The 72,089-nt window shown below is 38.6% G+C and overlaps 2 protein-coding genes across 3 annotated transcripts; both read right to left on the bottom strand.

The window, feature by feature from the left end:
• Window positions 1-13,596: 13,596 nt before the first annotated feature.
• On the bottom strand, window positions 13,597-15,429 carry LOC149226064 (uncharacterized). Its single transcript, XM_089375209.1, has 2 exons — window positions 13,906-15,429; window positions 13,597-13,781 (listed from the first exon to the last, which is right to left on the bottom strand). The coding sequence occupies exon 1, from the start codon at window positions 15,414-15,416 to the stop codon at window positions 14,151-14,153; it is 1,266 nt and encodes a 421-aa protein (XP_089231335.1). The 5' UTR covers window positions 15,417-15,429; the 3' UTR covers window positions 13,597-13,781; window positions 13,906-14,150.
• A 2,934-nt stretch (window positions 15,430-18,363) lies between these two features.
• On the bottom strand, window positions 18,364-54,311 carry GHR1 (Leucine-rich receptor-like protein kinase family protein). 2 transcript variants are annotated; one of them, XM_089377399.1, is made up of 5 exons: window positions 54,015-54,311; window positions 53,680-53,881; window positions 51,001-53,559; window positions 48,930-50,624; window positions 18,364-19,193 (listed from the first exon to the last, which is right to left on the bottom strand). In XM_089377399.1, exons 3-5 carry the CDS (start codon window positions 52,100-52,102, stop codon window positions 18,604-18,606), a joined length of 3,387 nt encoding a protein of 1,128 aa, XP_089233525.1. In that variant the 5' UTR covers window positions 52,103-53,559; window positions 53,680-53,881; window positions 54,015-54,311; the 3' UTR covers window positions 18,364-18,603. The 2 variants fall into 2 exon arrangements, with proteins under 2 accessions (XP_089233525.1, XP_089233524.1); XM_089377398.1 differs by having other exon boundaries at window positions 53,680-53,822.
• Window positions 54,312-72,089: the final 17,778 nt, after the last annotated feature.

The raw sequence follows: 72,089 nt of genomic DNA, 5'->3' as shown, positions 1-72,089 counted from the left end.
CCTCCTAGCTCGTGTTCATTGTGGAAGATGGACATATTTCAGTGATATATGGCACCCCACCATGCCTTATGTTACTCTTCATTGGAGTAGTGCATGAAGACTATAGTGGGTTGAAGTCCCTGAGTAGCAGAAGAGCAACAGTGGACAGTTGTGAGTTGTTCACAAATGGAGTTGTGAACAACTCAACAGGAGTCTCGATGTGTTGTTCCCTTGATGGACTAAGGCACAACTAATGAGTAGATTGGATAGTTGAGGTTCAGTGGTCAAATGGACTTGGATCGTTGATAGAGGCAGTGCTACATAATGGGATTCGAAGGACCGAGCAGGTATAGGGTACAATGGAAAGGAGACGAGAGAGTGTACCACAGCCAGATGGTCAGGGTATCTTGTATTAGTGGATGTATGAGGGCCATTATCCCTCGTACTGGAACCCTAAACTATTGTATTATTCAGTTGATTAATATAATGAGGTTGGGTTGAAAATTTTAAAAAATTTGTGCATGTGATTTATTGTTGTTTATATTTCGCTATAATATGTTTTGATACTTGGTTTGGTAGCATCAATAATTTAAGATTCTATCCTAAACACCAGTATCGTGGAAAAACAACATGGTATCAGAGCATGTCTAAGCTACTTTGAGGGACAATGAATCAGAGTGTGCACATTGAAGAAACTCAAAGGTAGTTGTGGGTGTCTAGATCATGGAACAGAGGGTTCAACTGAAAACATGGTGATGTGGTCTCGATAGGCTACATGGTGAGATGGGTTGGAAGTTCTGGGGGATCAGTGGTGAGTCTGGTGCACTACAGTTTCTCGTGTGGAGGGTTGTAGATCATGGAATTCCTTTGACTTTCCATGGATCGTTGGGACATCTCGAAGATTGATTTGACATGGATGAGATTGGTTTGATCAAGATTGCTTCATGTTATGGACTATAGATTGGTAGGCTAGAGTCTTCATCATATCGTGATGTTGCATATCCAAGATTGGAGAGATTTTCACATGTGGTATTTGGTCAAAGGAGGATGAGTGCTTACAAGACTGAGTCAATGGACATCGTGTAGACTCAACGGGAGTTTAGCCTCAGAGAGAGCATCCCTATGGAGGTTTGGGATCTTCAGGTTCAGATGTGATGAAGCATAGGCGCTACCGAGAGTACAGGATTCATTCTACAGAGTATGTTGCAGTGATGGACTCGAGATGGGATAGTGTTGCCATTCTGATGTTGGAGACTTCCTAGTGTTGGAAGTACCTCCCTCGCTAAGAGAGTGTTGAGATTTGTAGCTTGGGAGGTACTCCAAACCCTAGGCTTGAGGGTTGTGGAGGTGTTGGCACACAAAAGTCTTTTGTGGGCTTGAAACCCAAGCTTGGGGTTTTGTACCCATCAATGTTAGCACCAAAACCATGGAGAGAATTAGACATATGATGGATGGAGATGATAGAGGACGTTGAGAGGAATCCAACGCAATGAAAATCGTCGAATTTTGAGTTGTCCTTGTGAAGATATTAATTTTTGAAGTTGAGTATGGGTGAAGAGGCCTACTAGGTCAAGTTGGTCAACGTGTCAAGGTGCCCTTTTGTGTTGTTAGTTGACACCCAAATGGAAGCTATAAAAATGTGAAGTGTGAGGCTATTCTTCACATCTAAGTGCATCAAACATCAAAGGAATACCTCTGTGATTTGGACAGCGAGTCTGTGGCAAGGAGAACGAGTTTTTGGTCTGTTTAGTGTGTGGATTTCTGAGGAGAGGGGTTGCAGGTCTGAGGCATCCATCAAGGGGATTTGAGGACGTGTCTTGACCAATTTTGGAGAAAACTCATGTGCAGATCCTAGCCGTTGATCCAAGGTAAGTTTGAGAGTGTTTTCTTGTGCATTAAGGTGTGGGGAACCTCTGTCATAGGTGGTCGCAAACTACTATAGCAAATAGAAAGTGATTCGAGTAGGTTTGGGAGTTGTTATGCCTTGAGGAGGAGGTTCTCAAGAGGTTGCATTCATCTCCAAGAGAAGCAAAGGTGTACAGAGGTATAGACACCTCAAACGGTAGTTTTCTTGTCTCGAGAGGCAGCCCTAGTTGTTGGAGAAATTTGTCTTGTACAGGAAGCCTTGTGGAGGTGCCCAAGGTTTTTTGGAAGCCAAGATAGTGACAGCAAAAGGAGGAGTTCGAACAAGGGAAGAGAAGTTTTGTAGAAATGGTTTAGGGTTGTTGTGTTCCCTAACCAGTCTTGTGAATGCACAGAAATCGAGGTCGAGGAGGCAACAACGATGAGTTTTATATGTCACCTTGTTGATGATTGGATGCTAGAGGATGAGTGTCCTAGGAGAGGACTAATTAGTGGAGTTTGTTAGCAGCCAAGAGGAAGGGTTTCCTGGGAGTTAGATTCCTTAACTAGGATCATATGCTACAATAAGGATTGATCACTCATGGTATGTTGGAGAGCAGTGTGATAGGGCACAAGTTGGAGCCCGGTGTGCACCATTTTCATGGACTTAGGTGGTTTCTAGAGTGTCAAAAGAAGAGCTGAAGGGTCTAATCATCCAGGAGTAGTTTTGAGTAGCCCTAGACTTTTCGTGTGGAGAAGGACATCTACAGCAGAAGATGGGTAGTCCTCTTAGTCCGTGTTCATTGTGGGAGATGGGCATCTTGCAGTGAAAGGTCGCAGCCCTCCATGCCCTATGTTAGTCTTCATTGGAGCAATGCAAGAAGAATATAGTGGGTTGAAGTCCCTGAGTAGCTAAGGAGCAGCAGTGAGTTGTGAGTTGTTCACAACAAAGTTGTGAACAACTCAACAGGAATCTCATTGTGTTGTGCCCTTGATGGACTAAGGCACAACTAGTGAACAGATTGGATAGTCGAAATTCAGTGCCCAAATGTTCTTGGATCGTTGATAGAGCCAGTGCTACAGATCAGGGGCCAAAGGATCAGGCAAGTACAGGGTACGACAAAGAAGAGTTGAGAGAGCATGCCACAGCGAAATGGTCAGAGTATCTTGTTGAGGGTAGATTGGTTGTTGATGGACTGACACCAAGCCCCAGTTTTGTATGTTGTATCAATGGATGTATGAGGGCCATTATCCCTAGTACAAGAGCCCTAAACTATTGTATTATTCATTTAATTAATGTTACGAAGTTGGGTTGAAAATTTGTTAAAAGTTGTCTATATTTGTGCACGTGCTATTTACAGTTGTTTATATTCCGGTATAATATGTTGTGATACTTAGTTTGGTAGCGTCAGTGATTTAAGATTCTATCTTAGACACCAATATCGTGGAAAAACAGCATGGTATCAGAGCATTTCTGAGCTACTTTGAGGGAGAGTGAATCAGAGTGTGCACAGTGAAGTAACTCAGAGGGAGTTGTGTGTATCTAGATCATGGAGCAGAGGGTTCAGCTTAATATATGGAGATGTGGTCTCAATAGGCCACATGGTGAGATGGGCTGGGAGTTTTGGTGGATCGGTGGTGAGCATGGTGCACTACAGTACGTCGTGTGAAGGGTTGCAGATCATGGACTTCCTTTGACTTACCATAGATTTTCGGGACAGCACGAGGATTGTTTTGGCATGAACGAGATTGGTTTGATCAAGATTGCTTCATGTGATGGACTGCAGAATGGAAGGCTAGAGTATTCATCGGATCGTGGTGTTGCATATCTGAGATTGGAGGGACTTACAGGTGTAGTATTTGATCCAGGAGGATGAGCACTTGCAGGACTAAGCCAGTGGAGATCGTGTAGACTCAGAGGCAGTTTAACCTCAAAGGGAGAAGGCCTATGGAGGTTTGGGATCTTCAGGTTAAGATGTGATGAGATAGAGCTACTACCGAGATTGCAGGGTTCATTCTACATAGTATATCGCAGTGATGGACGTCAAATGGGCTAGTATCGTCGTGATGATGTTGGAGACTTCCTAGTGTTGGAAGTACCTCCCTCGCAAAGAGGAAGTGTTGAGACTTGTAGCTTGGGAGATACTCCAAACTCTAGGGTTGAGGGTTGTGAAGAAGTTGGCACACAAAATTCTTTTGTGGCCTTGAATCCCAAGCTTGGTGTTTTGTACCCATCGATTTTGGGGCCAAAACCGTGGAGAGAATTGGACATGTGATGGATGGAGATGATAAAGGACATTGATAGGAATCCAATGCAATGAAAATCATTGAATTCCAAGTTGTCCTAGTGAAGATATTAATTTTTGAAGTTGAGTGTGGGTGAAAAGGCTTGCTAGGTCAAGTAAGCCAACATGTTAAGGTGTTGTATAGGGTTGTTCATTAACACCCACATGCAGGGTATAAAAAGAGGTGAAGTGTGAGGTTATTCCTCACATCTAAGTGCATCAAACATCAAAGAAATGCCTCTACAATTTGGACAGTGAGTTTGTGGCAAGTTGAAGTGGCAAGGAGCATGAGTTTTGGGTATGTTTAGGCTGCAGATTTCTAAGGAGAAAAGCCATAGGTTTGAGGCATCCATCAAGGGGATTTGAGGACATGTCTTGGCTAGTTTTGGAGCAGACTCGTGCAGATTCTAGCTACTAATCCAAGGTAAGTTTGAGAATGTTTTAGTATGCATTAATGTGTGGAGAACCTCTGTCACAGGTGGCCGCATATTGTTGTAGCAAAGAACAGGTGATTGGCGCAGGTTTGGGAGCTGTGAGGCCTTGTGGAGGAGGCTCTCAAGAGGATGCATTCATCTACAAGAGCAGCGAAGGTGTACAGAAGTTAAAGACACTTCAAACAACAGTTTTTCTTGTGCTTAGAGGCAACCCTAGTTGTTGAAGCAGTTTGCCTTGTACAAGAAGCCTTGTGAAGGTGCCCAAGGTGTTTTGGAAGCCAAGATAGTGACAACAAAAGGAGGAGTTTTCACAAGGGAAGCGCAGTTTTGGAGCAATGGTTTAGGGTTGTTTTGTGCCCTAACCAGTATTGTGAATCCATAGCAATTAAGGTCAAGGAGGCAACAATAGTGAGTTGTAGATGTCACCTTGTTGATGATTGGATGCTACAAGATGAGTGTCGTAAGAGAGGATTGATTAGTGGAGTTTGTTAGCAGCCAAGAGAAAAGGTTTCCTAGTTGTTAGATGCCTTAACTAGGACCATATGCTACATTAAGGATTGGTCACTCATGGTCTGTTGTAGGTCAATGTGATAGTGCACAAGTTGGTGCTTGATGTGCACAATCTTCATGGACTTAGGTGGTTGTTAGAGTGGCAGAAGAAGAGCTCAAGGGTTTGATCAACCAAGAGTAGTTCTGAGTAGCCCTAGACTTTTCATGTGGAGAAAAACATCTACAGCAGAAGATGGGTAGTCCTCCTAGCCTGTGTTTATTATGGGAGATGGAAATCTTGCATTGCTAGGTGGAAACCCCCCATGCCCTATGTTAGTCTTTATTGGAGCAACGCAAGAAGAACATAGTGGGTTGAAGTCCCTGGGTAGTTGAAGAGAAGGAGTGGGCAGTTGTGAGTTGTGAACAACTCAACAGGAGTCTTGATGTGTTGTGCCCTTGATGGGTTAAGGCATAACTAGTGAGTAGATTCGATAGTCGTTGTTCAGTGGCTAGATGGACTTGGATCATTTATAGAGGCAGTGCTACAAATCGGGAGTTGAAACACTGGGCAGGTACAGGGTACGACCGAGAGAAGCTAAGAGAGAGTGTTGTTACCCACCATTTTGTGGGTGATATCCCTAGGAAAAAAAAAATATCCATGATGGTCCTCAACCAGTAGCCAGCAGCCCTTTATAGCCACCAACTAGTTCATTGTGTCATTTCTCCACCACCTGAGCCAGTTGTGTGGTCCCTCACCCATATGTCATGATCATACGTTTGAAGGTGGACCTCCCAAACCTAAAGGCATGCCTTGTCATTTGGTAATTGAGTATTTTAATTTACTTATCATGGAAACTCTTGGGAATGGATTAATGGGGGGATTTGGCAAAAAGAGTTGACTAAGTTTGTGCTCTTGTCCCCTATGTCTCTTTTGGATGTTAAACTTGGACCCTAGTCCCGTGGGATCTCTTTTACTAGCCTTTGAGATTTAAGAATGGTACTACATGGGAAACCCCCATTTTGGTTGTGTGGTCTGGCTCCCTGATCCACATATATCACCCCCCTTCCACTCATTATAATCTCATTCATCACTCCTCCCACCTAGGTCCACATTCCTCCACTAGGTCCACGAAGGGTTAGTCACCTCCTCCCCTTTTCCCACACCTTGGGGGTCGAGCCTGGAACGATGCTCAGAGGTTGATGCAAAAGAAAAGAAAAGAAAAAGCATAATTGTTCACATTCAACAGGAAAATGTACCACAAAATGAAAAATATGGTCAGGATAAACACATTTAGCACGTGGGCAAAAGCCAATATATGAGCTCTAACCCCTTCTATGGCCATCACCCTGGTTCCTATAGGCCCTAGATGGGCCTCCTCTATCATTCAAAAACTCATGATTGCCCCAACCTCTGGTGGAAAATGAATTGCCCCACCTTAAAGGGGGTATCCACTACTATACTTTACACATCATGCTCTTGTCCCCTTGAGCCCTGAGCAGTAAACAAAATAAAAATCATAAAAATAAAAATGCATGAAGAAGGGTGGAAAAATCAAAGCCGAGGTAACTCATGTACCACAATTGCTCCCTCCTACACATCATTTACCTAAGCATGGACTTTCTTTTCATTAGCTACCCTTGTACCATGGCATGTGACCCAGGTCTTCCCCTTTATCCCCTACTTCATTCCATCACTTTATCACATGCCACCACCATTTGAAGGATGTACCATGGATATAACCCCTCCCCCCAACCTTTAGAAGCAAAAACCACATAATACGATGTTTGGTTAACCCCCCTTTGAGCTGGGAGACATTTGCACATGCCAAAGCCCACTATGGAAGGGCATGCCTAGTGTTGTGAGGGAGTGCCCCCCCCCTCCCCTCCCCCCGCGATCCTGCTCCCAATCCACGCTCCGAAAGAGAGCAACTCGTGAGCAAATCGGGGGTACGCTCCCAAAAAGAACGCTCCCTGCCTTTTCAAGAGCATTTAACCTTTTTGCAATTTTTTTTGTTGCAATAATATTTCAAATGAATTTTTTTTCAAAGAAACAAATAAGTTTTGAGTGAGGCAGCTTAATGATCAAGCCTATGGCCCTAGTATTGATATGTGATTCATTGTAATGTTAAACTCTTAAAGTAAAAGTGACATTCTCCTTAATCTTCATTTTCGTCATTTTACTTAAATTTTTAACATTATCATGAAATGACTCAGGATGTTTAAGAGTGGTTCCGACCTCATTTGATTTCATATGGAGAAAGTAGAATTTTAGATTTCATTCAAAATTCAGCAGACTTATCAATTATTCAGGATTTCAGGATTGCTATGTTTCCATTGAGTTTTGTCATGTATTAGGGTATGGAATTCATATTTAATCAAGAGCACCAATCCCTCTATGTACCTTGATGTTAGTGACATTGGTTGTCGAACACCTCTATCATGACCCTCCTAAAAATGTATGCATCACTCAAACAAAATCTTGACTTGACATGCTATGCTTTTTCTATCTTATGTTAATTCTTAGAGGGTGATATTAATGACAAAGATCCCTATACAGATACAGAGGTAATGACAAAAATCCCTCCGGATATTAATGCTTCGAGGGTGATATTAATGACAAAAATCCTGATTTTCCAACAAGACTAAAAAATTAGACATTTCTCGTGGTGGCAAGAGGCCAAAGCATAAACAATAGATAATAGATTTACTTGTCTTTTCTAGTTTCTAGTAGTTTTTATAACTATTGACTCTTTCATATTTATTATGATATTTTTTTAAACAATATATGACAATTTAAGTTTGAAGTTGGAAATTATAACTCATTAGTAATGAATTATGAATATGATGCTTCATGAAAGTTGAAAATTGTTTCATTTCATTTTATAACATTTCATTTCATGTTAGATATTATTTGTTGTAATGGTTACACTTAGCTTACAAAATGTTATATATTGAATTTTGAAAGCTTGAAACTTTAAGATTGATGAATCACGAGACTCAATATGTTGTATGTTACTATGTTACTAACTTGTGGACGTGGTTGATGAAGATTATAACTTCTAGATGGTTGTTGTTATATGGTTCAATCTATGTTTTTTTATGTTTTTTATATCTAATTCATAATTCTACATGTTTTTGTTGACATATATGTATCAAAATATAAAAATATTAAAAATATATATATTATATAAAAAATGCTCCGAGATTCGCTCTCAAACCGGGAGCTTTTGAAAATGTCACTCTCGCACCTGTTTTTGCCCCCGCTCCCAAGTAACACTGGGCATGCCATTGAGTGTCCACCTGTTTTCCATAGTTTGTAAACTCTTTTACTTGATTTCTTTAATGACTTGGTGTACTGGAGGGCAAGGGGATGCATTTGATCTTATGCAAGATTACAGATGGTCTCCATTTTGGGTTTGGTCTCCCTATAAGGGGTCCTAACCCTCCAAGGAGCTAGATTGGCACATGTAGTGTGTGTGTTGAGAGTAATGGGCCTCCACAGTAGCAGACAACATTCCATGGATCCCCAGATTCATTCAAAGATTGCTCGTGGTTCACCTATTGGACAAGGAAGATGCCCCTGGTTCACATGCCTAGTCGGCTCCACAGTTGCACCATACACTTGGTAGATGGTCCAAGATTTATATGATGATGTGGCATCACTTATACCATCATCTTAGACTTTGCAGATGGTCTACAGGCATCTTTGATTTGTTTGGAGACCCATGAGGACACTTGTGTGCCCCCACATCCATTTGGAGCACGACAGGTTTATTGTTTGGAGAACAAAGGGCCAAACCCCTGCCCACTGCTATTGGGAGTCCTCTCTCACATTGTGGTATCTATGGACTTCATTAGGCCTCCTCTAAGGCCCAACCACACATGTCATTGATCATTCGACCCTCTTGAGAGGCTCTACTCTTTTATTATTGAGCTAGTTTGGTGGCGTTGTCACCAAAGAGTTGTTATTGTGCACATTCTTTTAGTTTAGGGGCTACATTAGGCCAAAATTAACTAAATCGAATTCATTAAACATCGTATAAATAGATGATGAATTGACTCATTCTCTCATCATCACTTGGTTTTGGACTTGTATCTCTTTAGAGAACTTCACTATTCTTCAGGGAGGACGAAATTTTGGAGGATGGAATGAATTTTGGATTTTTTTTTCATGTCTTAGAGCTTCTTGATTGGAAATTTTTTGGATGGTTGGATATATTCTTATACATGTAAGTGCAAATTAATGCTATTCTTTCTTTATTTTTGTCACATACATTGTTGTTGGGAATTTCACTATATTAGGGCTTAATTACTACATCCATTATTGTAAAGTTGTGGAAATTTTGTTTCTAGATAGTGCAGCTTCATGTATGGGTCATGTATGATGAATGAACGTTCTTAAGGATATTTCATTGTTGAAATTTATCTTGATAAGCCATCTATTTTTCAAAATGAAGTATAAAGTTTTTGAAGTCGCTTTTCTTCTGCTCTAATGCTAAGTAAAGTTGTCTTTAAGGCCTCCTTTACCTAGAAAATCAAATCCAAAATCATAATTCTTCTTGACTCCAATCTCCCCAAAGGATTAGGGACTGGTCCATCATAGGTGATCACCTAAAACCTTTTTTTTTCTCTCCTCTCTTTTCTATGCCTAGCCCCATTAGGTCTCCTAGGGCATTACTTTACTTACAAACCACCCACTCAAAAAATTTGATCCTGTGGAATCTGTTGCATTGGAGTGCCTCCTAGGTGCCCTCCAATTTTGAGGAAATTCTGAATGTGGATTTTTGAGATATCTCAAGCCCTCACCCCGAGATTGAATCTTGCCCTTGGTTTCATTAGGCTAGTAGCCTCATTGGGATCCTTGCATTACCTTGCGTTGAAAATTCATTTGTTAATCCCTTTCTTCTCCCCAATTAGGTCAAGCATATCATTGGTTGCTAAATCTCATCCCCTTGACCTAACCCCGAGTCCACCTGGTCCCATGTGGTCCCATACACTATTAAGGCTAATTATTCAAGGATCACTTGGAACCCAAGTTTCCACAAGAATCTTACAGCTTAGGGATATCCTTTATAAGACATGTACTCAAAACCTAACCCTAAAATTCTCCTTAAGCCCTTTCCTTGAGAGCCTTCCATCTTGCCTTCCAAAGCAAGCAAGCCACAATCTTGAGTCTCTCTTGTGAATAGGCTTCTAGGGTCACCCTTCATCCTATCTTTGATCTATTCATCTTTGTGATCCTTGTAATATTTGGTTTCCTCCCATCGATGAAACTCTGTAAAGAGTAGGGAGCTTTCGCTGAGGTGACAGTGAGTTATTGCTCCATTGTTGCCCTTGACCTAGCAATTGTCCCTCTATGACCCCCTTTTAGGACCCCTGCTAGTTTGAGCGGTAACAACCGTCACATCCAGATGGTCAAAGTATCTTGTTTAGGGTAAGATTGGTTGTCGATGCACTGACACCAAGCCTTGGTTTTGTATCTTGTATCAATGGATGTATGAGGGCCATTATCCCTGGTACGAGTGCCCTAGACTGTTGTATTATTTAGTTGATTAATATAACGAAGTTGGGTTGAAAATTTGTAAAAAGTTGTCTATATTTGTGCACGTGATTTACTATTGTTTATATTATGTTGTAATATGTTGTGATACTTGGTTTGGTAGCATCAATGATTTAAGATTTTATCCTAGACCCCAGTGCCAGTTATTCTCTATAGAAATCCCAGAGTCCAACTAGAATTGTATGCCCTCAATACCCTTTGTTGCATACCTAGCATTATCACCAAGCTACACATGAAAATCACAGTGCTCCTTGGCCATATTGGTGAAAATGTCACGAGATCCTGTCATATGACAAGAAGCTTCGTTGTTCACAAGCCATGCACCACGTGTCATAGTGCCTAAAAGACATGACACCAATGCAAACTCCTTGAATTTCTTAGTTGTTGATGTCTTCTCTGTCTTTCTTTTTGTTGGGGTATTGTCTAACATAGTAACCGGAGTGGTGACATACAAAGCACTTGACTTTGCTCATGTCCTTTTTCTATCCTTGTGAAAATCCTCCCCCACTCTGATTCTACTTGACTTTACCCTTGTCCTTATTTGCTTGCCCAGCAAGATCAACTTCATCTCCACCTCCACCTACGTTGTCCATATCTCATTTTTGGGTGAAGTTGTTACACAACCTGATCCAATTGGGAAGCTTATCTCTAGCAAGGATACCTCTTACAAAGGTAACCTATTACTTGGTACAACCTCCCAAGGCTATCTTAGTTCACCCTCATTCGCAGCCTCCCCAACAACTGATAGTTCAACAGGAACCTACTAGATTCTTGTGAAATATGAGGCTACAATTTCAAGTTTGTTCATTATTACGTTTCTTAATTTCTCTCTCAACATCTTAATTTCTTACTATGGTGAATTGTATGCTTTCCTGATATGTGAGGGATTATGTGATCTTTCATAACATCCAAGATGATCCCTCTAGCCTTCACATCCTTCATATTGTTTGATTTCTTGTGTAAGATCTAGAGAAACTTGGATTTTATTTTTGTATGCAAGTTTCCACAAGCTATTTGTCATCCAAACAATGGTGATCCTCTTGTTCCTTGGGCTGAAACTTTCAGGACCCTCCAACATGTCTTCAACTATCAGAATTGATGATGTCATCTCACCAGATCAATTTCAGCCACAAAACCCTCGTTGCAAAATAGAAATTATGTTTGTAAAATAATTTTGTTGTTGTAGAACCCCTATGTTGCATGATGCCCCCCACAAAGTTTCTAGTGCTTTGATACCATGTTGAATCTCCAATACCCTATATGATTTATTTCTACCTCAACAACTATTTTATACCCAAAAAATATTTACTCAATAGAATCTAAAACTGCTAGAAAATAGAATCACTGGTATTTTAAGTTTCAAAAGTTAAATTTGCATCGGAAATAAAATTGGGAAATCCATCACACAACAAAAAAATATGTCGAAAACAATTGTCCTTCACTTTACATTACTATGGAGAATTAGGGCCTAGACCCACCACAAGGAATACATAGAAAAATTACAGTTGCTTGGAACATGGAAATCAGCCCCTTTACAAAATCAACCTCAAGGAATTTGGCACTCTTAGTACTCGGGGCCCTCTTAAAAATTTCAGCCCTAGAAAATCAGACTCCTTCACCAATTCCCCTCTTTCCCCCTTCGTATAGCCCATACACAATTAGAAAAAGAATCGACCCTAACAATGTCAGCCTTCCTAAAATTTGGTCCCAAAACTTCTTTGCTGAACTCCTTGAGAAAATCTCTCTAAACATAGCAATGTTGTGTGTTTCCATCCTCTCCCATAGGTCATTTCTATAATTTCTCCATCTGTCAAATCCCTAATCTCCAAAGATGATGGCTAAGATTAAATCTCAACCTTCTTAAATCAACGGTGGAGATCACATCTGAGTTGCTTAAATAATTTAATATTTATCTTTAGATAAACATCAACCCAAAGTCAACATTACTTAGAATAATTAATCAAAGTATTTCTTCCCAAGTTAAAAACTTAGGAATGAGATCATATTAGTTGCTCCTCTCGAAAAGCCACCTAAAGAGGATTTTTCCTACATAAAAGACACAAGCCTATGCAAAGACCTTCCGAAGCTACAAAATCAACAAATATACAATGGTTTATTGTTCATTAGGGTTGGGATATCAAAGTTCCTTTCATTTTAAATTTGCTCATGCAGTAGCTAAAAACTGGGTGAGTGCAGCTAAAAACTGGGTGAGGGCAAATAATTGGGTTAGAGCTCAATCTAAGTTTTTGTCCCACATACTACATTATATTTCAGCGAATATTTTGCATTTTATAATATTGGTTCATACCAGTGTTGCACACATCGCGATCGGGATTTAATCGGCGCCGGGAAAAAAGCGGAAAAAATCGTTAAAATCGGGAAAAAATCGGAAAAAAGCGGGAAAAAATCGTTTGGCACAAAAATATTCATTTTTTTTCAATTTTTTTCAATTTTTTTAATATCTAAACCATCTACAACATAAAATAAATACATTGACACATAAATATGATAAAAAAACTAATATATAAGATGTTTAATATCATTTCTAGCGCTAAAATCACACATAACATTGAATCATGTCCTGAATAGTAAGTCCTGAGTCCCAAGTCCAACTCAGCCTCAAAATATCAACAAAAAATATGATAATGTATCTCATCATGTCATAATGTCATATACAATAAAATGAAAGTCTAATCCTATTGATTTCCTCTGCCCCTCTTGCGAGAAAATGGCACAACTTTCTCTTTCCCTCTAGATGTAGAAGCTGGTGCCTGTGGTGGTGGAAATGGCAGTGGAGTCTGACGTGCTCTAGAAGCTGAAGAACTAGTAGTAGCAGCTATAGGAGGCTGAGGTGGACGGAGACCACGTCCTCTACTGGTGGTAGTGGTAGCCCGGGTAGCCCGGGTAGGCAGTGTCACCTCCTCCTCCTGCTCCTCCAACTCCTCCTGCTCCTGCTCCTGCTCCTGCTCCTCCTCCTCCTCCTCCTCCCCCTCCTCCTCCCCCTCATCCTGCACTAACCAATCCTCAGTGGGATCCATGAGAGGCCTCTCGGTCTCAACCCTCCATTCAGCAGTGGTGTCAATCCCATCCAATGAGATGGCTTCCGTATCAGGTGTCTTCTCTAGTTGTTTCACCCACAATCGAAGATTGTAGTAGACATAGACCATGTCATTAAGTCTATGGGACTCCAACCTGTACAAAGTTCATGAAATAATAAATTAATAATTAATATTATAAAAAAAATATTGTTTAAAACTTTAATGAATTCAAAAATTTATTTGGAAATTTGCAATATTTTAAATGTTTAAGTGTTAACCTATTGCGCTTCTTGTTGTGTATTTTTTCAAATACACTCCAATTGCGCTCACATCCCGAGGAGCTGCATGTTTGGCTGAGGATGCGTATGGCAAGATTTTGCAAAAGGGGTACTCTGCCACCATACATCTTCCACCATGCGTCTACAACAAAATTACAAATAAAATTTTAAATAAACATAAGAAAAAAATGGAATTTGAAGAAACAATGAAATTTGAAACAAAGTTACAAAGTACATACTACAAACTAAAAAATACCTGGCATTTTAACCGTCCTATCAATGACAGCCATATCAAAGCCAAATAAGCCACCTGACAACTTATATTGCTCAATTTGTCTAGAGATCTCCATACGTTCTTCTGAAGATCTCACCATCTTCTGGACACAGGTTAATAATCCTTCCACGACCTCAACATCAAAATTAAACCCACATGCATAAGAAAATGCAGGGTTCAGGAAAAGCCCAGCAGCATGAATGGGACGATGGAGTGTGTTGTTCCATCGCTCATCAATGACCTTCCATAGAAGGAGTTGTCTCTGGAACCCATCATCTCCCTTGTCATCATAGTAGGACCGAATGGCTTCTTTGGCCCTGTCCATGGCTTCATACAAATAGCCCATTGCGGGCTTCTCACCATCTACCAACCGAAGAACCTTTACCAAAGGTTCAGTGACAGCGCACACCTCCTGCACTCCCGCCCAGAAGTCTTCTTGGTATGAAACAAGTCTGCAGACGGCCTCTCCTTCTGGTTTGCGGCTCATTGGCGAAGAACGCCACTCCTCTGAAACAAACATTCTCTTCAAATCCCACATAGAATTCAAGAGGGATTGAAGAGATATGAAACTCGTCGCAAACCGTGTAATGGCGGGGCGCACCAACTCTTTGTTGTTGGTGCATTTTCTCATCAAGCTAAGCACAGATGTGTGATTGTAAATAAATTTTGTGATGGTTTTTGATGAGTCAACAGCCTCTTTGACAAAGGGAATTTTCCCTATGTCCTCTAACATCAAATCAATACAATGGGCAGCACAAGGTGTCCAAAATAAAGTAGGATGCCTGTCCATAAGCATTCTACCAGCAGCAACATAATTTGCAGCGTTGTCCGTTATGACTTGGACAACATTTTCTGCACCCACCTCCAAAATAAACACATCCAGCAAATCACATAAATTTTTTGCATCTTTGATTTGATGAGTTGCATCAACAGATTTGATAAACATAGTCCCCAAGGGACAACTAACCAAGAAGTTTATAAGGGTTCTCCCCTTTTGGTCAGTCCAACCATCTGACATAACAGTGCATCCTGTTTGTGCCCATGATGCCCTAAAATCCTCCAATCTTTGGGTGCAGTCACGCTTTTCATCTTGAAGAAGCCGGCCTCTGAAATCATGAAGAGAAGGGAGTTTGTACCCCGGGCCAACACTGGCAACAGCATCAAGAGTAGGTTGGAAAAATGGATTATTCCTTATAATGTTGAAAGGAATATCACTCCAGAGGAGAAATTTTGTCATCAACTTGTCAGCTTTTTCTTTTTCAGTTCTTTTCATCATTGAACCGATAGTTGGTTGTGAACCAGGTGTGGTTCGAGGAACAAAATATGATGATGCAGCAAACGGATTGACTGACGCTGCAGTAGAACCTGTGCCACTTGGCCCACTTCCTTCAACTGACCTTTTTAGTTGCCTTTTGAGTTCTTCTTTGGCGTCTCTAGTGTGCTCTAATTCTCCCAATGCTCTCATGGCTTTTTGGATAATTTCAGCATTTGTCTTTAGACAGGGCCCCACATCACGTCCAGGGATTTGTGCAAGGTGGAACTTCAACCTGTACACCCCCCCGAATATTTCCTTTCCACACAACTTGCAATACAAGTTTTGTCTATCATTCGGAGTTTTAGGGTCACCATATTCCCAGAAAGGATCCAATTTCCTTGGCATGTTTGTTTTTGAATTTTGAATTTGCAAACCTATGGAAAAATAAGGATTAGGAAATAGGAATTTAGGATTACATAAATGATAATAGTAAATACAAATTACAATTTAGCATTTGCAAAATTACAAGCTAATTATTTCCAAAATCCCAATTTCTAAACCCAAGTCACCCAACCAAATGCCAAAAAACAATGAAAAATCAAAAAAAATAAACAATGTTTAAAGAAAATGAGAAAATCAAAATCAAAAATTGGTTCTCATAGTCATAACAAATAACCCATCCCAAATCAATGAAAAATTTCCAAAAATTCTTTAAAAACAATGAAAAACAAAGTTTTTATTGAACCAAAACAAAAAAAAATTAATCTACATACCTGGTTTATGGACAAATTGGCGATCTTGGCTTGGATTCCTCCTAAAATCGCTTCGATTCGCTCCCACAACCGACGGCAACCCTCTCCCTCCCTTCTTCTCCTTCTCCTCCGCGGCGGACTGCTGAATGAATAAAAAAAAAATCGTTTTTTCCATATAAAACCCCGCTGCCCGCGCCCCCCGCGATTTTAACCGAAAAAATCGCGATTTTATCGAAAAAATCGCGATTTTTTCAAAAAATCGCGATTTTTTCGATAAAAATCGCTATAAAAAAAATGGGCGATTTTTTCGATAAAAATCGCGCTTTGAATCGGCAAATTTAAAAAATCGCGATTTTCCGATTTTATCGCGATTTTATCGCGATGTGTGCAACACTGGTTCATACCCTTTCCTTTCTTTCTACTACATCAACCTCTTGGGGCAAATTTCCATGACCTTACTTAAGAATGACGAAAACAAGGAACCAATACTGGCAATAGATAACAATCAACCAAAAGACGAGATTTGGATACATGGAATAGCTGGGAAGTGTTAAGTATGTATTACCATGGACACATAACATCAATAGTACCTCCTATTTGTGCCCCACCAGTGGAAAGAAAGTCCTCAAAAAAATTTCCACTGGACTTGGGGCTAGAAATAACTGTCATGGTGAAGAATGAGAACAAGAATACAACCAAAAACAATCAATCATCCAATTCAACTTGTGATGCATACTAATATGCTCTTAATTATTAAGTGAAAAACACTTGATTACAAAATGGTTAATGTACTTTATAATGTATGACTCAACTTCATCAGATATGTAAGCTAGATGTTACAAAGCCCTGATCAAAGCATGGATGGAGGACCTTTGAGGCTAGCCATCCGTCAATCACAAATAATTGTTGGGTGACAAGTTGATCAAAAAAGGTAGAAAAAATTTATCCAAATGGTTAACCACTAGTGTGGATAACAAATACTTTACCCGAGTCTGGTTTTGAAAGCACTAGCCATCCACACTAATACTTTATCCGAGTATGGGTTTGAAAGCACTAGCCAAATGTCAGATATACAGATACCTTAATCCCAACCAAATAGACATATGCTCCATCCAATGCCCTGCAGAGTTTGGCGAACAATCGAGCTATTATGAATCAACGGGACAATACTGGATAGAATCAACGCACTACAAATACAGGAGAAAATGACGAAACAAATAAGAATAAATTCACGACATAATGTAAGATCGATACATGTCTCGAGTAACAATCTGAAATTTTAAATGATGTGAACATAAACAAATATAATAAAGTGCAAATAGACTGCTAGTTAGAGCAGCTTATGCACTTGAGAATTGCCAAAATGATTTGGCTGTAATCAATTTCAGTATAGTTGTAATGAAATGTACAAAATTTAGAGAAGGCGTGGCATAATAAATATTCTCCAAATGGAAGAGTTCCATCTCACAATGGTGAGCTGAAAATAAAAAGTTTATATATATTATCAGAAGTTCTGAAATTGAAATTTATTGCTTTGATAAATGAGAAAGAAAGAGACAGAGAAAGAGTGAAGGGATTCAGTCTACATGAACTTGAAGGTTTTTAATTAAAGCCTTCCCGGGGTACATGTCACTTTGCAATTATTGATGTGTGAGGTGCACGAATCTCATGATAAGGCTATCACCTTACTTGGAGGAGGCACACGTTTTTATCCCATGAGAAAATCTAGCAGCCTAAGCCCATATGGGCTGTTCTAGCTGCACTCCACCTGTTAGTGTAACAAAATGTGGGGATAGCACCCAGAAAGCAATCAAGATAATATCAAAAGTTGAACCATTCAACTTCATGTCATCTAAAAATGCCAGAATAACAGAACATGGAAAGTAATTACGCCCTTCATTAGTAAAAAAATAGGGCGCTTGATTATATTTCTGGACAGATAATATAGGGAGATGAATACATACTGTCCAATATTTTCACAATATGGAATCTAAAAATGAGTTAATAGAACCAAAACAAAGCATGCAACTGATGAATATCAACAAGGATGGCATCACTCCAGTGTCCACAAAAAAGAAAGCATGCAAGCACTCAACTAGAAGCAATGCAAAGGGCAATCAAAGGAATATGGAGAAGGCAGCCGCACCACACACAAAAGAAACACATCAAATCAGTCGAGATAAAAAGCCCATCATGGCAACTGCTCTCATATTCTCAACAAATATTCATGCAGACCTGACCTACATAGGCATGATTCCCATGTCCAAGACCAGGAAATTCGGCATTGAAATAACTATTGAGAAAATTTCCTTCTTGACATTCATCAAAATCCTTTTAACAAGTCAGCAGAACCAAAAACTCCTAATCATACTTTTATAAAGGCCCGCTTAACGAAAAATCTTACAAGGTGTAAGATTTCAGGCTGGGATAGAAGTGAGATTTTCATAAACAGTCTTAATGTTGGGTCTCTCAGATACAGGACGAATGCATTTTAGAGCAATGGATAGCATATCCTCCATCCCTTTCGGAGGTTCCTGAACCCCCTCAATGACAAAGAGAGAAAGATCAAAACACTCAGCTCCTCGTCCTTCAGTTGTTAATTGTCTTACCCAGTCTGTCAGATCAACTGCACCCATACTACCTGATATGATATCGCTTGCACTCTTTCCTGTTAAAATTTCCAGCAGAATCACACCAAAAGCATATATGTCAGCCTTGTATGAGGGCTTTGGCTTCTTTGCAGAGACCAATTCTGGAGCCCGATATCCCAGGACACCAGCACTCAGTATCTGCTCTGTTGTCCCAGAATGTGTCATCAGTAGATGAAGGCCGTAATCAGCAAGCCGCCCATTAAGATCAGGACCATCAAGCAAGATATTTGTTGATTTCAGATTACCATGTGGTAAGGCTTTTTCATTATGCAGATAATTTATACCACGTGCAATATCAACAGCAATCTTTAGGCGCTGACTCCAGGATAAGGGAGAAATCTTTCTGCCCGATTTCTCTGCATAGGAAGAATCAGAATCTTATGCTCAATTCATGATAATTGTAATATAGACGATATTCTATCTCAACATGAAGGGTTCCCATTCCATTATAAATGTCAAATCATATTAATATTAGCAGCCCCCAAATTAAATCCATTTAACATGTAAAGAGCGTATTGTATTCTAATTAGTGAAATGAGTGCCACTGGGTACTGAGACAACAGAACGACATAGAAATCCAGAGAAGCAGAGTAATAGATTTCCTCGGTAGACCTCAGTACATGGGCAGTGGTCCTCTTCATAGAACACTGTTTAAAAAAAAATTACATCATGAAAAGTGAATACTAAAGATATCAGAGCATTACACAAGCACATCAGGGGAATGACTAGATAAGTTGATTACCTTGTTCACATTTGATAACTTGGAGAACTACCAAATACTCGAAGAACATAGGAGATACTTGGTCTAAAGACGCATGTATAACATAACTATATATATACACCAATAACTTTTAAAGAACATAAAGGTGCATCACAGTAAAAAGAAATCGTGTCAATGTCAAATGTGTGCAAATAAAAAATCAGTTTCTTGGAGAAAACTCAGAAATGTAAATGCCTAGGTCAAACTCTTGTTCATGAAATCAAATAGAAAAGACAAAATGTTGTAGAAATTTTTCCTCTGGGATGTCAAAATCATACTTACAAGTAAAGCAAACCCAAAAAACTATGCCATTCGGAAATCGACAAACAATTAAAAAGGAGCAATTCTAAAAATTCCTTTGGTCTGAATGATTTAGGTGCTTGATCTGAAGTATAAAAAGGCATAAAACAATTGCAACATTCCTTCCTAGTTCATCATTACATTTTTAATGTCCATGGTTTAAGATTCGCAGCAAACACACAACAATAAGCATAGCCAGCCTCCCCACCCAGGTTCAAATACCCACTAGTGACATGATGAGCTATAATGCCTTGAAAAATGTTGTTGTAATGGCTTCGTGCCTATGAAATTATGAATATTATTGTATTGGCTTTAAGCCTTGTGAACTCTTGAGTATACATGTGGGCTGGCCTGGTACCAGCATTTTCACTGTAGCCCTCGGGCTGAGAGGCTGATTTCTTTCCTTGAAAAAAAAAAACATAGCCTGATAAGTAAATGAAATGCATTGATTGGTGAACTAGCTTGAGTGGTTTAGTGCTTCAAGCTTTATGCAGCAAATCTCAAGATCAAACCTTCACACTGGCTGCTTCTTTCACATGCCTCGTCGACATCCTTAGCAGGTCAGGCATTATAATCAGCACTGACACTTACACTGAGTACCATTTATGAAATGCAGAAAAGCACCCAAAAATTTCCCATGAAGTTTTCCTTAAAAAAAAGAAATAAATGAAATGCATCTATATTCCCAGCCAAGAAAAATTAGTGAAATGTATCGACTATGTCAACAGTTTGCAGGGTGAATCATTATTCAAAGTAACATGAATTAACTTGCCCGATGCTTGCTTTGTTGGTTTCTCTTCACATCAAATAATAAAATAAATACTAGGCCTTCAAAGAGATAAGAGAAGACAGATAAGAACCTAGGTACACGGGAAAATAAAGGTGGCCATGATCGACAAGCAAGTCAAAAAAAGAAAATAGAGTAAAAGGTGGCCAGAGTAGCTGGACCAATGTGGGGAACAAGAAAGGAAAATTAGGACAACAGGTAAAGGACACTAGGTCGGTCGGCATGCCGTATAACCAGGAATTGACATGAGAATAAGAATGGTAAAACTGGGTAAAGAAATGATGTTGTGGTGGTCACACACGGGTTATAAAATATTTGTCTGTGGATAAAGGTATAATGGGTGTGTCAAAAGTTCATGTATCAAGACACGACAATGGACCTTCATTTGCAGACACCTCTCCCACTTCTCTCCTGTCCACTTCTTCCCCGGAATGAGTAGTTACAACAAGCAATAATTGCACAGTCCATGAGCAGGGATTTAATGGGGTGTGCCCATGAATCTAAACCTTGTGTCATGGGATGTTAGAGTTGCCTCAGGTGATGGTGGGTTATCTCTCATCTAGAATGCCATTTGTAACATAGAGCTGGATATTTTTTTTCTTGCAAGAAATCAATATCACAGGATTCAGATTTTGCTCTGTGTAAGTAACTGCTGAAAAAGGGAGTTCACTTGTACATTGCATGAGGGAGGAGTCTGGGCGATGTACAGGGTGACCCCTTGGCTGGAGATCTCCCATTATGGATAGTGGAGAGGACCCATTTGCCAGATATTCTTGGAGGATTATTTTCATTACTGGAACAGATTGGAGATTTTGATCTGCATTCACTCTGAACAATCCTTTCAAAAGAATATAATTGTGAAAGTGGATGTCTCATTCTCTTTCAACTGCTGAGTGGATCATTGGAGGTGTTTTTAATATGGTTCAGACTCTGGAGGGAGGGTGACAGAAATCAAGTAAATAATCTGCAAATCTGTGTTGGGGATCTCAGAATGTTAAAATTGGCAACTAAGGCCAAACTCCATGTGGGTCATCTTATTTATGGCAGCTGATATTTTTCTTGGATCCCTCTCATCAAAAGGTGTAGGATTGATCTAAAGATCATCCAATTCTGATAAGTATTCATGGAGTTATGAATTTATTTGTGTTGTAAGACAATTCGTCAAGGTCGCCCAGCAACTAAATAACACCCACATGTGCTCAACGTTTTAGTATAAAAAGAGGTGGCTTGCTAGTCATTTGTACACACTGTTCTTGTGATCTCTTCCTCTGCACTTGTCTTTGGGTTTTGGTGGGAGGATAGATCCTAAGAGATATGCTGCCCTAAGAAGAGCTGCCCTAGATGCTGCCATGGGGATGAAGGATCTACGCAGCTCCTAGAAGATGATGCCCTAGCTCTATGTGCGCTAGATCTAGGACATTGTCATGTTGAAGCTGCCTAAGACAAAGTCATGTTGAAGCTGCCCAAGTGACAAGGAGATTTGGAGGGCTGTTCGAACACTGTTGAGAGGAGTTTAGGACTGCCCAAGTGCCCTAACCAGAACATTGAGAGGAGTTTAGGGCTGCCCAAGTGCCCTAACTAGAACAGTTAGGAACAGCAAAGTGACAAGCAGATTTGGAGGGCTGTTCGAGGACTGTTGAGAGGAGTTTAGGGCTGCCCAAGTGCCCTAACCAGAACAGTTAGGAATAGCAAAGTGACAAGCAGATTTGGAGGGCTGTTCGAGGACTGGTATATTGCAGCAACATGGTGCAGTAAGGTGCATGGCACATGTTTAGATGCAGCAGTTGGACAGCAGTAAGCAATGCAAGGGACAACAAGCTAATACATGGGACAGCTGCAAGCATGATGACACATGAGACCGCTGCAAGCATAGTAAAACATGGGACAGCTGCAAGCATGGTGAAGCATGGACAGCAGCAGCATGGTAAAGCATGGACAGCAGCAAGCACAGTGCTGCAAGTACATTGGGACAGCAGTATAGTACTTGGTGCAGCAAGGACACAAAGCAGCAATGGTGCAGCAAGCACATGGGTGACAGCATGGTGCAGCCGTGGCACTAGGTACAGCAGGGATAAACATTGGGACAACAGCAGCATGAGGTCCAGCATTGTGATGATGGGTGCAGCATGGTGAGGTGCAGCATGATGACGAGATGTAGCACAATGATAGGTGAAGGAGTCACCTTAGAGAATCAGTTGAAGCAGCATGTCTTCAACTGATCTCACGTATCATCTTCCTAGAGATGATCTATGCTCTTATCTAGATAAGTCAAAGTGTTGACTTCTGTTGTAAATGTACTATCTCTCTCTCTGCTGAACTATTGAAGAACATATACGAAAAATTGATCAATGGTTTCCCCACATTGGGGTTTGTCCCTGGCTAGCACCACATCTTGTGTCCTCTTGTTTTGGCTTGTCTTCTGCGATTTATATTTATGTTCTATCTGCAGTTTACTTTAATGCTGATGTGATTGCTAATCTGGAAAAGATATTGAGCTAACTGTGAAAATTGAAATAAATTGCTCTAGCATAGAACATACCTAAAATTAACATGGTATCAGAGCTGAGGTGAAGACAAAGCCCAAGCAAGAGTGAAAGAGCAATCACCAAAGACAGTTGGGAAAGGACAAAAGGATCAATGGATTCCTCATCCCTCTTCTAATTCACCAAGGGTGAAGTCGAAGCAGAGAATATTATCAGAATGGCGCAGCAGAAGTTTCTGATGGCCTACCTAAAGATCACTTCAATGGGAAGTCTAGATCTAAGGAAAGGCAGATGCCATTATGCGAAGGAGTGTCTGAATGGCAGGGACACATCACTTGATGATGATAACAATCACTCCAGGGACATCTTCAATGATCAGAAGAATGACAGTGCAGGTCATCAAGGAAATGGCTGACTCTTCAAGAAAGCAAGGAACCCCAGGTATGAAGAATCAAATGTTGTTTCTGATAAGATAAATAAGTTTTATCTTGTATTGGCCCTCTCCTTCAGATTCTTTGGGAATCTGGCTTATTGATTTTAGTGCTTCAAGGCACTCCATTGGAATTTGGTAGAGATGAAAACATTCATGGGATTATACTTGGAGCCGATGCCACCTATCCTGGAAAGGGTGTTACCCCTCAATTGAATGAGGGTCACTCAATTCATTTACAGAATCTCTTTTATGTACCTGATCGCAAGAAGAACCTAGTGTCCATTTCGGCAATGGAAGTCAAAGGTTGCAGGGTGGCATTCATCGATGGAAAGGTACATGTTTGAAAATAGAATTTTCAAAGATACTTTTATTCATGGGTTCAAGGTTGGCAATTTGTATCAAGTTGCAGGAAGTCCATTGGGGACCATGTCAATTGACACATAGCACCAGAGGTCTGTGAGTCAGATGATGACAGGGATGCTTGAATTCAAAAGGAGCATGAAGGTACATGTCTGAGATGTACCGAAGGAAAATCTTACAAGGGAACCATTCCCCTCATGTAGCAGGTCCACAGGTTTGGAACAACCCGAGAAGGTTTGAGATTCATGATCGGGAATCTCATGTGTGCAGAAAGCCCTCTATGGCTTGAAGCAAATCACCCCGGGTTTGATATGAGAGGATTGATAGCTGTCAAATGAAGCTGAAGAATGAAGCAGATCCAAACCATTGTTTGAAGGTTGTGGATGATGGACCTCTCATACCGGCACCTTCTGAGAACAACCTATTTCTGACAGATGCAGACCCTCTCACTTGCAGAAGTAAGAGGGAGTTGGATTCTGGATGTGGAATGGTAAACTGCAAGCCCGTGACTACCTCGAGGATCTTAACTTTCAGAAGTTATATGGTGGTGATGCCAAACCAGATTTGGGAAATAGTTTCATAAACTCATTTGCATTGATGTTCTTGGTGAACTTCCATCCAGATATATGTTTTGCAATTAGCATGGTGAGCTCATGTTTGGTTGAGCATCACTGGATTGGTGCCAAGAATCTTCTAAGATATCTTCGGGGCATAATCTCTCATGGATTGAGATACACTGTGGGAAAAATGAAGTTGCATGATTATGCTGACTAGGCATGCAGTGTGGAGGATCACTAGAGCACTTCTCAGTGTTGGTTCTTTTTGGGTTCTACTTCGATATCATGGATGAGCAAGAAGCAGAAGTCGATTGATATAAGCACCGCCGAGACCGAATACATAGCCACAAGTATGATCTCGTATGAAGCTACCTGGTTGTGGAAGCTCTTCAATGAGTTGTTTGTACACATGATGAATACCACCATATCCTCTGTGACAACCAGGGGGTGATTCGATTGTTGAGGAATCTCGTATTTGATGATTGCTCCAGCAAGTAGACATCAGATACTACCTTATCTGGGATATGGTAAGTCGATGAGCGAGGAGGCTCCATCACATTGAGACTGATGTACAGGTCGCAAACATTTTGTCAAAGCCCCAGGGAAAGGTCAAATCTATGACTTTCCCGAACGACTTGGAGTCGTTGAGAGACCTTGGTATAAGGGTCCTGCATGTTGCATGCATTGAGCTCTGGAAGCTCTAGGAGGCTTGGGGTACTTACTCCCTTACTGGAGCAACACACGACCATAGGGCGACTCACCCTCCCCTAATGGTGCGCTGTGTACAAGGTGAATAGCTCAACCTTCCCCTGTGATACCCCGAGGCGACTTTGGGACAGGATGATTTGTTCTCTTGTGAGCTAGTAGATAGATTCTATGCAAATTTAGAAGTGGCCACATTCTCAAGCAAGTCAAGACGTTGTATTCTAGTAGAGGGTTTAGTTATAGGGTCAAACCATCTCCTCATTTATAACACTGTTTCTTTGGGGGAGAATTCAGCCATCTCCTCCTCTGCCCTACCAATTAAACGCATCACTCATGGAATCCCATGAATGTGTATAGCTTATTTTGAAAGTTTGGAACCTTGTTCCTCACCCATAGCATAACGCATCTTGTATTCTTTGGTGGGAAGTTGCAATCCAAAGAGCAATAGAGTTTTATTAGGGGTTGTGGCTTAATGATAGCTCGATGTCGGTGAGCAAGGAAGCAAGATCTCATAACTCAGTTACATGAAGCTAGCAAAGATCTTCGAAAGTATCTTTTCATCCCTGGAAAGATCTTGGAAAGTCTCTTTTCATCCCTGGAAAAATCTTGGAAAGGATATTTTCAACCCTGGAAATCAAAGCCAACTTGGAAACCCAGAGTACCAACATAGTTTATGAAGAATACAGCACCAAATGGGTCAAAATCATGATAGGAAAAACATCTGGGGCAAGGAGGGCAACAAGGCCATCAAAATATGCTTACCACACTTAAACGTAAAATAAGCATCCGAGAGGATCATGGTGCTTTAAAAACACAATGGAGTGCAAACAAAAGATGAGGAAAACCTAATGGAATTTTTTCATCCCCACTTCCAAAAACATTAAAAATCCTTATCTCAAAAATATGTCATGCTGCTAGAAATGAAGACAGAGCACTCGTCTAGTGAGTTGTTCTAACTAAAATTCCCAAGTATGGGCACCATTTATTGTCTTAACCACAGGATATGGATGAACTATTAAAAGCTTTGCAGGATACAACCAAGGCCAAAGGTAACCAATAAGTTTGGATTAGTTGCCTTGTGTATTCTACACGATGTGTATTGTATATGATGTTATTGTTGGTGGTTGGTAATGACCCTTCAAGAATATCCCAAGATGCATTTAATGCAGGGCATATTGGAGGGCAACTTAATCTAGCGCTGATCAAGCTTATCCCTAAAGCGGCAAAGAAAAACACACTAGGGAGTTAGAGGCAAATGGCTTTGCTAATGTCTTCTAGAAGGTGCTCGCTAAAGTCCTGGGCAACAGGATCAAAAAGACAGCTACAAGGATTGTTCACATGAGAAAGTAGGGTTTATTAAGGGTGATTTCATACTAGATAATCTTATCACAGCTTGGGAAAGAATTGAATGGACAAGGAAACTAGACAAGAGACACCTCTTTTTGAAGATTGTCTTGGACAGAATTTATTAAAGAATTGAAAAGAATTTCGTCTTTTGCATGTTTTGTTGGCTACAATTTGAAAAGTTACTTACTTGGGTAATCAGGGCTTGGAACCAATTCCAAAACAATGTTACCAGAGACCTAACATTGAGTCGACATTCCTGGGAGAAAGTAGTCACTAATAAGAAACCCGTAACTTGCAAGAAATGTCGTTTCTAGTACTTATTTTTTAATTTTTGATGAGTAATCCATTGCCTGACAAACCCCTCAGTTTCGACAGAACCTGGTCATCTCTGCAAGAAGCATAGGCCATCTTCAGAAAAACAACAAAGAAATGAAAAGGAGAAAAAAAATACTATTTAATATAACATAATAAAAACGCTATACTAAAATTGTAAGCCAAAATCTAAACACTAAAATAAAGCCATGAAAATATCATTGTTATCACACATTTGGTGAGGTAATACAAGAAAGTGGCACAATTAGAGCATTTGCAAATTCCTGTGTGTGAATTTGTCTCAATCAATGGTCACTACTTTGAACTGTTGCAGTGTTGAGGCTTAAGAGGTTGGAAGCCAACATTGGACTCTTGGTACCTGGAAGAGAGCTTCGAGATTGGAACTTCAACCTTGATGACTAGAGGAGAGCATCAAACTGGTACCACATTTCATCTAGTTTGACTCTGCACCACATAGCAGAGTTACAGGTTGGTATCCCTTTAGAATCAACTTTCTTTGTTTGTCTTTCTATTTCGGATTTCTATTTTCTTCTCTGCTCTAGTTTGTTTGTTCTTTACCCATGCTCTTGAGACTTCATATCTTAGCCTTCTCAATTAATTCTCAAAAACTTAGTTTCTCAAAAGGAAACATATCATAGAAGGAAACAAACTATTAAAACCTTGAGGCTTGCTGGCAATTTTTTTTCCATGGGGTAAGGAACATGCAATGATGTCATGTTAACCAACAAAGAAGCACGAAAAGGATTGAACTATTAGTTGTGGATCAATGTTGGAAGACTCTATGTGATTATAAATTTTCTAGGAAGATCCACAGCTTTAGATATTGTAGTCGGTGTTTCAGAACCACAAGCCAGGTCCATCTTCAAGACACGAGGAAATATGAAGAGCATGAAGGGCAACAAATATTGAGGAGAATGAAGGATGCGCCATTCAAATCCTAAATGGCCGACAGGGACAAAATGAATAATTAAATTTTAAAATATTAATATATAATTGATGTAAAGTATCTTATAATAAATTTACATAATATAGTGTTTATATAATAAATGCCTATCTAAAGGTATAATGTTAAAAATATATATCTACCATGATTAATATATATTAAGCTTTCATTAAGTTATAGTAGCTTTTAATAAGAGTCTAATCTATATTTATATTTTTATATAATATAATAATAATATCCTAGTAGATATTGAAATTTTTATTATTATGCCCTATATATTATATATGAGTATCTTTATATAGATCTATAATATATAATATATAGTATATATGTAGAATGTAAGTCATATATTAATAATTATGTTATGTTTTTTTCTTTTTCTTTTTTCATTCGTCCCACAAGATTGGGGTCATTAATGTTGAAATTTGATGAGTAAAAAAAAGTTTCCAACAATCCTAACCCGGTTTTAATTTCATCTTATCACTCCCATTCAGTTAAATGCCCTTTCCCATAAACATACATTCAACATATAGAATTCTGAAAATGAAATTTTCAAATTAAAAGACATGGGACTGTCAACACATAATGAAAATAAATATGGACATAACCAGATCAGCGACACACATAAAAATACATACAGATTTTTGGTCAACTTAGACCTAGTTAAAACCCCTTCAATCTTCTCAAGGGAAACCTGTTAGAGAGCTCTTCAAATTTATTTATCTTTCAAGTTCAAGAAAAATACATTTGCAGAAAAAACAAAACAGCAAAACACAACTTATCTCTTCAGCCCAAAGCTCCTTGAAAATCATGCCCACTTTGCCTCGATTTTCGTGCCCATTTGAAGCTGAAAATATGTATTGTACGAATACGATTGTATGGACTATACCAATTTCCGTACCACTATACGGACTGTATGGATTTATTTTCAGAAAATAAAATCAAAAACTTTTCTCGAACAACGTGCAGGTCACAGCATTCAATGTTGTTTGTAGTATACCTTATGTTGTGTTCTAAACCTTGATTTCCATGCCCAGCTTTGCCTAAAAATCACTCCTTCAGCTTGGTGCAACAAATTTCTCCTTCAGAACTTTTCTCCAGCTCTCAACCTCCTTTCTCCAATCTGCTCACGAAGAATGAATGCAGTCTCTCTTTTCTTTTCCCCTTTTTGTTTCCCTAAATGACTTTTGGGCAACCCTAAGATCTAATGGCTCAGATTCATTTAAATCAAGAGATGAAAATAAATGTGCATTTAATTCTCACTTTCTATTTTTTAACTCACCCATTAAATAAAGTACCCACATTGTACTTTATGTCTAAAGTCACTTTTCACTTTATAATTTAACATTGACTTTACCACTTACAAAGTCACTTTCACTTTATAAAGTCACACTTAGGAAAAGAATTATTTGGACACTTTTCCCTAGGTAGAGACTAACCCATGGGAAACCACTTGTCCAAGGTACATTAAAAATCAACACTCCCTCTTACCGAGGAAAATGTTTCTCACCACACCCATTTTGTCCTTGAAATGGACATGCTTGCCTCTTGGCAAAAACTTCTTGAGAACATCGGCCACTTGCTCATCTGTTGATATATACTCCAGCTTCACTGCCCCTTTCTGAACATAGTCCCTGATGAAATGATATTTGATGTCAATGTGTTTTGACCTATCATGAAACATTGGATTCTCTGTGAGTTTAATGCAACTCTGATTATCACAATGAATAACTGTCGGTCTCAACTCCTGATCAAATAGGCCATACAACAACTTGCAATGCCAAATGGCTTCACAACTAGCCTGGCTAGCAACCATATACTCGGCCTCAGAAGAGCTCAAAGCAATTGAATTTTTCTTTCCACTGAACCACGACACAAATGCCAAACCCAATCAAAAGCAACACCCTGAAGTGCTTTTCCTGTCAGAAGCACAACTTGCCCAATCTGAATCTGTGTAACCTGCCAACCTCACTCCATCACTCCCCCATAGTCCAGACCATAATCAATAGTCCCCTGCACATAGTGAAGAATGTGCTTTGCAGCTACCAGTGCACCTTCCTAGGCTCAACCACGAACTGGCTAAGTGTGTTCACTGCAAAGCATATATTTGGCATAGTGTTGACCAAATACATCAAGGACCCAATAAATTGCCTATACAATGTGGGATCCACCAAACTAGAATATGAAGCATGAAGCTTCTTCCAGTTGGTGATCATAGGTGTAGACATGGATCTACAGTCTGCCATGTGAAATATGCTCAACACATCCACGGTATATTGCCTCTGCCCTAGAAAGATATGCCCCTCCTCCTGCCACACCTCAAGCCCCAAAAAGTAATGCATCAGCCCAATGTCCTTCATCTCGAACTCCATAGCAAGATCCTCCTTGCAACCACTAATCAGTCTCTCTGCCCCAGTAATGAACAAGTCATCAACATACAACACAAGAATGAGCGGATCATCCCCTACAACAATGTAGTATAGGTTCGGATCTGCATCACTCTTCGTGAAACCCATCTACTGCAAGTATCAATCCTTGAATACCAAGCTCTCGGAGCTTGCTTAAGTCCGTAGAGTGCTCGCCTCAATCGGCATACATGGGTCTCCCGCCCAAGTACCTCAAAGCCCTGTGGCTGCTCAACATACACCTCCTCCTCTATAACTCCGTTCAGAAATGTGGTCTTCACATCCATCTGATGGATCTGCCAACCCATTTCTGCAACAATAGAAATAAGGGACCGGATAGAAGTGTACCAAGCTACAAGAGCGAAGGTCTAATCATAGTCAACTCCCTCTATCTGTGAGAACCCTCTAGCCACAAACCTCGCCTTGAACTTCTCAATGTTGCCATTCGCAGCATGCTTGATCTTGTAGAGCCACCTGGAAGTCACAAATGACTTGCCCTCAGGCCTAGGCACCACTTCCCAAACATTGTTTTTAATGATAGAGGCATACTCCTCCACCATAACCTCTCTCCATACCTCCTGGCTGGCAACCTCCTCATAGCTAGTAGGCTTAGAGTCAACAATGATGGCAGCCTTGGCTACATGACTGCAAAACCGCTCGAGTGGCACACTCTCCCTGTTCACCCTCTTCAGAGGACCAGCGGACTCTGCTTCCTTCAAGGTGTCTTGACCCCACTTGAGCCTCGTCTTCCCTGAAGAAGCTTCCCCATAGGGAACCTCATCTTCTGCCCCCCAGTCTGGTGAACCTGAAGGTCTGCCAACTGACCCTGGTGTGCTTGTACCAGCACCTCTCCTCAAAGAACCTGTACTAGAACCTGTGCATGTGTCAGCTGAAGTGCCATGTGAACTCTGTACCAATGAACTCCCTAAAGAAGTGCTCGATGAACTCGCCACCAATGTTAAAAACTGGAACCAGTGACCGGACCATGAACCGGATTTCGAACCAGAACCGAGACTGGTCAGGTCTAAACAAACCGATTTTAAAAAAATACATTAAATAATTAATAATTTTTAATGAAAAACTATTTTTAAGATTTAAAACCATGATTCCAAGACAATAGAGACAAAATATGCAAAGATTTCTCATTTATATACCATGTAAAGGTGAATATATCAAAATGGCACCGAGTGCAATACATATCATCGACAAAATACATAAGCAATGAGGCTCTAAACGGCCTCTAGAGTGCAAAAACAAAGCCTACAAACTATGGGTCCAGTGGCCTACTACAAGACTCAAGTCTACATATATGATAATAGTGATGAACATTATCACTTGAAACTTCTCATGAGTCATCATGATCAAATTCAGTTGGTTGAGTCTCGACTCCCGAACTTTGCAGTCACAAACTTCTCTATTGGTTCAATGACTCGAGTCTCAAACTTCTGAAGGTATTCTGCCCTAATATGCCCTATTACTTCATTTGGTGCTCCACATGGCTTTACATGGCCTCCTATCCCATCCAAGTGTTGCTTGAACTTGTTAATACCCCCTCCTTCAATGGATTTTTGGCAATATTTACAGATCATTTTGCCATCAATCATATCACAATGAGCCCATACAGTATCTTTCGCTTTTAGAGGCATGATGACTACTACTTAGCTTAAACTCTCTGTTGTTCCACTACTCTAGCAAAAGCTCAACACTCTCCAAGCTCCCAAGCAAACTCACAAATACTCCAAATGAGATGTGTGAGACAAATGAGAGGGAGAAGGGCCTTTTAAAGGCTTGGAGAGAGTGTTTTTGGAGGGAAAGAACCCTTACTTTCCCTCCAAAACACCTTAAAAAATTGGAAAACAGCGTTGCGTGGGTCCTCCGCGACCATGGCAGCTAACCAACCCCGTTTTAGGACGGAACTGGCCGGTTTGACCACAAACCAGCCGGTTCCGTCCTAAACCGCCCAGTTAGGGCAAAAAAAAGGTGAAATGAGGAGGTAAACGGGGTTTTTAAGCCGGTTTGACCCGGTGGGCTTGCTAACTGGTCGGTTTGACTAGTTACCGATTCAGACCAGTCGATTTTTAAAACACAGCTCACCACTGGTGCCCCAAATGTCACTGACACTGAAGTACCTCCTGCATCAGTCGATCCAAAACCCTGAGGTCCTGCTCCCTATACCTGACCTCCCTTCTGAGGAGAAGTTTGTGACTCTCTCTCATCATACTCCCATGATCTCCGATAGGCCCTCTCCTCTTCGAACTTCACATCCCTCCTAATCACCACTCTCCGTTTAGAAGGAATGAAGATCTAATAGGCTTTCAAAGTCTCGTTGTAACCCATAAAGATGCCCTTCTCTGCCACGGGTTCCAGCTTCGTTCTCTAGTCCTTGGGGATATAAGAATATGTGAGACATTCAAAGATACAAAGATGTGCCACATGAGGCTTCTCTCCAGTGAAAGCCTCCTCCGGAGTCATATTCCCCAATACTCTATGAGGACTCTTGTTCTGAAGATAAATAGCAGTATTACAGGCCTCAGCCCACAAAAATAAAGGCAATCCTTGATCATGAATCATTGCTCTAGCAGCCCCAACAATAGCTTTGTTCTTCCTTTCAGACACCCCATTTTGTTGGGGGTTGTAAGGAACCATGAACTCTCTCCTAATGCCCTCCTGTGCACAGAAATCAGAAAACCCACCATCAGTGTACTCACCACCATTGTCTGACCTCAAGACCCGAATCTTCCTACCTATTGTCTGACCTCAAAACCCGAATCTTCCTACCTATCTGCTTTTCCACAAGAGCTTTGAACTCTTTAAAGCGACTGAAAATCTCACCCTTGGTCTTCAAGAAATATATCCAAGTCCTCCTAGAGTAGTCATCAATGAATATAACATAATACTCATAACCACCCAAAGACACATGAGACATATGGCCACTAACATCAATACGAATCAAGTCTAGTATACATGTAGATCTGTTGTCGCTCGCTGGGAATAGTAACTTGGTGTACTTACCCAAAGCACACCCTTTGCAGACCTCATAATGCTCGACACTGAAATCAAGAACTTCAGTAGTGATCTCCCTCAGTACTCTCAAAGCTCCATGATGCATATGCGACATCCTCAGGTGCCATAACTCGCACAAGTCTCTACTTCTAGTGGTACTAGTGTGAGTGCTACCAAATGTGCTACTCACCATTGTTCCTGCCGACTGAAAACTGAACCTATACAGTTTCCCTGAGCGGACTCCAATCACTTTGGCCAAAGTGATGGAAGCTCCCCTGGGATGCATCAATACCTACCCTCTTGAGAAGGTGACCTCAAACCCCTTCTCCTCCATACAGAGACTGAAATCAAGTTCTTCTTCATCCTCGGAACATACAAGATATCCATGACCTTCAAAGGAGGCAAATATTCCCTCTCAAAGGTCACAGTCCCCACACCAACAGCTCTCACAGTGCGGTCATCTCCTAGTACAATCTCAATATCAAGTGCCCTCTCTACAAGCTCTGAAAAGAACTCTTGTGCACCTTTCATATGGCGAGAAGCCTCGTTGTCTATGTACCACACATCGGATGATGTACTCCTCCTAGATGTAGAAGTAATAAATGCAAGATCTTGGTCAAACTGTGGAGCGAACTGCTCCACTCTGCTGAAGCTGTAGTACCTTTCTTCCCCTTGTTCTTCCTCTCAGGACACGTAGAAGCATAGTGTCCCATCTTCTAACATGCCCAACATTTGACTTTGGACATATCCATATCTTTTTCTTCTCCTTTCCCTTAGCCCCTTCTGATGAAGCCCCTTTCTTGGCCTTCCCTTGTTCTTCCCCCTGGCTATCAAGGCTACGTCCTCCTCATCTGCTATCTTCACCACACCACTGCGAGTCTTTTGTATCTCATGTTGCAGACAATCATCCCAGAATCTGTCCCAATTGGGAAAATTCTCCCTAAACGTAACACCATCTTCAAAGACCTCCCAAGACTTAGGAAGTCTCGCTACAGCTATCCTGACTAACTCTGTGGGTGCAATTGTCTCACCAATAGCAGTCAAATCATCACGTACATATTTGACCCTACTAAGATAATGAACTACACTTTTAGCCTTTGTCATCCTAATGTTCTTCAATTGTTCTTTGAGTACCATCTTCTTGCTCTCATTGGTACTTTGATAGAGAGTGGTTAGAGCTATCCACAATTGATATGCATATGTGTTTCCTCTCACCTGAGGAACCACATGATCCTTCAGACTGTCCATCAAAATCCTTTTTGCCTTTGCATTATTTTTTGTGAATTCAGCAAGTTCATCTACAGTAGTAGGAGGTACAACCACTTGCTGCACTATGTCCCAAACTGTTGCCTCCTCAAACACTGTCTGAATTTTGTCCTTCCAAATAGCATAGTTGGATATCCCATCCAGTATGTCCTCTATCCTTGATAACATGGCCATGACTGTTGTCCAAAATTTACAAAACCAAGAAAATGGAGAAATGAACTTTCCAGCACACATTGTTGTCCCAAAAGTTTAGTCTGTGCGAAATTTCACCTTGTTGTCCCAAAATATCAGTTTGTTGTCCAAAAATTCAGTTTGTTGTCCCAAACTATTATTTGTTGTTCAAACTGCAATTTTCAGCATGTACCTCTGATACCATGTTGAAATTTGATGACTAAAAAAAAGTTTCAAACAATCCCAACCCGGTTTTAATTTCACCTTATCACTCCCATTAAGTTAAATGGCCTTTCCCATAAACATACATTCAACATATAGAATTCTGGAAATGAAATTTTCAGATTAAAACCAATGTTATAAAAATTAGCCGCTCTGAATCGGTAACCAGTCAAACCGGCCAGTTAGCAAGCCCACCGGGTCAAACCGGCTTAAATACCCGGTTTACCTCTTCATTTCACCTTTGTTTTGCCCTAACTGGCCAATTTAGGACGGAACCAACCAGTTTGTGGTCAAACCGGCCAATTCCATTCTAAACCAGTCGGTTAGCTGCCACGACCGTGGAGGACCCACGCAGCACTGTTTTCCAATTTTTTAAGGTGTTTTGGAGGGAAAGTAAGGGTTCTTTCCCTCCAAAAACACCCTCTTCGGGCCTTTAAAAGGCCCTTCTCCCTCTCATTTGTCTCACACATCTCATTTGGAGTATTTGTGAGTTTGATTGGGAGCTTGGAGAGTGTTGAGCTTTTGCTGGAGTAGTGGAACAGCAAAAATTTTAAGTTAAGTAATAGTCATCATGCCACTAAAAGCCAAAGATACTGCATGGGCTCATTGTGATATGATTGACGGCAAAATGATCTGCAAATATTGCCAAAAATCCATTGAAGGAGGGGGTATTAATAGGTTCAAGCAACACTTGGTTGGGATAGGAGGCCATGTAAAGCCATGTGGAGCACCAAATGAAGTAATAGGGCATATTAGGGTAGAATACCTTCAGAAGTTTGAGACTCAAGTCACTGAACCAATAGAGAAGTTTGTCACTGCAAAGTTTGGGAGTCAAGACTCAACCAAATGAGTTTGATCGTGATGACTCATGAGAAGTTTCAAGTGATAATGTTGATCACTATTATCATATATGTAGACTTGAGCCTTGTAGTAGGCCACTGGCCCCATAGTTTGTAGGCTTTGTTTTTGCACTCTAGAGGCCATTTAGAGCCTCATTGCTTATGTATTTTGTCAATGATATGTATTGCACTCAGTGCCATTTTAATATATTCACCTTTACATGGTATATAAATGAGCAATCTTTGCATATTTTGTCTCTATTGTTTTGGAATCATGGTTTTAAATCTTAAAAATAGGTTTTTCATTAAAATTAATTATTTAATGTATTTTTTTAAAACCGGTTCGTTTAGACCTGACCAGTCCCGGTTCGACCGGTTTTGGTTCAAAACCCGGTTCATTAGGTGGACCGATCCGTTCACCGGTTCTGGTTTTTAAAACATTGATTAAAACACATGGGACTGTCAACACATGCTAAAAATAAATATGGACATAACCAGACCAACAACACATATAAAAGTACACAGATTTTTGGTCAACTTAGACCCAAGAAAAACCCCTTCAATCTTCTCTGGAGAAACCCTGTTAGAGAGCTCTTCAAATTTATTTATCTTTCAAGTTCAGGAAAAATACAATTGCAGACAAAACAAAATAGCAAAATACAACTTATCTCTTCAGCCCAAAACTCCTTGAAAACTGTGCCCACTTGAAGCTGAAAATATGTACTATACGGATTTATGTACTGCTGTACAGACTGTATGGATTTTTTTCTTCAATTTTGTTCATATTGTACCTTCTACTATCTTCTAAACCTTGATTTCCATGCCCACCTCTGCCGAAAAATCACTCCTCCAGCTTGTTGCAACAAATTTCTCCTTCAGAACTTTTCTCCAGCACTCAACCTCCTTTCTCCAATCTTCTCATGAAGAATGAATGCGGTCTCTCTTTTTTTCCCCCTTTTATTTTCCTAAATGACTTTTGGGCAACCCTAAGATCTAATGGCTCATAAAGTGAAAAGTGACTTTAGACATAAAGTACAATGTGGATACTTTATTTAATCAGTGAGTTATAAAATAGAAAGTGAGAATTAAATGCACATTTATTCTCATCCATTGATCTAAATGAATCTGCATGAGAATAAATGTGCATTTATTCTCACTTTCTATTTTTTAACTAACCGATTAAATAAAGTACCCACGTTGTACTTTATGTCTAAAGTCACTTTTCACTTTATAATTTAACATTGACTTTACCATTTATAAGGTCACTTTCACTTTATAAAGTCACACTCAGGAAAAAAAAAAAATTGGACACTTTTCCCTAGGTAGAGACTAACCCATAGGAAACAACTTGTGCAAGGTACATTAAAAATCAACAATTAAAACCTTGGCTTCTAGAGCTTTCAGAATCTCTGGAGTTGATCATCAAGTTGAGGAAAAAGAGCACCTAATTAAAAAATTAGCAACTTTGGATACAACAAGAAAGATATTAAGGACGCCTTTCAAAAAGCTACAAGTCATGTGAATAATCCTCCTAACTCTAGCATCCATAACCCTGGGAAGACTACATACCTTCTTTACCTTAAGGGTACTCAACTGAAAATCAAAGGGGCAAACTAGCAGCAAGAGAGGAATAATGCACAGTTTGACTTCAGGAGAAGCTAACAAGGCGAAAATATCAAGCCGTACAGCCAAGAATTTGCTAGGCCGAACAGGCTAAATTTAATGGGCCATACACTGATTTCTTTGAGCCGCACAAGTTGTTTTGGGCAGGGTTGTACAAGTAAAGGACTGAGTTTTCTGCTGCTGTAATTTTCTGGGAAAATTCCCTTGCTGTAATCACCATTTTCAGAAGCTGAATAGAGCCCAAGTTTGTTGGTTTTCCCCACAATGACGTTTCCAAGGTAAAATTGTGTCATATTGTTTATGTGTTTGGTTTATTGTTGTTTTTGCTTCTGTTGTAGATGTTAAGTTAGGAACTCATTGTGTTTGGTCACTCGTGTATTAAAAAAAAAACCATAGTCTAACCAGACTGTTTTTTTTCCCTGAAAATCATGGAAATTCCGGCTATATTTTGAGAAAATCCGGCAGGGATTTTTTGTAAATCCAAGCTACAGTTGTTAAACTTCAAAATTTTAGGTGCCCTAGACGTTTTTGATGGCGTTGAATCCATTTCCACCATCAAAAACATGATTCAAACACTTCCTTTAGAAGATTTTTTGAAAATTTTTTGCCCGGATTCCTGCCACTTTTCGCCGTCCGGGCAATTCCTCTGCCTCCGTAGATGACTCCAAAACAATAGATCTGAATTTTATGGATGGATGCCATGGTCGAAGAGTATGCTTCCATCGTGAAGGACAATGTATGGGAGTTAATGCCACAGCCAAAGGGAAAATCAGTGGTTGGCTCCAAGTGGGTGTATAAGATAAAGCGCGCTACAAATGGCAGTGTGAAGAAGTTCAAAGCCCATTTTGTGGCTAAGGGATTTTCTCCGAAGGAAGGGTTTGACTATGATAAGACCTTTGCCCCTATAGTCAAGTACTCATCCATCAGGACAATTATCTCTATTGCAGCGCAGATGGGTTGGAGGATTCCCTAGATGAACATGAATACAGCCTTCCTCAATGGCGTGGTTGAGGAAGAGATCTATATCAAGCAACTGGAGGGTTTTGAAGTACATGGGAGGGACTATCATGTGTGCAGATTGAAGAGAGCATTGCAAGGGCTCAAGAAGGCTTCCAAGGCGTGGTATGCCAAGATTGACAGTTACTTGCAAGGAGTGGGTTTCACCAAGAGTGAGGCGGACCTGAACCTATATTGCATTCAGATAAAGGAGAACCTTTCAATTTGGTGCATTACATTGATGACCTATTTCTTACTGGTTTTGAGAGGCTCAAGCATAATGCAAGAGGAACCTAACTACAGAGTTTGAGATGAAGGACTTGTGGTTGATGCACCATTTTCTGGGTTTGGAGGTGTGGCAAAAGAGGGAGAGATCTTCCTTGGACAAGGTAAGTATGCAGTTGAGATCCTGAAGCGATTCAGAATGGAACACTGCAAACCCATGGCTACGCCTCTAGTGACCAACTAGAAGAAAATTGACATTTCCAGATCAAAGGCAGTGGACCCTACCTTATATAGACAGTTGATTGGTTCACTCATGTATCTAGTTAACACCAAACCAGATATTTGTTTTGCAGTTAACACACTCAATCAGTTCATGGTAGAGCCTAAGCAAGTTCACCAGGTAGCAGTAAAACATGTGTTAAGATACCTTTGGGGCACAGTCAAGTATGGGCGAGTTATATTCAACGGGATGGAGTGAAGCTAGAGGGGTAACACCAATGCATATTGGGCAAACAGGATAGTTGTTAAAATTGGCAACTAGGGCCAAACTCCATGTGGATCACCTTATTTATGGCTTCAAATATTTTTCCTAGAGGAATCATCGACAGGTGTAGGATTGATCTAAAGATCATCCGATTCCGATAAGTATTTATGAAGATATTAATTTATTTCCATTATGGACAAATTGTCAAGGTCGACCAGCAAACTTATGTAGGCTCAGAAGCCCAACAATCATGTCTATTCAACCTCAACGTTTGCATATAAATACAAGGAGCATTCTCCCCATTTGGACAATTCAATTCACTCATCTTCTCTCTCTCTCTCCTACGCATAAAAGGAGCCTTTCTCTCTCTCACACGTGTGGCTGAAAGGAAGACGTCTAGGGCAAGGAAGACGCAAAAAGAAGGACGCTAGGGCAGCAAGTCATCTCTTTGACCAGCGTTGACCAAGTGTTGACCTTCCAGAAGTGCAGATTGGGTGTGGTTGCCTCTCCTAGGCAGGCCACAATTTTTGGCACGAAAATTGAGGTGATCTGACCTCTGGTTTGACCAGTGTTGACTGCCCTAGTTTAGGGCTGCAAGTTAACTTCAAAAATCTGCAAATTGACTGAACTTTTGGGGCTCTTCAAAGGTTGTTTCTTCAAGCTGTTTGAGGACAAGTTGACCAGAAATTGACCAAGTATTTTAGAGGTCAATTTCAGCTAGTTTGACCAAGTTTGACTTTGCTGATCTAGGGTTTGTTGCTGCTGATATAAAATTACAGAATTCAGATTTTGTACTATTTCTCTCTGCTGAACTATTGAAGATAAAAGAAGATTTGATCAAAGGGTTTCCCCGCATTGGGGTTTGTCCCTAGCTAGCCGCCACATCTTGTGTCTCTTGTCTTGGCTTGTTTTTTGTTGATCATTTAATGTTCTATCTGCACTTTACTTAATGTATATGTGATTGCTAATCTGTGGCTAATAAGAAGAAAAATAAGTAAACTGCTCTAAGCATAGAACATACCATAATTTAACATGGTATCGGAGCTGAGGTGAAGACAAAGCCCAAGCAAGAGCAAGAGCAAGAGCAATCACCAAAGAGAAGGTTGGCAAGGCTATCTTAAAAAGAAATCATGGGGTCCTCAACACACTTCCTTGCTGAAGACAAACTCCGTGAGAAGTTTGACTATCACGGATGGAAGATGTCTCTCGATCTAACATTAGAAGAGCAGGAAGTGTTGGACCATGTGAGAGGCGAGATTGTTGAGCCTCCATCAAATGCATCCGTTGTTGCTAGGAACAAATGGACCAAGGGAGAAGTCAAAGCAAGGAAGATCATCCGGAACTCTATCGACAAGCGCTTGGTGGCCTATGTTTCCGAGCTAAACACATCCAAGGAAATCTACTATAGACTGGTGAGTTTATTTAAAGTTAATGATGCAAATCAAGTCTTGTTTCTTAGAAATAAGCTGAAGGAAATTAAGAAGGGCAAAGATGAGAGTATGCAAGCATATTTCTTAAGAATCACTGAGATCAAGAACGATCTCCTATCTATTGGGGAAGTAATTCTTGACAGGGAAATGACACTCACAACTCTTGAGGACTGCCATCTAAATGATATATATTCAAGACTACTCTTCTCAACAATAACGTAATTCCTGGATTTGAAAAATTAATGGCTAGATGCATTCAAGAAGAAACGAGGATGGTAGAGCAAGAAATGCCCATACTTAAAGGTCATCCCTCTGCCTTTTCTTCTCATACTAAAAGAAGAAACAATTTTGGGGCTAAATTCAAAGGAAAGGGTGGAAGAAAAGGTCGATGTTACAATTGCAATAAAACTGGTCACTATGCAAGGGAGTGCCCTGATAAAAGGGACTCACATCGGGACAATGATCAAAATCCCTCTCAAGGCAATCAAAGGAATGGCAGGTCAAATGGTAGAGGTAAAAGAAGTGCCGGAAATCAAGGAAGAGGACAACCATTCAAGAAGACAAGAAATTCCACGTATGAATCTAACACTGTTAACAATAAGCAAGATGAATATTATCTACCAACAGCTTTATCTACTACTTCTCCCCCGAACTCGCTCGGAAATTGGCTTATTGATAGTGGTGCCTCAAGGCACTTCACTGGTTACAAAGAAGCTCTCTATAATCTGATAGAGAAGGAAACCAACCTGGAAATTGTTCTTGGAGATAATTCAAAATATCCCGTGAAAGGCATAGGAAATGTCACTCTTCAATTGAATCAGGGTAATACCATCCACTTACAAGATGTATTATATGTACCTGATCTCAAAAAGAACCTGGTGTCCATTTCGGCAATGGAAGACAAAGGCTACAAGGTGGCCTTCAGCGACGGCAAGGTACGTGTCTGGAAAAAGAACTTTAAAGATGCTTTTACTCTTGGGTTTCGAGTTGATTCATTATATCAAGTCGGTGGAAGTCCGTTGGGTGTCATGTCTTGTGACACATCTCTTCAGTCCGAACTATGGCATCGGAGGTTTGCTCACCTTCATTATAAAGCTCTACCCGATGTAAGAAAAATGGTGACCGGGATGCCCGAGTTCAAATTAGAGCAAGGTGGTGTATGTTCCAAGATGTGTCGAAGAGAAGCTCAAAAGGGGACCATTCCCCTCAAGCCTAAGCAAGACCTCTGATATATTGTAGTTGGTTCACTCAGACATATCCAATATGATGCCTGTGAACTCCTTGGGAGGATATTTATATTACCTCACTTTTACAGATGATTATTCTCGCAAGACTTGGATATACTTCTTGAAAAAGAAGGATGAAGTGTTCTCCTGGTTTCGGCACTTCAAAGCCTTGATCGAGAATCAAACCGAAAAGAAGATCAAGACCTTAAGGACTGATAATGGGACTGAATATGAATCTAATGAGTTTCATGACTTTTGCAAAGAGGCTGGCATTAAGAGGGAGACTACTACACCATACACTCTTGAACAGAATAGTGTGGTGGAAAGGAAGAATCGTACAATTGTGGAAGTTGTCCATGCTATGCTCCATGATCAAAGACTTCCAAAGTTTCTATGGGCCAAAGCTGCAAATACCGTCGTATATGTACAAAACCGATGCCCTCATCAAGCATTGGGTTCCAAGACTCCCGAAGAAATGTTCACTGGTAAGAAACCTGACGCATCTCATTTTAGAATTTTTGGAAGCCCTGTATATTTTCATGTGCCAAAAGAGAAAAAGAATAAATTGGGTGCATCTAGAAAGAAAGGAATCTTAATGGGCTATAGCGAAAATACTAAGGGCTATAGAATCTATATAGTTGGTCAAAGGGAAGTCGTGATTAGTCATGATGTCACCTTTGACGAAGATATGGCTCTTAGCAAAATAGACAATCTTCCTACTTTAAGGGGATCTAAAGAAGCGGACACCGGGGAACCGCAGGAAAAAGAAGATGAGACGATGCCCAATGTGGAAGAACCTATGGATCCTATTATCCTCCTCCGCAAGAGCCTTCCTCTTCTAGGAAGAGGCCTGCATGGCTTAGGGGGACACTTGATGACGCTGAAGGACACATTGCACCCAGAGGAACCTTCCGTGAAAGTAAGAAGCCGAACAGGTATCAGGGATACCTAACCATCATGAGCACGATCATCCAAAATGAGCCTTCGTCATTCACAAATGTTGTCAAGCATCAAGTACGAAAGGATGCTATGACCGAGGAATATGAGTCCATTATGAAAAACAATGTTTGGTATGTGGTCCCCAGACCCTAGGACAAAGCAGTTGTCACTTCAAAATGGTTTTACAAGATAAAGCATGCAGTTGATGGAAGTGCGGAAAAGTATAAGGCTCGTTTTGTCGCTCGTGGCTTCTCCCAGAAGGAAGGTATAGACTATGACGAGATATTTGCACATGTTGCCCGATATACCACCATCCACTCGATCATAGCCCTTCCTGCTTCGCAAGGATGGAACCTACATCAGATGGATGTCAAGAATGCGTTCTTACATGGTTCGATCAAAGAGGAGGTCTATGTGGAGCAACCCAAAGGATTTGAGATTTATGATCGAGAATCTCATGTGTGCAGGTTGAAGAAGGCCCTCTATGGGCTAAAGCAAGCACCCCGAGCATGGTATGAGAGGATCGATAGCTACTTGATGAAGCTAGGATTCACTAGGAGTGAACCCGACCCTAACCTTTACTTTAAGGTTATAGATGACAAGCCTCTCATACTGATGCTATATGTTGACGACCTCTAACAGGTGTAGACCCTCTCATTCACAAATGTAAGAGGGCACTGGCTTCTGAGTTCGAGATAAAAGACCTAAGACTTATGCACTATTTCCTGGGACTGGAAGTCTGGCAAAAACCAGGGGAGATTTTCCTATCTCAAGGAAAATATGTGGTGAAGATATTGGAGAGATTTGGCATGGTGGACTGCAAGCCCGTAACTACCCCGATGGAGCTTGACTTCAAGAAGTTAAGCAGTAGTGCTGCCGAACCTATTTTACGAAATGCTACCGAGTATCATCAACTCATTGGAGCATTAATGTTCTTGGTGAACTCCCGTCCGATATATGCTTTGCAGTCAACGCATTGAGTCAACATATGGTTGAGCCTCACCACTCACATTGGATTGGTGCCAAGAATCTGTTGAGATATCTTCGTGGCACAATCACTCATGGGTTGAGATACACTGCCGGAAATGTGAGATTTCTTGGGTATATTGATGTTGATTGGGCAGGCAGTGTGGTGGACCGAAAGAGCACTTCCAGGAGCTGTTTCTCTTTGGGATCTGCCTCGATACCCTGGATGAGCAGGAAGCAGAAGTCGGTGGCTTTGAGCACCGCCGAGGCAGAGTACATTGCTGCTAGCATGGCCTCCTGTGAGGCAATCTGGTTGCGAAAGCTCTTCAGTGAGTTGTTTGGATTTACATTGGATACCACCATGATTCTGTGTGACAACCAAAGCGGGATCCGTTTATCAGAGAATCCGTATTTCATGATCGCTCCAAGCATATCGATATCAGGTACCACTATATTCGAGATATGGTGCAGCGAGGAGCAATAAGGCTCCAACATATCAATACAGATGAACAGGTCGTCGACATTTTGACAAAGCCCCTAGGAAAGGTCAAATTCCTAACTTTCCGAGAACGACTTGGTGTCGTTCAGAAACCCTCTTATGAGGGTCGAGTATGATGTATTGAGCTCTGGGAGCTCCAGGGGGGCGCAGGGTACTTCTTGGAGCGACGTGACCACAGGGCGACTCACCATCCCCTGGTGGTGCACTATGTACAAGGTAAAGGTTCAACCTTCCCCTGTGACACCCCGTGGCGATTGTGGAACAGGATGATTAGTTCTCCTGTGGACCAGGATGATTCGTTCTCCGTGGCGACTGTGGAGCAGGATAATTAGTTCTCCGTGGTATCCACTGGACAAGATGATTCATTCTCCTGTGGACAGGATGATTAGTTCTCCTGTCGAGGCGTCCTACCCATGCAATCTGGGACTCATGGGAAGTACCTCTCATCTGATCAATGAGCAGGGAAATGAGGATAGGGACCATAGTAGTACTATCGATGGACGCATCACTGTATCTATCGTACTCCCTATGCTAGGATGACCTCCATAGATCTGGGATCAGTGAGAGTGGTTCACACTCTGAGACTGACTTCGGGTCAGTGGAGGATGGTATGATACATCCTCGATCATTTCTTCTTCTTCATAGTTCGAGCAAAACAGAGCAGAGAAGAGTGGGGTCAAGCCGTACAGGACAGTGCATTTGATAGATGGATAGCAGCGACGGTCTGACGGATTGCAGATGAAGTTCTCCCTAGTTGAGAGGGAGTGTTAAAATTGGCAAGGGCCAAACTCCATGTGGATCACCTTATTTATGGCTTCTGATATTTTTCCTAGATTCCTATCATCGAGAGGTGGAGGATTGATCTAAAGATCATCCAATTCCAATAAGTATTTATGGAGATATGAATTTATTTCCATTATGGACAAATTGTCAAGGTCGGCCAGCAAACATATGTAGGCTCAGAAGCCCAACAGGGTGAAAGCACCGCGAAGTGTTCAGCGATATCGTACTAAACCGAAAAGAACCTGCTCTTTCTTCCGGGAAAAACCACAACTATTTCAAGCAAGCAGAGCGGGCTACTATAGATAGAGAGTTCAAAAAGGCCTTTTAGCCTTGCCTTGAAAATAACGCTAACAAAAACCCATACAACAGAGAAGCGCTTTCCTGAGGTAGGCCCCCACACCAAATAAGTCATTCAGGAATCAAATCTATTCTATGGTCTATGGTCATTCATTCATTGGGCAAAGACAAGTAATAACATCAATGGGTCTCTGGCAGGCAGTCTCTCATAGTAAGTTTCATAGACTGTCATCTCTATTCAACCTCAACGTTTGCATATAAATACAAGGAGCATTCTCCTCATTTGGACAATTCAATTCACTCATCTTTCTCTCTCTCTCCCCCCTACGCATAAAAGGAGCCTCTCTCTCTCACACACGTGTCGCTGAAAGGAAGACGTCCTAGGGCAAGGAAGATGCAAAAAGAAAGACGCTAGGGCAGCAAATCATCTCTTTGACCAACGTTGACCTTCCAAAAGTGCAGATTGGGTGTGGTTGCCTCTCCTAGGCAGGCCGCAATTTTTGACATGAAAATCGAAGTGATCTAACCTCTGGTTTGACCGGTGTTGATTGCCCTAGTTTAGGGCTGCAAGTTGACTTCAGAAATCTGCAAATTGACTGAACTTTTGGGGTTGTTCAAGGGTTGTTTCTTCAAGCTGTTCGAGGACAAGTTGACCAGAAATTGACCAAGTATTTTAGAGGTCAATTTCAACTAGTTTGACCAAGTTTGACTTTGCTGATCTAGGGTTTGTTGTTGCTGATATAAAATTACAGAATTCAGATTTTGTACTATTTCTCTCTGCTGAACTATTGAAGATAAAAGAAGATTTGATCAAAGGGTTTCCCCGCATTGGGGTTTGTCCCTAGCTAGCCGCCACATCTTGTGTCTCTTGTCTTGGCTTGTTTTCTGTTGATCATTTAATGTTCTATTTGCACTTTACTTAATGTATATGTGATTGCTAATCTATGGCTAATAAGAAGAAAAATAAGTAAATTGCTCTAAGCATAGAACATACCATAAGTTAACAATCGTTGATAGAAAAAACACTTTTGGGTGTTGTTCCAGTCTAAGATCAAGAGCAGTTTCTCGGTTTAGCGAGAAACAGAGATCAATTGCACTGAGTTTGTTGAGGCCAAATACATGGCTGCCAACCTGGCAACTTGTGAGGCCATTTGGCTTTGGAAGCTCCTCGTGGGGCTATTTGATCAGGACTTGTAGCCAACTGTCATTCAATGTGAAAATCAAAGTTGCATCAAGCTCTCTAAGAATCTGATGTTTCAGGACTAGTCGAAACACATTCAGATTAGGTACCACTTCATCAGAGATTGTGTGCAAAAGGGGCCTATGAAGTTGCAGTACATACCTACAGATGAGCAGGTTGCAAACATCTTGACCAAGGCCTTGACAAAAGGCAAGTTTGTATTCTTCAAGGATATGTTGGGTGTTGTGCATAATAACTTCCTTGGTAAGAGGGAGTGTTGAAAATGTAGCTTGGAAGGTGATTCTGCATTGGTCAAGTGCCATGACATGCATCAATCACCTAAATTCACTTCTACAGCTAAATCTAAATATTTCCCAAGTCTGGACTCTAAACATTAGGCTAATGGCCAACTTTTTATAAAGTGAAAAAGGTTAATGACAGATTAAATCGTGACCATTGATCTCAAGAGTGGAGAAGCAATCTCATCCCTCCATCTCTTTGGCGATTAGGTCAGCCATTGTATGAAGAGGAAATCAAGCTGTTGAGGGGGCATTCGATTTGGCACAAGAGACACTGGACATTCAGCTGAAAATCAGTGGGTCGAACTGACAGCAAAAGAGGAACATCACAAAGGCTGACTTCAGGAGCAGCTAATAGGGTGAAAATATCAAGTTGTACAACCACAAATTTGCAGGGTTGAACAAGCCGAATTTGTTGGGTTGTACAGCTGGGCTGTACAGCGATTTCTCTCGGCTGCACGAGCTGTTTTGGCCCTTGGGCAGGGCCGTACAGGAAAAAACTGAATTTTCTGCGGCTGTGATTTTCTGGAAAAATTCCCTTGCTGCAATCACCATTTTCAGAAGCTAAGTAGAGCCAAGTATGTTGGTTTTCCCCACATCAGGGTTTCCAAGGTAAAACTGTGTCACACTATTTATGTGTTTGGTTTCATTGTTGTTTTTGCTTCTGTTGTGCATTTTAAGTTAGAAACCTGGTGTGTTCAGTGTATATTAAAAACAAAACAAAAAACAGATCCGCATTTTTTTATCTCTTCTGAGCATATTTTATTGGGCACCTAAGTTGCAGGAAACGTAGGGTAGGAGGTCGTTTCCGTACGGAAACGGAAACGAAACCCTGAAACACGTGTGGTATAGCCGTGAAACGTGTTTCCGGCCGTACTGGCATGTTTCTTGATGCGGAAACGTGGCCAGTACAGCCGAAAACGCATTTCACGGCCATACAACGCACGTTTCCACTTGTAACTTGTGGTTTTTTTTTAATTTGTTTTCTAATTTATTATTAGGTTTTCCTAAAGACTTCTAGTTGCTTCTAGATGCCTGTCTAAAGTTATAAAAGTGAACTTTTGCCCTAGTGTTGATATGCAGTTCATCAGGAAGTTTGAGGCATATATTTTTAACATTACCATGAAATGACTCAGGATGTTTGAGAGTGGTTTCGCCCTCATTGGATTTCATATGGAGAAAGTAGAATTTTAGATCTCACTCAAAATCCAGCAGACTTATCTGTTTTTCAAGATTTCAAGATTGGGGGGATTGCAATGTTTCCATTGGATTTTATCATGTACTAGGGTATGGAACTTGTATTTAATCAAGAGAACCAAGCCCTCTATGCAGGGGAGACTCCCAATAATCAAGAGCATGTAGGGTACTAGGGTATGAAACTTGTATTTAATCAAGAGCACTAAGGTCGTTCGACCATGTAGGAGGAGACTCCCAATCAAGCACGAGACAAGAAATTAGAAATTTCTCGTGGCTAATTTTGGATATTTCTATTTTCATTATGTGATCATTCATGAGTAAATGTGATGTAAATTTAGAGACTTATAGTTTATGCATTGACAATTGACAATTTTATCATAATGTAATAAATTAGAATGTATCATATATGCTTTATGATTGCACATATTTCTTAAATGTCCTAATATATATATATATATATACTCGCGTTTCCCCGTTTCCAAAATTTGGGGAGGTCGCGTTTCGTATCGGTTCCCGTTTCAGAAACTCGTACCCGTTTCCCGGTTTCGTGCAACCTTGTTGGGCACTAAATGTGAATCTGGGTTCAAAAGAAGCTAACAAATGGATCATTCTAAGATAAGAACTGTCCATAGAATAATCTACCGGTCATTGAATTCTATAACTTTTTCTTCTTTGCCAAATTGCCAAGGCCCAAAACATTACTTCTCACAAGATACTGTAATTAAAGATATATATGCCCAGAAAAGTGTAAAGATAAAACTACAGCATAAACTGTGAAGCACAAACAACCAATTACAAAGATTATATTTTTTTCAATCTACTCATCAGGAGAACTCTTATCCTTATCTGATGGAGGCTCCATTGTATCTAACAATTTAAAGAGCAAAATATTTTTTCTTCTGCCAGAGAGGAAGCTAAAGCCTAAAATATTGATCATTGAAAAGAAATAAACCTTCTGCCACAGAACATCAGAAATGTATAAACTTAATACAACCAGTGAGAAGGGGTTATGAATACAAAGAAGAAAGTTTTACCATATATATGACTCGCCAGGCTGCCCGGGCTCACGTAATCAGACAGAATAAGCTTCTCATGCTCACTAGGTCCCCAATAATACCCTCTCAAAGAAATTACATTCGGATGTCTTATGTTCCCAAATTTCTTCACCTCTCTTGCAAAATCCTTTCTGTGCCTTGCCAAGCCTTCCCTCAGCCATTTCACAGTCAGCAAATGGCCATTGTCAAGTGTTGCTTTATAAGAGGTCCCATGGCTACTTCTACCTAAAACCTCAGCAGGTGCACGCGATAACTCCTCAGCTGTTAATGCTAATGTGTCATCCAGAAAATAGAGGTCCCCAGCCAGACGGTCAGGTGACCGAACCTTTAATATAACAGGGTGCTCAGGTGTGGATGAACCTTCAGACTGTGGAGATGATGAAAAGTGACTATTGGATCCAGGTGAAGGCCATTTATTCTTTGGAGAAACAGCTGGACCACTTGGCTTTGCAGAGTCCAGACCTTTCACATCTGGAGCCCACTGTAAAGTAGATTCAGTAGAGAACCCCTTCAGACCAGAAATATGAGGCTCCTTTTCAGAAGGAACAAGGTTATCAGCTGAAAAAGTCAATGAAACAGGTGCCATACTTGTATTTTTGTAATCGCCAAAATACCCAGCAGAGGAACCACTGCCTTTGTTGATATCTCTTCTAGTATATGCACTTTCAAATTGAGACTGTTTTGTGGATTCTTCAGAATTTGAAACCCTTCTGTGGTGCAAGAAAAGTGCAAGAATGATAAGAAGTGCTGCTGCTGCAGAGCACCCTCCAATCACTGCAGCCTTCAGACCTGCCTTCATGCCTTTACTATGAGTATCATTAGGTTGTACATTTGGAAGATTGTTGGGAGAAGCAATGGGATAAATTAATTTTGCATTGCCAGGATGAAATGATGAATCAGGGAACCTTCTTAAGTTGGGGGGGACAATTCCCGATAACTCATTGTAAGAAACGTTTAGTTTCTTAAGGCTGCCTGGAAGACCCCCAGGTATTTGTCCTGTAAAAAAGTTGACTGAGAGATCAAGATCCACCAAGTTATCAAGCTTATTTATTTCACTTGGTATGGATCCTGTGAAGTCGTTTTTGCTAAGATCCAGTGCCCTGAGACTTCCAATCAGGCCAATTTCCCTAGGAACAGAACCATTCAATTGATTACTTGAAAGATCCAGTGTTTCCAGATATGAATACTGTGTCAACGGAGAAGGTTCAAGTGATGAAGCAGGGCTGAGAGGGAGTATTTTCTGCAGTGGGATACCTCCTGTGAAATGATTGTTAGACAAGTGTAGATGTGCCAAAGTAGAAGATGTAAAGAGACTAGACAGGAGTAACCCACTTAGGTGGTTGAAGCTAAGGTCAATTACATTAAGCTTAGGATATGTTCCAAGCACTGACACAAGAGGACCCATTAAGGTATTGTGTGAGATATTTAGATATGTAAGTCTGAGAAATTGAGACGTCTCATTTGGTAATGATCCTGTAAACTGATTACCGCTCAAATCAATAACTTCCATAGCATTCCCCCAAGAGCGCATTACAGATAAGTTTCCAGAAAACTTGTTATTGCTTAGATCCATAATTGTGCAGCTTCCTGTACTAATAGGCAATGTGCCAGAGAGTGAGTTTGACGAGACATTAAGAATTTTGAGAGTAGTGGATGTAATGATACCAAGTGGGCCTGCAAAAGAAAAAAGAAAAAGAATAAATATTAGAATATCAAGGAAACAGGACATGTTAAAGCACACTTCAATAGTCATTTACCCTCTTCTTTAAGATGGTTTGCCAAAGAACTACACGGTAGAGTTATTTATACAATTACTCATAACCTGAAGTGATAGAAGCAAGTTGCAACAACAAAATAGTCAAACAAAGGATGATAATAACATACACTCTCACCATAGCTTATATATTGATGATCCATCATAATTCACACGTAAAATGGCTAGACCATAAACTGAATATAAGAGCTCAATAACCAACTGAACACACACAAAATTCTAGGCCAAATAATCCTATCAATTCAAAGCTAAAAAAATAAATCCTCAACACATTACCTGAAAGATTATTGCAGCTGAGATCCAATTCAATCAAGACTGAAGAATCTCGTGCCAATAATGTAAATGGTATGAAGCCAGAAAATTGGTTATTGCTCAAACGCAAAACCTCAAGGGCATAAACAAAATGAAAGCCCGGAAGTTGTCCTGTCAAGTAATTACTACTTATATCCAGAACCTTCAGGCTGTCAAACAAAGGTATGATATCATCAGATAGCAGTGGTCCAGTGAATCTATTGTTGCTGAGATTCAAGTATTGAAGTGACTGTGTCAAGCTGGATATAACTGTCATTTTCCAAGGAAGTGGTCCGGAAAGCATGTTGCAGCTCATATCAACGTACTGTGCACTTGTGAGAAGCATGAAGGCAGGATCAATAGAACCAGAAAGACTATTCTGATGAAAATCTAAGCTTTTTAAAACTGGAAGCTTCTCCAAACCTGCTGGAAATTCTCCACTGATAGTGTTTGATGACAAATTCAGATAGATTAAATGTTGCAAATTTGTCAAAGTACTTGGCATCCGTCCAGAAAAAGAATTTCGGCTCAAATCTAGGTTCTGAAGAGAGCTCATTCCACCAATTGAATCAGGAATTACTCCAGTAAGTTTGTTACCTGCAAATGACAAATTCTGAGCACTTCGCATACTGCCAATTTCCACTGGAACGGTCCCATGAAATAGATTGTCTGAGAGATCAATATACTGAATAGACTGTAATGTTCCCCACTCTGCAGACAACTTCCCTGTAAGAGAATTATTAGAGAGATTTATATTTTGAAGCATTTTAAGCTTACTTAAAATCCCGAGCTGAATCTCTCCAGAAAGATTCAGATTGCTGAGGTCAATTCCAGTGAGCATGCCATTGTTGCACACAATTCCATGCCAAGATGTTGGACAACCATTCAAATCCACTGATTTTTCATTCCACGAGTTAAGTACATAACCAAAAGGATCCTTCTGGATTCCTTTCTTGAATTCAAGAAGTGTCAATGCATCCTTAGAAAGCGTTTGAGCGGTAACAAATCCAACGGACAGAGCAAGAGTTGTTACTGTTAGCAGTGTAACAAACTTCATTCTACTTATTTCCTCGGATACCAAAGACATCTTTACTTCCAAAACCCTGCAAAATGAGCTTCCCGTTTCGGCACTAAGGAATTCAAACCAATGAAGCTCTTCCGTTCATCTTTGCCAAATAATGCACTGAATGCTTCAAGGAAATGCTAATCAGCACTGTGGAGTGTGCATCACATACATCAAATTAATCTGGCCACAACAACTCACTAAAGATTTCAACGCAACCTAGCCAATTTACTGCAGATAGTGTAAGGTATGCTAGCTAGGTCTCCATCTAAACTGGCTAGAACATTATAATAGACAATCACACAATCTACTGGAACATTGTCCAAGCCAAACGCTCCATGCAAGGATCCGGGCTAAACACTCGGTATAAAACCCTGATTCCAAAATTTCAAGATACCTACCAACTGAAATGGACTGTATGCACTAGCCCAGATCCATCCTAACCGTGGATCTGTTACGCGCTGAGAGGTATCAAAAAAGTCGATATGCCAATACCAACGTTTTTGCACTATTGAGTAAGCACATTACCTATGAAGGTAGCCAGGGAAATAGCAGAACTTACAGAAATTGATGAACAACCACCCTCTTGAGTATTTCAAAAGTTTGAAATTCTTGGACGTTTTGATGGGCGTAGCGTTGTCTTTCTTCAGCCACATTTACATTGGCTAAAGCATAAACCTTAACCCCGTGGATGGCACATCCGTACACAAAACAAAGACTTCTCTAGGCGTCCAATGCCAATATATATCCTGAAAACCTTGAATAAAGCTCATTTCAAGCACATCTTTGCAGTAAATCACGCTTAATGTTTTTTAAAATAGCACTATACGCCTTGAAATTTCATTATTTCACAAGCGTACCTTGGAAATGCATATCTTTCAGTACTTGGAGCTGATCAAATACCCGACTATAACTCGCCAAAAAGCTCGTAGATGACAGATAGCCGCTTTAAGGCCTTATATAAAACTCATTTAAAGTACATTTCTTGAACTTGAAACTCGCTTCATACTCTTCAACATTCGTCTGTTTTAGCAGCCTCCCTTGACAATGCAAATCTTCCAGATGACCAAATATCACTTGCAGCCAGCTCTGTAGCTGACAAATATAGACTGTAACTTGAAGCAAATCTCTCTACCTTAAAATTTTGAACCTTTAAACAAAACTTATTTAAAGTACATGTCCTGAACTTCAAAACGTCTTTAGTTTCTTCAAAATTTCTCCATTCCACAGATGCCGATCTCTTAAAAGATCAAATATCGAATATCACTACAGCACAGCTATGCAGCTCATGAATATCGACAACTTGCAGTATAGTTCCGTAGCTTAAAAATAACTGCTCTGAATCCATAATGAAACTCATTTAAACTGCAAGTTCTGAAAATCAAAGCAAATCCAAACTCTTCAAATAGCATTCTCTATTCCAACAGCTTCCCCTGATAATGCAAATCTTTTAGATGATGAAAACCACTCACAGCACGGCTCTGTAGATAAACAACAGATATTCTCACTTACATGTTTTCAAATACAAAAGCTTTACCAAAATCGCATATTTCGAACATGCAGAACTGAAAATATCCTGCTGCTTTCAACGCAATACGCACCATTTCTTACATTGCCTTTCCGGAAAAGCTCTCGCAAGAAATGAAGAAAATAAACGTGGCTCGAAAGGAACTCTATACTCTTCAAAGTCTTCTGTCCAACAGCTTCCGGTGACATGCAAATCCTTCAAATAATCAATTATCACCTACAGCACAAGCTCTGTAACTGAATAACCGCTATCCTTGCTCAAAATCTTGAACAAAGCTACACATTTCGAACACACATACAGAGCTGAAATTTCCTTTCTGCTTCCAGCGTATACGCATCAATGTTTGCATCGTCTTTACTGAAAAAAACAAAAGAAAGAAATATTTCAAGAAATGATAAAAAAACGTACCTTAAAGGTGACTTATTTCCTCCAGGGCCAGCAATGAAAACTACATCATTGAATGGAGAATCGAACGGTCAACGTAACTGCCATAGTTCCAAGCACAGATTCTGGAGACAGCTTGGAAACGTCCATGGTCGAGACAAAGCTCGGTCCCGCTCTGTACATTGTTTTCCGCATTGTCGAACTGTATCGTATCCTCTCTGCGAGCCTCAAGTATTTTTTTAGCTTTGTTTTCTTTCAGCGCATATGCCGACTGCACCGCATGCCGAGGATAGTGACCGTCAATTCGATTTCCGATTAAAAAATTCTCCCTATATCAACGCTTTTTAATTGCCCAGCAGAATTACCGCACCCAACGCTCCTTGGGAGTTACGCTGTGGGGAAGCGGGCCCTGCCACGTAGCCTTTACAGTCTTACCGAGTGGAAGGTCTGGCATATGCCCATGGACCCACGTTAGCAGATATAACCAATGGTTGAGTTACAACATGTCAATATGCCCCGGTCTGAGAAAAGAAAAAAAACCTCTGCACGGGTTTCGCTGTAATTGCCTGTTCCGATGGTAGTTTGACCGGCGAGAAGAGTATATACATGAACGAGGCCAGTCTGTGCCATTACAAATTTGTTGGCATTGTTATCAAATTTTAATGATGACAGTGGAGTTTGGCGAGAATGGAACTTGGGACCTTGACAGTGATAATGACAGTTCAATGGACCCTCTATTTGGCGGGTTGGTGATTCCTGTGGCGCTAGGTTCCATCTGCATATTTGAACAGACTCCAAGTACGTTACAGATTGTATTATATATTTGTTTTTTAAATTTATAAATTCTTAAAAGTTTTTTCTTTATTCATGGCAAGTTTGTCTGACATTTAAAATTTGTCAGCGTACATGTGGTAATAGTGTCCATTTACAATATGACAATGACATTTATACTAATTAATGTTGAATAATTTAGAGAATTTTAATGTTGATGTAGAGCTTTTTAATCACTAAATTTCAATCTTTCTAGTTACATTTGACTTTAAGATTTAATGGGACTAAATTCCACAGAAATCAACTGGTACATAAATGTTTCATATTTTTACAAATTACAAATTTAATTTTAAGATTTAATGGGACTAAATTCCACATAAATCAATTAGTTCATAAATGTTTCATATTTTTACAAATTTAAATGGATTTTTTTAAGAGTAAATCGATTTTGTAGCAAACTATCTTTGTATTTTCGTGAGTTTTCTTTGTAAGTGTTAGAAATATAAGTTTTATTATGAGAATAAGGTTCTAAAAAAATATTAGTAATATCAAAATTAATGAAATTACAGAATTTTATGATAGAAATTGCAATTTTTTATTATCAAATTTTATCAAATAATTTACTAAAAGAGAAAGATGTTACATAATTACACTAGTTCATTTTATTTTGTTGTAACCACTATGTATATCACTAAAAAAAATCTTGTAAATTTGTAACTATATTAAATGCTTTTTATTTTCAATATGGTAACACACTTTTTGTAACCAAAATATAATAAAAATTTGATAATAAATGAGTACCTGAATACAAGAAGTAATTATACCTTCGGAAAATAATAAAAACATATCTACCATGATGTAACCATCATTAATTTTGTTAAATGCTTCATGTTTTGAAGAATTTTCATGAACTTTTTTTAATTGGATCTAGCAAAACCTATCATAACTCAGTGCTTAACTCGCTATAAGAAGAGGATTCCATCACTAATTGCAGTTCACAAATGTGGGTTGAGTCATCATTCTTAAGGAAAACCACGTTGGCATCTAAAATTATCCATTGGTGGCCCATAAGGGAGCAAAGTTCCACTCCTACCATGTTCCTCTGGATCTTGGACTATGATATGAACATATTTTTTTAAATTAGGAAGATGAACTCTTAGTCGATCAAGCATTGTTTTAAAGTCTTACTCCAAAACCAATCAAACATTGTTTTAAAGTCTTACTCCAAGACCAAAAAATAGGGTGTTAAACAAGATAATATCTGCAAGAATGCTAATATCCCTTATGGTCATCACAAAATCTATCCCTAATGAGATCATATGTTTTTTTAGTATCATTTACCTTTTATCTCATACATGAAGCCAAATATTACCCCTAATCGTAATGTAACAAGATATTTTCTTTTGTTGTAACGGCTCTATATATATATATATATGAGCTCTACTCACAAATTATTTTATTAAACTATTTTTACATTTAAACAAAACATTTCAGTGATAAATCTTGAAAAACCTAATCAATGTTTTATTTAATATTATGTAACATTTTAAAATAAGCTACCACTCTATGGTTAGTACTTTATTAACGTATCAAAACCCTAATAATTATAATTGTTATAAGATGATTAGTACTTTATAAGATTGTCAAACTCCTAAAAATTATAATTATTATTAATTAATTAAAAATACTTTACAAACTTCTTCCCGATCTAAATATGATTTAAACCTAATCAATCTTTTTAAAAGCTTTATTTTTTTTAACTAAATCATTACTAAAACTACTAAAATAAATCAACAATAAATTCTAAATCAAATAAAAACACACTACCATACATCATAGAGCCGAAAAAATTTCCATTATAATTTAATAACTTATCAAGTCAAACACATTATTAAAAAAAAAAATCATTATAATTCAGCAACATATCAAATTTACATATATTAAAAATAAATTTGGTGGTATCTGTCCAAAATAATCCCATGTTCTTAAAAATGTGCATTGATTCTCGTTATCGTGAGACCCAACCACACAACTATTTTTGAATGCGAGTGCAATAAAAGACAAGCTAATTCTTCGTGCTTAAATATTTATGATGTTCAAAGTCGCTGAGTGTCATGGTGCACTTTCTAGGTGAATATATTTATTGTTAGAGTGTGTATTTATTAGGTTGCTGGGAAGCCAGTGCTCGCCATAAAAGACGAACCCAACTCTTCCATGGTGAGCTTTACGTTGAATATTTGAATTGCCTTTCTTAATATTTATAGTGATCAAAGAAAGGTGTCATGAAGTAATGTAATGTTTAAAGGTGGGGTGAGGTTAAAATTTGAATGATAAGTTATTAATTTAAGTGTCAGGTAATTATTATTCTTGTGGTTGGAAGGTATAACGTATTTGAAAATATGTTGATGGCTTAATCGATGTTTGATTTAAAAATTGAAAGTCAAGTTATAAAGTTAATTTTATAAATAAAATTAATTTATTTTTTTTCTAATAATTTTTTTTACATGTTGATTGATTTATGAGGTTTGGTTCTTATTCTGTCATCATTGTTTTTGTCGCCATCTTGCATTTGCGATTTTCCAAACTAGTTTCGAAGTACACTCTGCTATCTGTGCCAATGGCATCATTGTTTCTGTCGCCACCCTGCATTTGCTCGACACCATGTTGTTCCAAACTGCGTCCAAGTACACTCAACTATTGTTGCAGAGCACACATATCTCCACCAACATATTCGTTGATGATCAAACTTTTCTGGTGAGATCGATGGCAGCTAATCTCAGATCCATGACAATCCCCGAGAAATAAGTTTGTTGTAATAATAGATCCTTGATTTAACACGGTTTGAATTATGCCCAATGGTGGTTAGAGCCAACAACTGAGTATACAAGCCATAAATGAGATGAGGTTCTGAAATCTCAAGGTTTAACTGTGTGGAGAGAGCACCAGTCAGACGTGTCAATATGCCAATTGTGGAATGTATTATTCAGTTCACCATTGAATATAATCTCTAACGTGATATTCGAGGATCAAGGTGGTGAAATAAACTTGACAATCAGTCCCTGTCAATATAAAGTTTTGGCATTTTCACAGTGAATAACATTCGTGTTGTGGATTTTGGAACAATATACATTTATGATCCTTGTTTTATTCTTATAAGTGGAAGCAAAGATCACATCACTCAAACAATCTCATCAATTTCTTATGATTCAGTAGTTGAATTATTTAATTCCCACATCATAAGTTTTGCAATGCATTTGAATGCATGGGAGTTGATTTGGTGAAGGACCTTCAAATTCATCACTTATGTTCTTTGTTTTAAGATCTTACTCCCATGTACCGTAATATAGTTTATTATTTAAAATTTGTTCATTTTAAACGTAGAGATTATAAGGCCATACATTATATGTTTTACATGTTTTGGATTATACTATATATTGTATGTTATATAATGTACCCTTTTATTATCATTTCCATTTATTATGTTATTTTTCTTAGCATTCATATTTATTTTTTTACCCAAAAAACACACGAAGAAAAATAAAATATATACATGACCATTCCCATGGCTTCTTCTATTAGTTAATCAAAACCTGTTTTAGAGGTATCTTCTTCATACAAAATATTTTATAAATTATCCATATCACATTCATGCTTCTAGTGTGGTTCCTCGCCTATACAAATAATAGATTAGAATGAACAAATATGATATTAAAGTTTATATGAAAAAAAATATCCACAAATAGAGTTCTTATTATCTTTGATGCAATATGAATTATTTTGCTACTTTAAATGTAATTTTTATTAATATAAAGTTGTATATCTTTATTGTTTTTTACTCTAATTTAACTATATTTAGAGTAAGCGAGAGTAGCTACTTTGTAGCCTTTGTTCAAATGTGGAGTAGGTTCATACATTTCAAAGTTCAGTAATTAAACTAAACCGCAGGGAACGCTAGCTATGTGGCCTTGTTATATGTCTAATTTATTTTAGAGTTTTTTTAAAATATGGTAAAATAGTTTTTTGTTTAAATTGTGATTTTTTGTGTTAAAATGTGTTATTGACGGTATATATGGATTTGGGATGACCATTTTTTAGGGCATTTAGATTATGGAGAGTTCACTGTTTAAACTTGTTCAACAAATCCCAATGAGATTATGGAAAAATTTCATCAAAAGATATGCCCTAAAAAACTTCAAAATGTATAACAAATAAACTACAACAATTATTTGTCATGGGTATTTTTTTGTTAAATATGGTTAGTAATTACCAATTATGGACAAATTTCGTCAAAAGATATGCCCTAAAAAACTTCAAAATGTATAATAAATAAACTACAACAATTATTTGTCATGGGTAATTTTTTGTTAAATATGGTTAGTAATTATCATTGAAATTTGGTTATGTAATTGTGTGTGTGTATATATATATATATAGAGAGAGAGAGGTTGTATTAGATAGAAATGTAGTTAAAGTAGTTAACAGTGTGGTATAAAAGTTCTAAAAAACTGACCACAATTTTTAAACAAAAATAGACCTATTCAAGTACAAAGCCTTGTGTTCTAACATATATTGCCAAATACCAAATAGTTATAGCAGGCAAATTGTCATACAAACAGTAACATTAATAAGACTATGAAAATGAATTAAATTTCAATGATCTGCCAGAGTTTTCATTGATTCTTCCAAAGTTTCCATTTCTTCATATTGTTAAACCTTAGGATTAGTCATTTCAGAACTTCTTCTCTAGAACCACATCATGTTTCCCAATTTCACCCTATCCCCCATAACTCTAACAAAAAATTCAGCCATCGTTAAATCCCCCAATGTTATGGACCTTGCACCTTATAAATGATAAGAAACCAACACTTATAGTCATCTTCAAGGGGGAAACCTCTGTTTACAATGAATACATTGTACAAGACAAGATTTGATGATCCTAAGACTAGCTCTCCTTAGAATATATATATATGAGACAAAGTATACAATTATAATAAAATGTGACCATGTTAGGTTCTAGACTACATAACAATATGACAATAGAAATGCAATATCTCAATGTCTAGGGCTTAATAAGGGACTTTAAGGCTACATGGGGTTTATATAGGGCTTAGCATGCCCCTCCCCTTCAAAGAAGTATTGTCCTCAACACTTAACTATTCATGAGTGTTTTTTCATGTGTAACACCCTCCTCCCATATCTAACCAAGTAACCGCCAACCGGGGTAAACACATGACGAGAGGCTACTATGATATGATTCAACATCCTAGGTGTCCTTAAGGAAGTGGAATCGACGTAAACACATCAAACATACCTTCCACATCAACAATAACACTCCCGGGAGCCATCCCAACCACACATGTATCATGCCCCTGGGTCCCACTGAGTTTTTAAGTTATTAAACCTCTGGACGCTCCCATGTTATGGGCATGTCAGCATCCAAAGAGCTTTGGATGCTCCCATGTTATGGGCATGTCTACGTCCAGGGACTATTTCCAGCAGACCTGTGCCAAAGTCCACAGGATTTAAGGCATTTTTCAAGCCCATAATTCCGGCCACTACCCAGAACTTGTTGTAACTTCTGGAATCCATTAAACACATGATGACAAGACTAATAAACCAAAAACTAACTCCAAGACTAGGCCTGACCATCCCCAACCGGGACTGACATTCTGTCAAACACTTGGCATCAATACAATCTACAAGTCTAGGATGCAAGGCAAAGCATCAATGATTAAAAACTCTTACAAGACATGACAAGAAGGATCACCACCTTCTCCCTTGAACTATTATGACATCAATTAGGTCTTGCATCCATTATCCTTTCAACTGCAAGTAAATACATGACAATAACCAGTCATATAACCATGCTTATAACCAACATTAAACCATGAAAATAACAGTGAGATATCAGTCGTTAAATCCACATATTAATAAGTACAAAAGCAAGAGAACTTAGCTTTTATTAAACATAGGCAAATCCAGCCATGTTTGGGACTGCCACGTACCACCCAACCGTAGACATTGTTGAACCAAGTCTTTCTTTCAACCAGTCACCCCCATGCCATATTCCAAGCATGAATGTGGGGATCTCATGGAAAAACCAATCAAAAATTAACCAAGGGAATCCAGAAGTTAAACCACCTCCACCCTCACCAATATATGATCACACCAAAATCGATGCTCCGATCACAAAACTGAACTGAACATGGAATGCCATCCAAAGTCCATCACTATCCTTGAGGAATTTTCCGTCTCCTTGTCTCTCAGGCATTACCATAATCCAATCTCGGATCACTAGGCCCTAAACTGAGACACCTCCCTCAGGGGTTACCGTGTATCCCGCCAAAACCGGTCAAGGGATTCCTAGGCCTTTGGGAATGAACCTTAAGACCACTTCCACCCTGGATTCTGAAATCCATCCAACAATTCCAAAGCTCAAAACCAAGATCAACATCCCAACACCCCATGGCATCTGAAAAAGGCAATGCTAGGCTGAAAGCCACTATCATAAACCCAAAAAAACCATGCCACCAGCAACAAGAGAACCATACACCAACATGCAAAGCCATGCATGTCAAAACCAATTAGGAAATCACACATGCAATATGTTACCTGCAAGTATTCCTGCTGAAGTTGCTTGATCCTGCTCTTCCTTGCTTGATCCTTGCTTTCCTTCCTTTCCTTTTGCTTGATTTTCCTTCCTTGCTCCAAAGCTAGAGTGCTCTAAGAAAACTCTAAGTGTCCAAGAGTGAGAGAGGGAGAGAGAATAATGAGAGAGCTCCAAAACTGAACTGACAAAAGATTACACTGACCAAACTTACCAACTGATCCTTAAAAGCCTTTTTATCAATTAGGCCTCTCTTTTCTTCATTTTCCATTATTTTCCTTCATTTTCCTCCTCACATGCAACTTGTGACCTTTCAACTCCCTTTTCTCCTATTTTCCTTTATTTTCACAAATAAATGTGCAAAAATGCCTTTTTGCCTTTGCCAGTTTCCTTTAGCCATAAACACATCCAGTGATGCCCACTAAGATATCTTTGCCCAACATTCAACTTGGAATAAGTGTCCCTTAACCGTGGTCTTATTTTGCCTTTATTAACTTTTATTACATAGAATTTTCACCAAGGTTGTTACAGCATGAATAACTCATCTTCCCATGTTGCTTCTTCCAGTGGTAGGTTCTTCCATATGATGAGGTACTCAATTGCTCGATTTTTTCAGTTGCTTAGTCCTTGTTTCCACGATTATTTATGGTTCTAATATTATTTTCCCTTCTTCCTTAATCTTTGGTTGAATAATTTAGACTAAGATCTTGTCACTGATTACCTTCTTTAAAAAAGAAACATGGAAGATTAGATGTTTGAGCCAACAATGATTGTTTTGAGTGGGATTCCTGGTGTTGTGCTAGGGGCTTTTTTGGAACTCACACCACTTTCCAGTGTCCTTCTTCGACGTCCCATTATCCTTCTTCACTTGTGACTTAGGCTACTTATCTTGAGATTGTTTCTCCTTTCTTTGTCCCTTATTCTATGAGTTAAAGTCATTTTTTCTAGGATTTTGTTGCAGTGGATTTGCAGACCCAAACTCCCTCTTATTTATCTACTTCAATTTCTGCTCAAATTTCTCAATATATTGATAAGTAGCTTCCTGTGAGGAGATGTCCAATAAATCTATTTTTGTTTGGGCATACCTATACAATACTTCAAAACCAAGTGTTGCTCAACATATCTTATACCCAAATTTGAGCTCAAGGCATGGAAAATATTGGTGTACTCTAGCACTATCTGGTCTCTCTCCTATCATAGAGTTGTCAATTTCGTGTATTGGTCATCACAGTTCCTTACAGGGTCATTGAGGGCATCAACAAAAGCAGCCCAAATGGGTCTTGCATTAAATGTCATAAAGTCATCTTTGTTGTGCCTCTCCTAGTAACCTTTCCACCAATCTTTGATGCGAGGAACAACATTCAAGAGTGCGAAGGTGATCTTCTCATTGCCAAAAAATATTTGGGCAAAGTAATAGCCCTCTAACAAATTTAACCATTTCTCGAAAGCATCTACATCTATTTGGCCTTCAAATAAGGGGGGGATACCAAAGTTGATGTGCACCTTGAAGGGTGTTGCACCTCCAAAATTACCACTTGTTAAATGTGCCTCAATCGTTGTTGATAGTCATCAAAGGATCTGGGCAAGATTGTCCATCATCTCATTCTTTTGTCAAGTGAGTGCTTCCTTGAGCAACAACTTGATAGGATCTTCTGCTTTGTCATCTCTCTTTTCTTTTGCCACGGGAGGGCACTTGGGTCGGGGAGAGTGATCGTTCCCAAGTGAAACTAGCTTGAGACCCAAGTTTTTGTTCTTTTACCTCATTGGGACATGTACTGAGAAACAAGAAGAGCATATTGCTTTGATAAGACTGATCCAATTAGTACAAGGAACAAGATGAAATGTAGGAAAGGAAATGGAACACACATAGAGAAATATAGTAGAGAGCATAATAATAGTGAAAACCCAACTTCTATTGATAAATAAAATAACAAAATACCATGAAACACAAATTGCATGAATGGTGCTAGCTATCTCTTAAGGGAGAGACAACGACTACACGCATTCGCACAAAGTTATTACAAGAAGCAGGAAGAATAGCCTTTTAACATAAAGAGAGAACCCTAGAGGTCAAAAACCTTAACCTTAGAAGATGAAGCTCTAATAGATTTCTAAGCCCCAAGGTGGTTATTTGGTACATCAACTTCCTAGGGGGTCACCTTTTGCATGCAATGTATGTTTTGGGCACGTAGTATCCCATTGGAAAGAGCTATTTGATGATTACAACTTTTGGTTGGGGTTGGGGTATGCCATGGCAATTTTTGGTCCTCTGAATGGCCAAAAAACATCATTTAAGGCCTTAAAATAGCCTCGAAAGTTTGGGACCTAAAAAACCATAAAAAACCTGCCAAGAAGATAGAAAATCATTGAGTTAGTGGAAGAGGTGGGCAACCACTGATATCCACTCGGATCACATGATTCCTTTATCCATTCCCTTAAGCCCACTTCTCACATCCTTCTACCCATAAATCAGTCAACCATCACCTTAGTTACCATTCTGACCATTTCATTAATACAAATGTCCTCTCATAGAATTAGCATGATCAATAATCCCTTCAATTTAACACTTTTCTTCTATATTTTATTTGACCCTTCCCCTACCACTAGTTTCAAGAATCCCTTTGATATAATTAGCTATAGGACTTTTGATCACGTCACCTATAAAAGAGGGACCTCTATAAAAAGACCAAAGGGTTCTAACATCCTCTTTTGAGAAAAAAATCTCCACTAGTTACCTTTTATGATTCATAAGTTGTTGATGATACTACAACCAAAGATACATATTGACCTTAGCTTTGCCCACATGAGGCCCTCACACATAGTTAATGCACCCTTCGTTCTATGTTTCATCCACCTAAAAAATTAATCTCATGGAATATTGGGTCGATGCCAAGCCCTAGTCTCCCTAACTCACCATGAAACTTGATATCAACAACAAAAGAAAAGACTTCAAAGCTTGAACATGGAGCACTAAAAGAAATATTATACTTACTAGTTTGGTATAATTTGAGACCCCAAGAACCACTAATGAGTAAAATGGTTATGAAAATAATTTCTCCATCCCACCTACCCTAACACTTCCACCTATCTACCTTACATTGGAACTACCGCCTCTTCACATGTATTGACAAGGGTATTTAGTCCATTGATGGATATAAAAAAAACACAACATATAAATTTATCTTTGAACCAAACCCCTTAGTTGAATTCACAAGTTGATAAAACCTCAACACATGAAAATCAACCTTGTCCAACTCTATTCTCATTGAACCCTATCCACCATGATATCTTCAACTTGCAACCCTACCAATAAATCATCCTAGCAATTGACATATAAAAAGCTAGTCTCAACAAAGGACCTCTGCCATGGAAAATAGAACCATTCAAACACCCAAGATGGATAGTGAGTCATTGTGAATGGTAAAGTATTAATGAAGTAGTGGTGAAATGTGTACTAATTGTATGTTTTCTAATTTTGTTAATTTTGGTATCCCCTTATATTCATGAAAAAATGAGCATGTAGTATAATAGGCATGTGATAACATCTACTTGTATTTAATGGTGCAATTATTGTTTTAATCATAAGTAACTTGCATGTACATCTTGCAAAAACATGTAGTGTTAGGGATATTTATTGTTGAGTAGTAGTGCACATGCAAGATCGACATGCCACACATGGTAGCTACATGCACACAACCTAAATTTTGTACATTAGTATTATTGCATTATAAGAGTATTAATGAGTATGTGCTAAAATAATAAACTATGTGCACTTATAAATAAGTAATAACTATTTAGGTTAAAAAGTGAAAAAGAAAATGGTCATTAATTAATTAACTATTGAACAAACTATGTGCAACTCTATCATGAAGGAAATTAGGTGCATGTCACATTTAGCCACTCGAGTTTACTTTTAGAAGATTGCTTGAAAATGTTATTGGTTATTTTTAATTGTTCTATTTATGGGGGGGAAACGCATGGAGAGTTTTGTGTGAATAAAAGAAGAGGTGGATCATGGAAGAAGAGTTGCATTTACTTCTTGGTTTCTACGAGATGGTTAGGATGAATGGAAAGAGGTCTAAGAGAAGATGAATGCTTTAGCCATTGGGGCTTGAAAGTGGAAATAAACAATTTGGAAAAAAATGGTATAGTATCATTGTTTGTGGACTCAGTGGACCCTCAACTCAAAGGTTGAGCGAATTAGGCTCAGAGGGGAGCATCTTATCCTTTATAATTGATTTTGTATATCTTTACTTAAGATTGTTGTCATTGAGACTACTACTATTTCCATTGGTGTTTAAGGTATTGTAATAGTAACTACAAACTTTTTCTAAATATATATTCCTCTTACTCTTATTTTGCTTTACTTATTAATGAACATAAGTGAATTATTAGTATTAATTTCAATTATTATTCTTGAATTTGTCTTGTGCAAATCTCATCATATTAACCTTAGCTAGGTTAATAGGAATAGGTTAATAGAAATAGTTATGATACTCCATCCCTCTTATGCATATTGTGCCCAATCTTAAACATTTTGGGCTTAACTTACACGTATCAATCATCTTCTAAAGATATGTGTTGGATGTACATATGTTGAAGGCATAAATACTTATTAGTAGAAAATAAAAACAATAGAAAAAAAAAGAAAAAGCTTTGTTTAGAATATATTGTTACATCTAAAACAATTAGTGGCTAGAAAAGAAAGGGGAGATACAAAACAATAGTACTCATAAGGGAGATATTGACGAGTCCTTAACCAAGTCACAGATGAAAAGATTTTAAGATGTGCAGAAGTAGTTATGGTTAGCCAATTAAATTTGGATAACTTTGAGATTAACTTTAACAAATTTTAAAATTTAAAACTAGATATAAGTGGGGAAAGAGAGGATCCAACATATATTTTTGTTGATTCTTATATGGCTTAGATTTGTTGTATTTCTTCTTAAATTTATTTATAATATTATATTCTATTTAATATACATGGTTGGAAAGAATTGCAAATGATACACTACATTGTTTTCCTAAAATTATAGAATGAAAACAATGAATACAATATAGCAATATTTGCAATTACAAGAATGTGACATAAGACTACAAATCCAATTTAGTATCATTATTTATCATGACAACCTTATGATAAGGAGTATTATTTAGTTGTGACGATAGTGAGCTATGTCACACTAGATCACTACTTCAACCACTTTCATATTCACAAGTCTTATATGTTCCCAAGTCCATGCCCACTACATGGTTATACCAATTCAACTATAAAGCCTTTACTACGTAAATTGACCAATAATGGGCTCTTGCATTATCATTTTCCTTATACATGAACATTGAGACATTAAGCAACCTCATTGAGCAAGTTTATAGCATGTTCTAAGTAGGCTTGAAATTTGAAGCCTTAAATGCTCATTAAACATCTTTTGTCCTTGCTTGAAATTTGAAGCCTTCAATACTCATCAAACATCTTTTGTCCTTTATAGAAAGGTAGTTGCTAAAGAAATTAAATTAAATTTTGCTACTACCCTATTCATAATAAAGCGATATCTATCTTCTATCTTTGCAATTGAAGGGTAATTCCAATTATAACACATTAATCTTTAATTTGAAAAAAATGGCCTTCCAAGTTGGTGTAGTGTGGGCTTTCACCAAGATTCATTGTCTTCATAATGGATGAGGTAAATCAACTACCCTTATCCATAACAAAACCAATGAATCCATACTATTGAATAAAAGTCATTTCATTGTTATTAATGTGTAATTTTTCTTGATAGTAGATTTATTTCACATGTAATAATTACTAATAAATATGTATACATTTAGTTAGGTTTAACTTATTATTTTTAAGATAAATGAAGAGCGTGAAACCACTACAGTTATTAATTTATTAAAGATTTGAAACTAAATCTTTGCAATTGAAGGGTTATTCCAATTATAACACATTAATCTTTAATTTGAAAAAAAATGGCCTTCCAAGTTGGTGTAGTGTGGGCTTTCACCAAGATTCATTGTCTTCATAATGGATGAGGTAAATCAACTACCCTCATCCATAACAAAACCAATGAATCCATACTATTGATTAAAAGTCATTTCATTGTTATTAATGTGTAATTTTTCTTGATAGTAGATTTATTTCACGTGTAATAATTACTAATAAATATGTATACATTTAGTTAGGTTTAACTTATTATTTTTAAGATAAATGAAGAGCGTGAAACCACTACAGTTATTAATTTATTAAAGATTTGAAACTAAATCTTTGCAATTGAAGGGTTATTCCAATTATAACACATTAATCTTTAATTTGAAAAAAAATGGCCTTCCAAGTTGGTGTAGTGTGGGCTTTCACCAAGATTCATTGTCTTCATAATGGATGAGGTAAATCAACTACCCTCATCCATAACAAAACCAATGAATCCATACTATTGATTAAAAGTCATTTCATTGTTATTAATGTGTAATTTTTCTTGATAGTAGATTTATTTCACGTGTAATAATTACTAATAAATATGTATACATTTAGTTAGGTTTAACTTATTATTTTTAAGATAAATGAAGAGCATGAAACCACTACAGTTATTAATTTATTAAAGATTTGAAACTAAAAACTCCCACAACCCAACTCCCACAACCCATTTTAATTTTATTAACCAATGATAAATGTATATATATTAAAGATTTTTCTTAAAAACAATATATTCCATTTCCAACTAATCATTTTGAAACCACTTGATAATATCTTTTAATATTAATATTAATATTAATATTAATTCCAAAAACAATACAACTCATTAATATATGTATATTAATATGTTTTTCCTTATTTATTTGTGAGAAGTGATACGCTAAAGGTAAAGAAAATTTAGGAAACTTTTTAAACTCGAATTTGGTAAAAATTAATAAATTTATTTATTTATAATATTACATTTATACAAATTATGGAATACATAGTCATGTGGAACTCACATTTATGGGAGAATAAGTTCTTTTTTATTTTATTTTAAATCATTGTTATTGTTTTATAACACATTTTTAATTAACAAATGATTTACTATATTTTGTATTTACAAAGATATTAATATAAAAGTTATTTTTTTTTCAGGTTTGTTTTGTGGTGTTTCATTTTTTGAATCCTCATGCAAAAGGAAAATGCACTTTTTAATTTAGTTGTATATTTGTTTTAAAATTGGTTTTATATTTTAGATTTTGAAAGAAATTGTAAATGTTTAGGAAGATCTATTTTTTAGTCGATGTGAAATGAAATGATTTATAAAGAAATAATAAATTGTAGATATTTAAAAAAAATTGGTTGATATGAAATGAAATAATTTATAAAGAAACAATGTTTCAATAGAATTGGTTGACCTAAAACCATAGAACACAAACAATATCTATGATGTAGGTTAACATAAATTTACCTTATGTAAATGTCCAAAAATAAGTTGATTTGGAAATCGATAATAATTTTAAAGAAAAATGTCATCTAGAGAAAAAAGGGCAAAGGAGTAGTTCCAAAAAGATCATTCAACCGTGCATGAAAGTTAATGCACAAATGGGTCTATCCGAGTTTATCGGATAATAGGTCCAAATGGTGAAGAGCACATAATTGTTAATGATATGCTAAATTAAAATAAGATACACCATTTGCAAGGGAATGTGGTATAATCCAATTAAATAAATTTAAGCCCCAAGTGTTACCTCAATTGGCCTAGAACTAGACATGAAGTTCTTTGATATTGTTGCTAGATGTTGTTGATCACAGGTTCCACTCTCTTCGATTCCCTTGGGGTAAGGCCACATAATTAGGGCCAATTGTTTACCTAGTTTACTATCCACGAAATTTGTGGAAGACTTTGGGGTTTCATGTGCTTTCATTCCAAGCAAAAAAATCCATTGAAATGAATTTAATGTTCATGCATAATCTAAAGCTCATAAACACTCAATTCAACTATTAGACTATAAATTGAGGCAACCATGCTTATTCATTACAAAACATATTGAAGTATCATAGATGTTGAAAAATCCAAAGTAATTAGTGTTACGGGAACTATGTATTTTGTGGCTATAAATGATTTACCTTTACAAATATGCAAAGACTATATGAATTGTGCATGTATAAGTGAACTCCAAAATATCATTAATCAATGAATAATATTCATATATTAATATTACATGTGAGCTCACACTATACCATTAATCAATGAATATTCTTCATATACTAATATTACATCTAATAAAAAAATCACTTCCAACAAAAGAACTTTATTTCAAAAAGATAAAGACATAAATTTACTCTAGCCTTTTTTATAGCATTTTGATTAATAAAGAGATAGATAAAATAATGCAACAACACTTAATTGTACTAATATATTTTATGTATTACATATTTGATTTCTGAAAATAAAAGACAACACAACACAATCTATTTATGAAACACTATCAAGTTTATCATCTCAAATGAAGTTATTAAAACATAAAATGATAGGATATGGGTCAAATGGAGTTTGATCTACAAGAGGTATTCGTGAAGATTTGGCTGCCAAAGTATGAAGTGCATCATTTGTTAAATATTCATGGTGTAGAATATCATGACACCCTAACTATAAGAGATGTTTCAAAATTATTTTTTCAAGTTTAATTATTATTTTTTCCTAGAAAAAAAAGGTTTGTACTTTCATTCATATAAAACGATCGAAAATACATTTTGTATATGCACAAATATGTGCATTCACTAGAGGCAATAAAAACATATAGTTCCCAAAGGATACAAATATTGTCCACAAAAGACAATGGCCCACTAATAAGTTGTATAAAGACAACTGCAAATATGTTGATCATTGTGCATGTTGCACCAGTATACAGAAAACTAAGTCTAATAACAAAAGAAAACTAGGTACTACAATGTCCATAAGCAAAATAAAATATGTACATCAAAACAAAGTTGATTGAAATAAACCATAATCATCAGGGACAGGCTCCACAAAAAGATGGTGGAAAAAGCGATATGGAGCAAGACCACCAAACTTTGTCACTTGCCAAAGCCCCCAATCCAAGAGCAGGCCTTCTTTAGAGAGCCTATCAGCAACCCTGTTTCATTCCGTGAAAACATAATTAATAAACATGGAAACAAAAGCATCTTTCAGACTATAACTATATAGCAATATATGTGAAAGAGAAACAGAATGGCACACTTGAGTAGCATTAACCCAGTTCACCACCAATAGAGAATCCTTGAAAATCTGAAGACAATCATGACCTTTCTCCAAGGCAAAGGCAATCAAGGATCTACAAGCCAATATCTCAACCCAATTATTTGAGCCCCACCCAATACCCAAACTAATATGGAAATAAACATGTTCAAATAAATGAAGGACAAAACCACCACCACATGAGGCCCCATCATCCAGAGAAGCCCCATCGAAGAAACCTCAAGGAAAATTGAAATCTGACACATCAACAAGGACTAATCGGTTCCTTGCCACAGGCTGAGGTTGTGAATACTGTTCAAGTATTGACAGACAATTGGTCACAATCCGAATCGGGAAGGAAAGGGAGTCTGAAAAACAGCGCGATTGCGAGCCAACCAAATACCCTAAGATATGATAAGTGGTAACAACCAGAAAGCATATGTGGCCCTATCATCGATCCAACCCCTCCAAATGTCTGCAAAGGAAACTCCTTCCCACTTATAGGCAACACCAAGAACATTGCGGAGCAATGACCATATGAGTTGAGAGAAAGAGCAATGAACAAATAAATGTGCAATAAATTCCTCATCCTTCTTGCATTAAATACACCAGCCCAACCCAATTTTATGTTGTTGTTGTATCACATCCCAAGTGGGGACCTTACCCATAAGGATGCACCAAGTGAAGATTTTGTATTTGGATGGACATTTTGTAGTCCATAGATAACGCCACCACCATAGAGGATCACTTCCCAAGCTATCATGTTCAAATGAATATAGCCCTCTTTTGGAGAATAAACGTCATTTGCATTACCAACCAAACCAGTTCATCTTCAATGTTTGATAATTGAATATGCGATGAATATAAAGCGTTTGTATACAACTCATTCCCTCCAAAAATCCCCATCTAATTGTAAACTTGCAGCCGAGAGTCACCCCTGTCACCAAATGGAAGTATGCATCTGGTCATTTATATGAGCAAAAGTCTAGAGATACCCTGAATACGAAGCCAACCAATCAGGGTCGAAGATAATATATGGTTGGTTCCACTACCTACCAAGGGTCCATACCCAACCAAAACTTTTCTCCATAACCAATTTTCCATGCTAATCCAAATGAGATCACATGAAATGAGTTTAAAACGACCTTCCAAACCACATAAATATTTGTTCTTGAATGTTGTGGTAGGCGGATCCACTCCTCCAGGGTGTGGGGGGTAATGTATTTTTGAGTGATGATTTGAGTCCAGAGACTTTGAGAATCTATAAGATGCCAACCACACTTAGCAGTGAGCACCTGTGAGAAAAGAAATATGTCTTTTAAGCCCCAACCTCCAAGGAGTTTGGGCATAGCAATATGAGACCATCTAACCCATGGGAGTACATAATGTTCCAAAGAACTAGCCACATAAATTTGAAACAAAGTTGGCACACTTGTTCCAAAACCCCCTTTAGAATCCAAGTCAAGGACATCCAGTAGACTGGAATAGCTTCAAGCATTGATTTAACCAAAACCAAGCGGTCTGCTC

Source organism: Pinus tabuliformis, chromosome J (genome assembly GCF_031772625.1).
Source record: "Pinus tabuliformis cultivar Carrire ecotype Pingquan chromosome J, CPIR1, whole genome shotgun sequence".
NCBI lineage: Eukaryota > Viridiplantae > Streptophyta > Pinopsida > Pinales > Pinaceae > Pinus > Pinus tabuliformis.
The sequence above is the reverse complement of the archived record's forward strand: the minus strand, read 5'-3'. Positions and strand labels throughout refer to the sequence as shown.

What these genes read in the sequence shown, in the direction of transcription:
- GHR1 (XM_089377399.1), bottom strand. Translation starts at nt 52,102, where the DNA reads ATGTCTTTGGTATCCGAGGAAATAAGTAGAATGAAGTTTGTTACACTG. An exon ending in CAGCTGCAATAATCTTTCAG is followed by an intron (nt 50,625 to 51,000) that starts GTAATGTGTTGA and finishes TTTCTTTTGCAG; the next exon opens with GCCCACTTGGTATCATTACA. An exon ending in CCTGGCGAGTCATATATATG is followed by an intron (nt 19,194 to 48,929) that starts GTAAAACTTTCT and finishes CTTCCTATGCAG; the next exon opens with AGAAATCGGGCAGAAAGATT.
- LOC149226064 (XM_089375209.1), bottom strand. Translation starts at nt 15,416, where the DNA reads ATGACAAAATTTCTCCTCTGGAGTGATATTCCTTTCAACATTATAAGG.